This window comes from Salvelinus fontinalis, chromosome 37 (assembly GCF_029448725.1).
Source record: "Salvelinus fontinalis isolate EN_2023a chromosome 37, ASM2944872v1, whole genome shotgun sequence".
NCBI classification, from domain to species: domain Eukaryota; kingdom Metazoa; phylum Chordata; class Actinopteri; order Salmoniformes; family Salmonidae; genus Salvelinus; species Salvelinus fontinalis.
In genome coordinates, this window is record NC_074701.1 from 29,706,446 (window position 1) to 29,778,534 (window position 72,089).

Here is a 72,089-nt window from a genome sequence, read left to right on the forward strand (position 1 = left end):
TGTCTGAAAACGTTGTAGTTAGGGATGAAAATGTCCGAATTTTTGGTGGTCTTCCTAAGCCAGGATTCAGACACGGCTAAAACATCCGGGTTGGCAGAGTGTGCTAAAGCAGTGAATAAAACAAACTTAGGGAGGAGGCTTCTAATGTTAACATGCATGAAACCTAGGCTATTACGGTTACAGAAGCCATCAAAAGAGAGCGTCTGGGGAATAGGAGTGGAGCTAGGCACTGCAGGGCCTGGATTCACCTCTACATCACCAGAGGAACAGAGGAGGAGTAGGATAAGGGTACGGCTAAAAGCTATGAGAATTGGTCATCTAGAACGTCTAGAACAAAGAGTAAAAGGGCGTTTCTGTCGGCGATAAAATAGCTTCAAGGAATAATGTACAGACAAAGGTATGGTAGGATGTGAATACAGTGGAGGTAAACCTAGGTATTGAGTGATGATGAGAGAGATATTGTCTCTAGAAACATCATTGAAACCAGGTGATGTCATTGCATATGTGGGTGGTGGAACTGAAAGGTTGGATAAGGTATAGTGAGCAGGGCTAGAGGTTCTACAGTGAAATAAGCCAATAAACACTAACCAGAACAGCAATGGACAAGACATATTGACATTAAGGAGATGCATGCTTAGCCGAGTGATCATAAGGGTCCAGTGAGTAGAGGTTGGTTGGGGTTCCGGCGATTCAGACAGCTAGCCGGGCTATTGGTAGCAAGCTAGCATAGGATGGAGGTCTGTTTTTAGCCACCTTGTGCGTTTCCGTCGGTAGATTAGTGGGGTTCCGTGTGGTGGGGGGTATCAATCCAATTGGCAAAATAGATATAGTTATAGTGACCCAAGAAAAATTGTCCAATAGACTTATTCAGATAGCAGCCGATAAGACAGCTAACGATTAGCGGGCCCCAGATGAGCGTTCAGGTAACGTCGCGACGGAGGGGCCAGTTGGATAACTCCCTCGGGCAGATAACGTCGGTAGTCAGTCGTGAAGGCCAGGTGGGGCTCCGCATTGGCAGTAAAACGGGTGCGGATAGGTGATTGTAGCCCAGGAGTGGCTGAATGGAACTCTTCAGCTGGCTGGCTCCGGAATAATTTATGTTTGCTCTGGGATTGACAATAGTTACACGGGTAGCAGCTAGCTAGCTGTGAAATCAAGGTGTAAATGTCCAGAGCTTGCGGTTGAAATCCGGGGATATGGAGAAAAATAGGTCCGGTATGTTCTGGTTTGAGTCACGTTCTACAAAAGTGGCGATAGATTATCGAGCTAAAGGAATAGCTGATGACCACAAACCGTGGTTAGCTGAAATATTAACGTTAGCCAGTAAACTGGCTAGCTTCTGGGTAGCTTCTGGGTAGCTTCAGGTTAGCTTCTGGCTAGCTTCAGGTTAGCTTCTGGCTAGCTTCTGGTTAGCTTCTGGCTAGCTTCTATTGTGGATTTTCAGATTTGAGGTAAATTAAAAAAAAAAAAATTGTAATTGGTGAGGCGGGTTGCAGGAAAGCGTTTTGAAGTAGAGTTTTTGGAAAAGAAAATATATAAAAGATATGCGAAGGAAGGTGTAAATATATATACGGGACACGACAAGACGAGGACAAAAGGACGTCTGACTGCTATGCCATCTTGGAATTGAATTTATGCAGTGCCTTAGACCGCTGCGCCACTCGGGAGCCCTCAAAGCTGGGGCAGACTGGCCATCTGGCATTTCTAGCTAATGCCAGAAGGCCTGGTCCAATTTTTGCCTAGCGGGCCTGTCTAACCTGGGTGTGTTTAACTTCCCGTAGGGGGCAAAATTCGGAATTTTGGATGAAATGCATGCCCAAATTAAACTGCCTGCTTCTCGGGATATAACTGGAGATTTGGATAGAAAACACTCTAAAGTTTTCAAAACTGTTAAAATAGTGTCTGTGAGTATAACAGAACTGATTTGGCAGGCGAAACCTGAGAAAAATCCATTCAGGAAGTAGTTTTTTGGGGGGTTTTGTAGTTTTCTATTCAATGCCATTACAGTATCCATTGACTTAGGACTCTAATTGCAGTTTCTATGCCTTCCACTAGATGTCAAAAGTCTTTAGAAATTGTTTCAGGCTTGCATTCTGAAAACTGAAGAAGTAAGAGCAGTCTGAATGAGTGGACCCTGCCGTGTCACAGAGCTTTTCATGCGCGAGACCGAGAGAGTGCGTTTCTTGTTTACCTTTTAAATTGACAACGTTATTGTCCGGTTTAAATATTATCGATTATTTAGGCTAAAAACAACCTGAGGGCCTCCCGGGTGGCGCAGTGGTCTAGGGCACTGCATCGCAGTGCTAACCGCGCCACCAGAGTCTCTGGGTCCGCTCTGTCGCAGCCGGCCGCGACCGGGAGGTCCGTGGGGCGACGCACAATTGGGCTAGCGTCGTCCGGGTTAGGGAGGGTTTGGCCGGTAGGGATTTCCTTGTCTCATCGCGCTCCAGCGACTCCTGTGGCGGGCTGGGCGCAGTGCGCGCTAACCAAGGGGGCCAGGTGCACGGTGTTTCCTCCGACACATTGGTGCGGCTGGCTTCTGGGTTGGAGGCGCGCTGTGTTAAAGAAGCAGTGCGGCTTGGTTGGGTTGTGCCTCGGAGGACGCATGGCTTTCGACCTTCGTCTCTCCCGAGCCCGTACGGGAGTTGTAGCGATGAGACAAGATAGTAATTACTAGTGATTGGATACCACGAAAATTGGGGAGAAAAGGGGAGAAAATATATAAAAAATAAAAATAAAAATAAAAATAAAAAAACAACCTGAGGATTGAATATAAACATCATTTGACACGTTTCTATGAACTTTACGGATACAATTTAGATTTTTTGTCTTCCTGTTTTGACTGCGTTTGAGCCTGTGGATTACTGAAGAAAACTCGCGAACAAAAGTGAGGTTTTTGGATATAGAGACTTTATCGAACAAAAGGAACATTTATTGAGTAAATTAATGTCTGCTGAGTGCAACCATATGAAGATCATCAAAGGTAAGGGATTAATTTTATCTCTATTTCTGACTTGTGTAACTGTTCTACTTGGCTGGTTACTGTTTGTAATGATTTGTCTAGTGGGCTATGTTCTCAAATAATCGTAAGGTATGCTTTCGTCGTAAAGCATTTTTTAAATCTGACACCGTGGTTGGATTCAAAAGAAGTTAATCTTTAAACCTTTGTAAAATATGTTTTGTTTTCTGAATTTTTATAATGAGTATTTCTGTATTTGAATTTGGCGCCCAGCAGTTTCACTGGCTGTTGAAGAGGTGGGACGCTAACCTCTCACGTACCCAAGAGAGGTTAAAATTATCAGTATCTGGAAAATAATGGGGGCCTCAAGGGAAAAAATGGGCCGTTGTGTTTCTGTTCCCTGTCCACCCCTGGCCTAAAGCCTTCCATACTATTCTAAATTCCTTGTAATTTCTGTAGCATAACAAATGAATGCCATAGGCTAGGCTGCATACTCTGCAATCAATGCGCTATGCCTACTATTCGCTATCAACTTCTACAGTGAACTAACGGGGCGACAGGTGTTCCCTTGTAAGAAAGATGACTTGCAAAACCTGCTGCGGCATTGTGGTAGGCAGTCTACCTTTCACCACCTGGACACACCCTACCCTACACAAATAAGATTATCTGTTGACCTTTTTGTTCAAGAAAATGACTAAAGAAAACTGTGTGTGCAAAATGCATTGCTGAGGAATTCAGTCCTTTGTTTGCCTCTACACTATGTTGGGGTGAAAGCGTATAACTTTTTTCACGATAGCAGCCACCGAGACCTCTTCAGTTCCTATGTTCATCTAATAGGTCTACCCTACCATAAAAAAATGCATTGCTTCACATCAGCATTTTTATTTAACATCGTTGTAATAGTTTTTGCTACACCTGGACATAGTAATACATAATCAATTTATTCTACCTCAGCATCTGAAACAGGCACATGGTTAAATATAAAATATATTTATTTATAATTTTATTTATATTGTGCATTTCACTCCAAATTTCACTCCAAATTGGTTTCTGGTATTTGCAGGAAGAAAATAATATAGAAAAATATTTGAATATGTATAGATTACAATTGATGTCAATACGAAGCCTTCGCTAATGTCTGACGCCCCATTGTCTGTTGTCTTGTGGATGCTGGTCTTCATGAGGAATTCTTCCATCTCATCGTAGAGAAGATGGCATGGAGGGCGTAGAGCAGAGTCACCACATAACACATCACCTACAGGAAAAATACAAGATACAGAAAGGTGAGCAGTGGAATGGACCACTAGGAACATGCAGTAAGCTTCAGTTGAAGAACACTTTGTTTGAATCACAGGAGTGAAGGAACATACCACAGCAGCAATATCTAATTGGTATTCTTTGAAGAAAGCACTGGTAAGTGATTTCAGACCAATGGTGACATAGGCCTGTACCACTGCTGCACTGAGGTAGAAGAAGGCTGCAAGGGAATGATACACAACATCCTGAAGAGAGAAAGAGAGAGAGAGAGAGAGAGAGAGAGAGAGAGAGAGAGAGAGAGAGAGAGATTAGCAACATGAGAGTTAGTCATCATCCTGTTATACTACCTGTTATAACACTACAGCCTTTCAATAGACAGAATGTTCATTATACTCTCATCATCATCATCTCCATCGTCATCATCACCATCATCATCATTCTTTTTGATTAGACATTTAGGATGGGAAGAGAATCTGTTCCATCATCCTTTTTGAGTAAATCACTTTTATCAAAGATGGCTGTATGAATGTCTCTCAGACTCACCAGTGTGGGCCAGATGCTGCTCTTATTGGCTCCACTGATGAAGATGAGGAACCACAGAGTAGTGAAGATGAAGCAGAACACAGAGACAAACATCACCCAGCCCTGAGGGTTCGCAATCAGCACCTTTGTGGAGGCCACCAGAGTCCACACCAGACCTCCGAATATCTACCACACATGCACGCGCACGAGAGAGAGAGAGAGAGAGAGAGAGAGAGAGAGAGAGAGAGAGAGAGAGAGAGAGAGAGAGAGAGAGAGAGAGAGAGAGAGAGAGAGAGAGAGAGAGAGAGAGAGAGAGAGAGAGAGAGAGAGAGAGAGAGAGAGAGAGAGAGAGAGAGAGAGAGAGAGAGAGAGAGAGAGAGAGAGAGAGTTAGTCATCATCCTGTTATACTACCTGTTATAACACTACAGCCTTTCAATAGACAGAATGTTCATTATACTCTCATCATCATCAACACAGAACACGTACGGTCATAATGTAAACATCAATGCATTTAGTTGACAAGTTGTTAGTCATGGGATTTGATGGTTGAATCAGCCATCCACTTCTTAATGTCACCCAAATAGTGTCACTCCATGTGTTGTGGTAAGACCACAGAGAGCAGGCCACAGTAAAAGGGTAAGTAAACATGCACCTCTAGGCAAGGTCTGATAGCTTTAACTTACTAAAGCTCATTTAGTCAGGGGTTCAACCATTTGCATAGAACATTTCACCAAGTAATGGCTGTGGCAGCTAGTGCATGCAACAGTCAGTAGGCTAACAGTTACGAGCGCTATGTTTCCTTTACCTCCATCAAAAACATCCATGATCATACGACTTTTGATTAGTTACTAGATACCACTGCCACAATTTCTCCATAGAGAATCTGACACTCTGTCGTACATGGTCATTTCCAAACTCACACACATTCTGCCCCCTCCTTCAACAAACATGCCAGTAAAGACAGGATGAATGGTGTTTGGATACAGCGATAACCATAGTTTGGTTTCAGATAAGGATTTAGCTGATATTCACAAACCAGAAATCAACATATTTTCAAATACTATGGCAATAATTACCAGCAGAAATAAACCAACATTTATTTAGCCAGGAAAAGTCCATTGTCACATAGTCTCTTTCACAAGAGATACCTGACCAAGAAGGCTGCAGCAATCAAAGAAGTGCTTGGTATGAGTCTACACACAGTGTCTCCCACTCTAAAGTAATACTCCTTTCAGTGCACTCTGAATTACATCATGCATCATACCCAAATATTACCTTGAACAATCAAATGTCTTACCTCCCTCTGATAAATGTGAAGGGCATTAGAGTAAAGAATATTTCTAGAGTAAAGAGCAATGCCAGTAGTCCAGTCACAGCTGAGAGCAGAACACCTATTTGATTTGTCTGTACTCACAAACTCAGGGATGAAGAAGAGGTCTGGAACAGTGGTGAACACACTGGTGCCACTGGGCAGAGGGTTACTGGAGGTGCTGGAAGCCATATTCCCAAAGTGTCTAGGTCTACCTGTGTGTTGGCGTTTTGTTGATGTGGGTGTGGGTGTGTGCCAAACACAGTTCTCCCTAAAGTGAGACCTGTGACCTAAACAATTCTGCTTTTTAAAGCCCTGCTCCCATTAACCCACATCTGTTCCTCCTCCTCCTGCGTTCTCTTGACGTTTTTTTTCTTCATTACATTGAAATACCAGTTGGTTGTGTCAGCTTGTGTACAGATGTAGGATCTGAATTTGATCACTCTTTTGTTGTTAAGAAAAGCAGGAAATGCAAACTTGTCGTGTATTTCAGTTTAAAAAAGGCTTCTAAAGTTTGTAATTTCCGACTTCATTTGCCCTAACAAAAAATGGATCAACAAAAATGTTCATTAATTATAATCCACATAATAATTCACATTTCCTGCTGCTGCAGGATTATTCTGTCGCAAACTGGATCAAATTAAGATCCTTCATCTTTATGTAGGCGGGAAGTCAAATGTGGCCCACATTACATCTGAAAAGTAACCGTTGTCATCAATCACTTGCCAAAATCTGTATGAAAATGGATAAGGTGTGCCATTGGCTTCAGTGGGTTTAGTAATCTTGTGTATGTAGACAGGAGGCCCATTGTGTGTGGTAGGCAGGAGTGTTCCCAAGAGTGTCCACATTTCCAAATCAGTGTGTCATCTATCAACCTGACAGTTGGTAGAGGACATACCACAAACAAACAATACTATTCCTGTTGTAGAGAGAGGTGGGGGGGGCGGGGGCAATCCCAGAAACTCAGCATGAGTGCTATTGCTGGGACAACCCAAGCCTACACACACATGCATGGACATGAGAATAAGTAATATTTTATAAACACAGGGAGGACTTGTTTCATCTGCCCCATTGTCATTTTTTTCATTTGGTTGCAATATCCTGAGTCATATAGTTACATGCCATGCCTACACTACTAGAAAAAAGGGATCCAAAATGGTTATTCGGCTGTCCCCATAGGATAACACTTTTTGGTTCCAGGTAGAACACTTTTTGGTTCCAGGTAGAAGTATTTTGGGTTCCATGTAGAACCCTGCGTGGGAAGTGTTTGGAACCAAAAAAGGTTCTTCAAAGGGTTCTCCTATGGGGACAGCCGAAGATGTAACATTCGTCATTGGAATGAGACCAAAGCGCAGCGTGGAAAGTGTTCATGATTTAATGTTCACAAAAACACTCAAACAAAATGACAAAAGGAGAAAACAAAAGCGCACAGTTCTGTCAGGGAAACAACCTAAACAGAAAACAACACCCCACAAAACCCAAACGGAAAATGACAACTTATATATGATCCCCAATCAGAGACAACGATAGACAGCTGCCTCTGATTGGGAACCACACTCGGCAAAACAACAAAGAAATAGAAAACATAGATTTTCCCACCCGAGTCACACCCTGACCTAACCGAACATCTCTAAGGTCAGGGCGTGACAGAAGAACCATTTTAGGTTCTAGATAGCACCTTTTTTTCTAAGATGGTATTGTTCATATTGGACAATAAATGTTCTGTCCTAACCACTAGCCAAGTGAGGCTATTCTGCATGACAGTGGCTACTCTGTAGGGCTCTATCTATCTCCATTAGGTGATGGTTGCTAGGCAGAGGCCTAAGAGAGGGCACAGCATATAAAACCTATTGTTTAGGCTTGTCACTCTTGTTTTGAGTACATTGAAGAGAAACTAATTTGACACTTTAAAGAGCTGGACAATCACACCCCCCTTATATATCTATCTATCTATCTACAGTATTTCTCTCTCTCCCCTCTCTATCCATCACATATTTATTTATTTTTTCCCTTACCATGACTCTGCTGTGACAGTTTGTCTTTCTCCCCAAACAAATGGCCCACGAGCAGTCCCCTTCATGCTATCTATTTGAATATGTTTTCTTGTTATGTTTACCATCTTTTCCTTACACAAAAGAGAGTTTCTGTTCTTGGCCCAGAGATCACTCCTCTGGTGTGTTTGAGCAGAGAGTAAGCTACTCCCTGAACCCTGCTCAGCGAGGCCTTTGTTATGGCGGCAGGACAACATGTCTACTCTGTGAACGCCCAGTACAAACCTGTGACCCTATACCTAGAGCAATGTTCATCCAAGCATGTTTAAAGGCCTTTGTCATACAGATCTAAGTCATACAGACCTAAAGACTGGGTGGGGAGACCCAGACCCAAAGAGCTTTCCCATAAACCCACTGGAGTACCACAGCCTTTGAACTGGGACGATGGATTCTCACTGATAAGACATTCCACCGGTCTCCCAGGCAGAGAAACAGTATGTGATTCACTTGGATGGATGCTTCTTCTTTATTTCTTTCAGTCTGCTATTTCCATTCAGCTTGTAAATAGGTGAAAGCAACCATAATCCAAAAATAACTTAGGGTCTCGATTCATTCCCTATTGCGGAAATTCATTGCTAAAGCGTGATTGCAATTCCTGCGTTCGTGGAGACTGCATTCGCTGTAAAATCTGCGTATGTTGGCTTAAGACCCAGGCACACCCATTTGCTCATGGAATAGAGTAGGTGCAAATAAGGTTTGCAATTTGACATCAATAATACGACAGTAATTCTACCTCAAAAACAAACACGTGAATACCAATTAATTTGAAACCCACAATAGCAGGTAGCACTAAATAAGGTTACATATTGCCTATTAGGGCTGGGAATTACCAAGGACCTCACAATACAATATTATCACGATACTTAGGTGCCGATGTGTATTGTGATTCTCACAACTATATATGTATTGCGATTCCATAATGCCATTTTATAGCATTTTGATGTTCCAAACACACTGCTCACAGAGGCACAAAAGAGAACATGAGAAAACACGTTTTAAGTTGGCTCACTATTTAAAAAGAAGATGGAGAACTAGCCCTAGATCCTGACTCTCAGTTCCATTACATTACACATAAGAGCCATTGGACTAAGGCATCTTCTGAACAGTGAAGTTTTGTTACGAGCTGCAATGCTCAATCTGAACATTAACACACGTCGCTTGTGGTACGGTTTTAGGAGCATAAGGACCTTATCTTTCATATCAGCGAGAAATAATAAATAAATAAAACAATAGGTTAAATTGATACACGTGTGGGTTAGAGTTCCCACACGGCCATAACTCCATGTTACACGGTTTGTTACACGGCCATAACTCCATGTTACACAGTTTGTTACACGGCCATAACTCCATGTTACACGGTTTGTTACACGGCCATAACTCCATGTTACACAGTTTGTTACACGGCCATAACTCCATGTTACACGGTTTGTTACACGGCCATAACTCCATGTTACACGGTTTGTTACACGGCCATAACTCCATGTTACACGGTTTGTTACACGGCCAAAACTCCATGTTACACAGTTTGTTACACGGCCATAACTCCATGTTACACAGTTTGTTACACGGCCATAACTCCATGTTACACAGTTTGTTACACGGCCATAACTCCATGTTACACGGTTTGTTACACGGCCATAACTCCATGTTACACGGTTTGTTACACGGCCATAACTCCATTTTACACAGTTTGTTACACGGCCATAACTCCATGTTACACGGTTTGTTACACGGCCATAACTCCATGTTACACGGAAAACAGACGGAAGATCAGATCGGACAACCTGTGCAGGTTAGCTGTCTGGCATGCTCTGAACACCTGTCTGTAATCGTAACTAGGGAAGTGTAGCGGATGTGTAGTTTAGTAGGATGGAGGCAGCCATACCTGTATGGATCTGTAACTGCTACAGTGTAGTTTAGTAGGATGGAGGCTCTATAGCGGTATGGATCTGTAACTGCTACAGTGTAGTTTTGTCAGGTGGAGGCTCCATAGCTGTATGGATCTGTAACTGCTACAGTGTAGTTTAGTAGGATGGAGGCTCTATAGCGGTATGGATCTGTAACTGCTACAGTGTAGTTTTGTCAGGTGGAGGCTCCATAGCTGTATGGATCTGTAACTGCTACAGTGTAGTTTAGTAGGATGGAGGCTCTATAGCGGTATGGATCTGTAACTGCTACAGTGTAGTTTTGTCAGGTGGAGGCTCCATAGCTGTATGGATCTGTAACTGCTACAGTGTAGTTTAGTAGGATGGAGACTGTATGGATCTGTAACCGCAACAGTGTAGTTTTGTCAGATGGAGGCCCCATAGGTGTATGGATCTGTAACTGCTACATTGTAGTTTGTCAGATGGAGGCTCCATAGCTGTATGGATCTGTAACTGCAACAGTGTAGTTTTGTCGGATGGAGGCTCCATAGCTATATGGATCTGTAACTGCTACAGTGTAGTTTTGTCAGATGGAGGCTCCATAGTTGTATGGATCTGTAACTGCTACAGTGTAGTTTTGTCGGATGGAGGCTCCATAGCTGTATTGGTCTGTAACTGCTACAGTGTAGTTTTGTCTGATAGAGGCTCCATAGCTGTATTGGTCTGTAACTGCAACAGTGTAGTTTTGTCAGGTGGAGGCTCCATAGCTGTATGGATCTGTAACTGCTACAGTAAATGTGCCTTTTTTATTTGAAGGATTATTTCGAGCTGATGAAAGATAAGGGCCATATGTTTCGAAAGCCGTATTGCAAGCGATGATCATTGAAGTTTCTAAAGGTTTAACCACAGCGCAGGGATTGTAGTTCACATGAGGTAGTCGTGGGCAAAGCTAATGGCTGAAAACTGTAGGGAGAAGACAGAATGCCGCCTAGAGTTTTTGAGAGCTAATAGAGAACAAGATATAGGATGAAAAATACAGGAGTTTTGGCGCAGGTACAGCCGACTAGCGCTAGCTAGTAAACAGAGGCTCAGGAGATGTTATGTTTTGTTCTTCAGCTAACGTCACTTTTGTGAATCGTTAAGCATTTATGTAAATTAAAAAACACATAACGTACATACAGTAAAGGCTTCATAATTCATAAAGTTCATGTTAACTGGCTGATATTATCTCATAGAACAAAACATTTAAGATCTCCTATGCCTCCATTAACCTCGGACCTTATTTTCTGCGTTTATTCCAAAACCCTATTCTTTCCCCATTCATTTTCCCCATATGAATGCCTGAACGAACCAGAGGTAACTCATTTCCGTTTTTTAAGACTACAAGCTGGCGAGCTCTATTGTCAGAGGAGAATACAATGCACACATAAAAACAACCCACTGGGCACATACTGGTTGAATCAACGTTGTTTCCACGTCATTTCAATGAATTTACATTGAACCAATTTGGAATAAAATGTCTTGCACTATTAAACGTTGTGCTATCCAGGAGCACGAGTACAGGACGTCAATAAACTGCTCCCAAACATTTTAAACCAGCATCAGGAAATGTTGTATATCATAGATCATTAGGAAGGGCAGCGCAAAACAGCTAAAGATGGATTTAAAAGAACTGATTGGGTCTCTGCTTGACACCAATAAACCCCCTACAATATCTGGCCCACTCCCCTCCCTAAATCACGGTATTGAACATTTCAGACTTTTAGCCCTCCATAACTGGCTACAAGACTACTGCAGATCTGTGGGTGTAACATTTATTGACAATTTTGATACCTTCTGGAAACAAAGCTTGATTTATAAGGAGGATGGGATCCATCCAAATTATTTGGGTTCCTGGATCTTTTCACAGCATTATAAGGCTGCGTTGAGACAACGACTTATCAATGACCCAAGCCCAGCTCAGTTAATCCCAACCATTGTGTCGCTGAGTTGTCATAATGCTTCAGCAAATGTACATTATCCCAGGGGCATAGGAAGACACAATGTAATTTAATTTATGTCCCTCTAACTGCCCTGAAAGCCTCTGCTGATCCCACAGCGACTGTATGCAGTAATCATGTGCCTATGAACCAGTTCTGCTGTTAGCACTGAGGCGGTGTGCCCTAGCAGGAAGTCCACTATGTGAAGCTCACCCTGCACTAACATAAATAGCATGAGCATGAATACTTCTGCTAAGCTTCCCAGTAAAGCAATGAAAACAATTAAGTATCCCAGAAAAGTGCTAAAAATAGTCCACATTAACATATGTAGCCTAAGAAACAAGGTTCATGAGGTAAATAACTTGCTAGTAACATATTTTATTTTACCAGGTAAGTTGACTGAGAACACGTTCTCATTTGCAGCAACAACCTGGGGAATAGTTACAGGGGAGAGGAGGGGGATGAATGAGCTAATTGCAAACTGGGGATTATTAGGTGACCATGATGGTTTGAGGGTCAGATTGGGAATTTAGCCAGGACACCGGGGTTAACACCCCTACTCTTACGATAAGTGCCATGGGATCTTTAATGACCTCAGAGAGTCAGGACACCCGTTTAACGTCCCATCCGAAAGACAGCACCCTACACAGGGCAGTGTCCCCAATCACTGCCCTGGGGCATTGGGATATTTTTTAGACCAGAGGAAAGAGTGCCTCCTACTGGCCCTCCAACACCACTTCCAGCAGCATCTGGTCTCCCATCCAGGGACTGACCAGGACCAACCCTGCTTAGCTTCAGAAGCAAGCCAGCAGTGGTAGGCAGGGTGGTATGCTGCTGGCGATATGACATTCATGTTCTGACTACCTCTGAAACTAACTTAGATAATACATTTGATGACACAGTGGTAGCAATACATGGTCATACCATTTACAGAAAAGACAGAAATGGGGGTGGTGTTGCGGTCTATATTAAGAACCACATTCCTGTAAAGCTTTGAGAGGATCTCATGTTAAATACTGTTGAAGTAATATGGCTACAGGTTCATCTGCTTCACCTAAAGCCCATTCCCTGTGGGAAGCTGCTATAGACCACCAAGTGCTAACAGTCAGTATCTGGATAATATACTGTACCAGTCAAAATTTTGGACAAACCTACTCATTCAAGAGTTTTTCTTTACTTTTACCATTTTCTACATTGTAAAATAATAGTGAAGGCATCAAAACTATGAAATAACATATATGGAATAAAAGACAAGCATTGTCATTTTGAATTCCATAAAGTATGTGTGGAAGAGGTGAAAAATTATTGTTGTCTATTAACAATGACAAGCCACCGGGGTCTGACAACTTGGATGGAAAATTTATGTGGATAATAGCAGATTCTATTGCCACTCCCATTTGCCATATCTTCAATTTAAGCCTACTAGAAAGTGTGTTCCCTCAGGCCTGGAGGGAAGGAGAAGTCATTCCGCTACCTAAGAATAGTAAAACCCCCTTTACTGGCTCAAATTGCCGACCAATCCGCCTCTGAAACCCTTATTAAACCCTTGTGTTCAAGTCAGCTTGATCATTCTGTTGTGTTTCTCTACTCCCAATGCTGCATCAATAGGAAAACAGTCTGCTATTTTACAGTGAACCAATTGACAACAGACTTTCAGCACGCTTATAGAGAAGGACATTCAACAAGCACAGCCCTTACATGGCAGTGGCGGCAGGTAGCCTAGTGGTTAGGGCGTTGGGCCAGTAACCGAAAGATTGCTAGATTGAATCCCCGAGCTGACAAGGTAAAAATCTGTCATTCTGCCCCTGAACAAGGCAGTTAACCCACTGTGCCTAGGCTGTCATTGTAAATAAGAATTTGTTCTTAACTGACTTGCCTAGTTAAATAAAAATACAAATACAAAATGACTGATGATTGGCTGAGAGAAATTTAGATTCGAAAGATTGTGGGGGCTGTTTTGTTAAACCAGTGCGGCTTTTGACATTATCGATCATAGACTGCTGCTGGAAAAAACTGTGTTATGGCTTTACACCCCCTGTTATATTGTGGGTGTTCTTAATGAAAGCCTGACTTAATGTCCCCAGGGCAGCTGTCTAGGCCCCTGACTTTTTTCAATATTTACTAACAACATGCCACTGGCCTTGAGTAAAGCCAGTGTGTCTATGTATGCGGATGACTCAACACTATACACGTCAGCTATTACAGCGACTGAAATGGCTGCAACACTTAACAAACAGTTGCAGTTAGTTTCAGAATGGATGGCAAGGAATAAGTTAGTCCTAAATGTTTCGAAAACTAAAAGCATTGTATTTGGGATAAATCATTCACTAAACCTCAACTAAATCTTATAATGAATAATGTGGAAATTGAGCAAGTTAAGGTGACTAAACTGCTTGGAGTAACCCTGGAGTGTAAACTGTCATGATCAAAATACACTGCTCAAAAAAATAAAGGGAACACTTAAACAACACAATGTAACTCCAAGTCAATCACACTTCTGTGAAATCAAACTGTCCACTTAGGAAGCAACACTGATTGACAATTAATTTCACATGCTGTTGTGCAAATGGAATAGGCAAAAGGTGGAAATTATAGGCAATTAGCCAGACACCCCCAATAAAGGAGTGATTCTGCAGGTGGTGACCACAGACCACTTCTCAGTTCCTATGCTTCCTGGCTGATGTTTTAGTCCCTTTTGAATGCTGGCGGTGCTCTCACTCTAGTGGTAGCATGAGACGGAGTCTACAACCCACACAAGTGGCTCAGGTAGTGCAGCTCATCCAGGATGGCACATCAATGCGAGCTGTGGCAAGAAGGTTTGCTGTGTCTGTCAGCGTAGTGTCCAGAGCATGGAGGCGCTACCAGGAGACAGGCCAGTACATCAGGAGACGTGGAGGAGGCCGTAGGAGGGCAACAACCCAGCAGCAGGACCGCTACCTCCGCCTTTGAGCAGGAGGAGCACTGCCAGAGCCCTGCAAAATGACCTCCTGTGGACGTCAGGCCCTCATACCACCCTCATGGAGTCTGTTTCTGACCGTTTGAGCAGACACATTCACATTTGTGGCCTGTTGGAGGTCATTTTGCAGGGCTCTGGCAGTGCTCCTCTCAGACCATGAGAAACAAGATTCTCTGGTCTGATGAAACCAAGATTAAACTCTTTGGCCTGAATGCCAAGCGTCACGTCTGGAGTAAACCTGGCAGCATCCCTACTGTGAAGTATAGTGGTGGCAGCATCATGCTGTGGGGATGTTTTTCAGCGGCAGGGGATGGGAAACAAGTCAGGATTGAGGGGAGGATGAACGGAACAAAGTACAGAGAGATCCTTTATGAAAACCTGCTCCAGAGCACTCAGAACCTCAGACTGGGGTGAAGGTTCACCTTCCAACAGGACAACCCTAAGCACACAGCCAAGATAACGCATAAGTGGCTTCGGGACAAGTCTCTGAATGTCCTGGAGTGGCCCAGCCAAAGCCCAGACATGAACCCGATCGAACATCTCTGGAGAGATGTGAAAATAGCTGTGCAGCGACGCTCCCCATCTAACCTGCCAGAGCTTGAGGATCTGCAGAGATGAATGGGAGAAACTCCCCAAATACAGGCGTGCCAAACTTGTAGCATCAAACCCAAGAAGACTTGAGGCTGTAATCGCTGCCAAAGGTGCTTCAACAAAGTACTGAGCAAAGGATCTGAATACTTACGTAAATGTGATTTTTCATTTTTTTCTAAAAACCTATTTTTGCTTTGTCATTATAGGGTATTGTGTGTAGATTGATGAGGGTCAAAAACAATTTCATACATTTTAGAATAAGGCTGTAACGTAACAAAATGTGGAAAAAGTAAAGCAGTCTGAAAACATTCTGAAGGCACTGTACGCCCTTCCTGTTTGGAAGTTAATTTCACATGGCCTACATCCAAGAGGACATTGGGGAGAAAGGCAGTGTTTTTCCTTTTGCTTTGTACATCATTGTGACTAACAGGGAGAGTTTTGCATCTCACTTGTTGTTGTCGTAATTTCCTCTTACTCAGCTAGGCCAGGCAAAGGGTTGGACTGTGGGCCTAAATTTCCCAAGGAAAGAAAAATATCCACACCTTATAATCACACCCACACATAAAACTGTTCATAATGCCTTATGTGAAATGTCTTGCATCAGGTATCACCACACATTCCAGAGCAACTGCACAATGGGAAATGTTTTTACTTTTCTTGGAGCCAACTATTTACCTAACCATATCAATGTGAGTGAATATCACAGCCTGTCGTGCCTAATCTCATTATATCACTTCTATTACCAGGCTCTGACACCGGTCCATAAAGTACATTAGATATTATAGTTTCATAAGAGTGAAGGTGTGTGTGTAAACGCCATTACTTCTTAGTGGATGTTTGCAATAATGCACTCTACACAAAGCCCTGTTCCTTTCTGGGAGTGTATTTTAAACATTTGAGTAAAAAATAAAGGATGACGAGCAATGTCATCTATTATAGTTTATTATATATATAGAAAAATACAAAAACTAAATAGTAAGATATAACTAAGCAATAATGCCAGAGGGGATGTGGCATATGGCCAATATGCTGTTCTTAAGCACGGCGCAACGTGGAGTGCCTGGATACAGCCCTTAGCCGTGGTATATTGGCCATATACCACAACCCCCCGAGGTGCCTTATTGCTATTATAAACTGGTTACCAACGGTTCTGTCATACCAATGGTATACGCTCTGATATACCACGGCTGTCAGCCAATCAGCATTCAGGGCTCGAACCCCCCAGTTTATAATTTCGAATAAATAACTCTGGAAACAGAGGGATTTATGCAGTTGCTATTGGGCCATGCAGAGGAGGTCATAGGTGAGCTGTGAGATGTCAAAGGCTTGGTGGCGAGGGGGGCTGTCGGGGTTGTGTGTGTGGAATGGTTCCAGGGAACTGTTGAAGATGACTCGTGCCCGCTGGTTCTCCACCATCTCATCAGCCCAGCGAGGAGGGGGCAGGTCAGCTGAGTAGAGGAGAGGATACATGTTGTCCATGTATACCCTCACAAACTTTCTCTTCAGCAGCGGTAGGTCCCTCTGAAAACCCCCCACACACACGCAAATCCACCATCACACAAAACACATACCCACAGAACAAGCCAGTTCAGCAGTGCCACAAAAAATAGCTTCACAATTCCTCAACCACCAGAAAAATACGTAAGGGCCGGTTTCGTGCACACTAAAAAGCACTTTAAAATGGAGAAACTCAATCAAAAATACTTCCGTTCAGGATTAGGCTTAATCTGTGTCTGAATGTTCAGAAAGGTCTGCTCTAAGGATTTGCTTACCTTTTCAGATCTCTTCATATTGCTCTCAGCCTCCAACCAAGACTTCTGAACAGAAAAACAATTCAGTCAGCATTAGAGTAAACATTATAGTAAATACACTGTAGCTAGCCAATAAGTCTATAAAAGAGCCCACTGATTCCTGAAAATAGGGTCTGAATTGCATTAGGTTATCAGGGGGTGGTGAGATGAGCTAGCCTCGATCCGGCAACGGAATTTACCCTCAGGGCATCCAGCAGGTCCGATTGGTCCATGATCTCTGGGAAGGTGGCCAGCAGAGGACTACAGATCAGATCTGTTGGGGAGTGACATCGGCCCGAGAAAATTCCTCATTAGTAACGAACAGCTACTGCAACACATACCGTACTGTACTACCGTAGGAAAAGCAGTCTGGTGTTCTCTGTATCTGATCAGCCGCATAGGTGAAACAGGGGCAACACCAATCTGACAAGATTACCTTCCTGGGCCCGGTTCCCCAAAAGCATCTTAAGGCTAAATTCATCATTAGAACCTTCATAGGAGCATCGTTAAATCTCTGTTCTGTTTCCCAAAACCATTGTTACTAAAGTTGAACTTGAAAACGCTTGTCATTTACCAACTGCCTCAGACCACTCGCAGAACAGCTAAGTGTCACTATATACACTGCTCCCAAGTGGCTCAGAGGTCTAATGCACTGCATCGCAGTGCTAGAGGCGTCACTATAGACCCTGGTTTGATCCCGGACTGTATCACAACCGGCCGTGATCTGGAGTCCCATAGGGTAGCGCACAATTGGCCCAGCGTCATCCGGGTTAGGGGAGGGTTTTGCCGGAGTAGGCCGTCATTGTAAATAAGAATTTGTTCTTAACTGACTTGCCTAGTTAAATAAAGGTTAATTAAAATGTAATTCAAAATACACAGAAGATCTGAGTTAAACATACACTGAATGTATAAAACATTAGGAACACTTTCCTAATATTGAGTTGCACCCCCTTTTGCCCACAGAACAGCCTCATGTCTTCGGCATGGACTCTACAAGGTGTCGAAAGCATTCAATGGGGATGCTGGCCTATGTTGACTTCAATGCTTCCCACAGTTGTGTCAAGTTAGCTGGATAACCTTTGGGAGGTGGACCATTTTTGAAACACACGGGAAACTGTTGAATGTGAAAAAACCCAGCAGCGTTACAGTTTTTGACACACTCAAACCGGTTCGCCTGGCACCTACTACCATACCCCGTTCAAAGGCACATCAATCTTTTGTCTTGCCCATTCACCCTCTGAATTACACACATACACAATCCATGTCTCAATTGTCTCAAGGCTTAGAAAACCTTCTTTAACAAGTCTCCTCCCATTCATCTACAATGATTGGCTCCACCCAGTACCCTTCCTTGAACTTAGTCACTGTCACTAGCCGGCTACCACACGGTTACTCATCCCTGCACCTTCAAGGCTGCTGCCCTATGTACATAGACATGGAATCACTGGTCACTTCAATAATGTTTGCATACTGTTTTACTCTTTTCATATGTATATACTGTATTCTAGTCAATGCACAATTGGCCCAGCGTAGTCCGGATTTGGCCGTCAGTGTAAATAAGAATGTGTTCTTAACTGACTTGCCTAGTTAAATAAAGGTTAAATAAAATAAAAGTGTGTTTAACAGGTGACATCAATAAGGGATCTTCTCTTTCACCTGGATTCACCTGGTTAGTCTGTCATGGAAAGAGTTCTTAATGTTTTGTACACTCAACGTAGAATCAAGATGTTTATTTTTTTATATTTCACCTTTATTTAACCAGGTAGGCTACTCTCATTTACAACTGCGACCTGGCAAAGATAAAGCAAAGCAGCGTGACACAAACAACAACACAGAGTTACACATGGAATAAACAAAACATACAGTCAACAACACAATAGAAAAAAATAAAGTGTGTGTGCAAATGGCATGAGGAGGTTAGGCAATAAATAGGCCTAACCTATTTAAATAAATAGTGAAGTAATTACAATTTAGAAAATGAACACTGGAATGATAGATGAGCAGATGATGATGTGCAAGTAGAAATAATGGTGTGCAAAAGAGCAGAAAAGTTAATAAAAACAATATGGGGAAGCGGTAGGTAGATTGGGTGGGCTATTTACAGATGGACTATGTACAGCTGCAGCGATCGGTTAGCTGCTCAGATAGTTGATGTTTAAAGTTAGGGAGAGAAATATAAGTCTCCAGCTTCAGCGATTTTTGCAACTCGTTCCAGTCATCGGCAGCAGAGAACTGGAAGGAAAGGCGGCCAAAGGAGGTGTTGGCTTTGGGGATGACCAGTGAAATATACCTGCTGGAGCGCATGCTATGGGTGGGTGTTGTTATAGTGACCAGTGAGCTGAGATAAGGTGGAGCTTTACCTAGTAAAGACTAATAGATGACCTGGAGACAGTGGGTCTGGCAACGAATATGTAGCGAGGTCTAGCCGACGAGAGCATACAGGTCGCACTGGTGGGTGGTGTATGGGGCTTTGGTGACAAAACGGATGGCACTGTGATAGACTGCATTCAGTTTGGCTATTTTGTAGATGACATTGCCGAAGTCGAGGATCGGTAGGATAGTCAGTTTTACGAGGGTATGTTTGGCGGTGTGAGTGAAGGAGGCTTTGTTGCGAAATAGGAAGCCGATTCTAGATTTAATTTTGGATTGGAGATGCTTAATGTGAGCCTGGAAGGAGAGTTTACAGTCTAGCCAGACACCTAGGTATTTGTAGTTGTCCATATATTCTAAGTCGGAACCGTCCAGAGTACTGATGCTAGTTGGGCGGGTGGGTGCGGACAGAGAATGGTTGAAAAGCATGCATTTATTTTTACTAGCATTTAAGAGCAGTTGGAGGCCACGGAGTGTTGTATGGCATTGAAGCTCGTTTGGAGGTTTGTTAACACAGTGTCCAAAGAAGGGCCAGATGTATATAGAATGGTGTCGTCTGCGTAAAGGTGGATCAGGGAATCACCCGCAGCAAGAGCGACATCGCTGATATATACAGAGAAAACAGTCGGCCCGAGAATTGATCCCTACAGCACCGCCATAGAGACTGTCAGAGGTCCAGACAACAGGCCATCCGATTTAACACACTGAACTCTGTCTGAGAAGTAGTTGGTGAACCAGGCGAGGCAGTCATTTGAGAAACCAAGACTGTTGAGTCTGCCAATAAGAATACGGTGATTGACAGAGGACGAAAGCCTTGGCCAGGTCGATGAAGACGGCTGCACAGTACTGTCCTTTATCGATGGGGGTTACGATATCGTTTAGTACCTTAAGCGTGGTTTAGGTGCACCCGTGACCAGCTCGGAAACGGGATTGCACAGCAGAGAAGGTACGGTGGGATTCGAAATGGTCAGTGATCTCTTAATTGACTTGGCTTTCTAAGACTTTAGAAAGGCAGGGTAGGATGGATATAGGTCTGTAACAGTTTGGGTCTAGAGTGTCACCCCCTTTGAAGAGGGGGATGACCGCGGCAGCTTTCCAATCTTTAGGGATCTCGGACGATACGAAAGAGAGGTTGAACAGACTGGTAATAGAGGTTGCAACAATGGCGGCAGATCATTTTAGAAAGAGAGGGTCCAGATTGTCTAGCCCAGCTGATTTGTACGGGTCCAGGTTTTGCAGCTTTTTCAGAACATCTGCTATCTGGATTTGGGTGAAGGAGAAACGGGGGAGGCTTGGGCAAGTAGCTGCGGGGGGGTGCGGAGCTGTTGGCCGGGGTTGGGGTAGCCAGGAGGAAAGCATGGCCAGCTGTAGAGAAATGCTTATTGAAATTTTCGATTATCGTGGATTTATCGGTGGTGACAGTGTTTCCTAGCCTCAGTGCAGTTGGCAGCTGGGAGGAGGTGCTCTTATTCTCCATGGACTTTAAAGTGTCCCAAAAAAATTGGGAGTTAGAGTTACAGGATGCACATTTCTGTTGGAAAAAGCTAGCCTTTGCTTTCCTGACTGACTGCGTGTATTGGTTCTTGACTTCCCTGAACAGTCGCATATCGCAGGGACTATTCGATGCTAGTGCAGTTCGCCACAGGGTGTTTTTGTGCTGGTCGAGGGCAGTCAGGTCTGGAGTGAACCAAGGGCTATATCTGTTCTTAGTTCTACATTTTTTGAAAGGGGCATGCTTATTTAGTTTTAAAGAACGACCGGGCATCCTCGACTGACGGGATGAGGTCAATATCCTTCCAGGATACCCGGTCCAGGTCGATTAGAAAGGCCTGCTCTCAGAAGTGTTTTAGGGAGCGTTTGACAGTGATGAGGGGTGGTCGTTTGACCGCGGACCCATAGCAGATGCAGGCAATGAGGCAGTGATCGCTGAGATCCTGATTGAAAACAGCAGAGGTGTATTTGGAGGGCAATATCTATGAGGGTGCCCATGTTTATGGATTAGGGTTGTACCTGGTGGGTTCCTTGATGATTTGTGTGAGATTGAGGGCATCAAGCTTAGATTGTAGGACTGCCGGGGTGTTAAGCATATCCCAGTTTAAGTCACCTAACAGAACGAACTCCGAAGATAGACGGGGTGCAATCAATTCATATATGGTGTCCGGGGCACAGCTGGAAGCTGAGGGGGGTCTATAACAGGCAGCAACAGTGAGAGTCTGTCTGTCTGTCTGTCTGTCTGTCTGTCTGTCTGTCTGTCTGTCTGTCACATTTACAATTGGAGGATAAAAAATGTTTCAAATGAAAACCGAAAGATGACTTGCATAAAAAGATAAATAGGCTACATGGGCCTATACAGTGCCTTCAGAAAGTATTCACACCCCATTACTCCTCCATTCTCCTGTATCCCTCCTCGCACTGTTCCATTGAATCGCAGGCGGGCTCCGGCACTCTGCCTGGATCGATCGACCAACTCTCTATTTCCTCCTAGGTTGTTTTCCACTCATCCTTCTCCCGGGTCCATTTTTCCACCAAATGCTGTTCCTCCCTTTCACGCTGCTTGGTCCTTGTTTGGTGGGTTATTCTGTCACGGTCGTCGTATGGTGGAAGAGAGGAGGACCAAGGCGCAGCGTGAAGTGAATGCATTCTTCTCTATTTATTATCACGAAAACGAAGAACACTTTACAAACTATACAAAAACAATTATCGACGAACGTGAAGCTATAAATGACACAGTGCAGACACAGTGCAGACACAGGCAACTTACATATAGACATAGACAATAACCCACGAAACTACCCAATGAATATGGCTGCCTAGATATGGCTCCCAATCAGAGACAACGATAGACAGCTGTCTCTAATTGAGAACCAATCTAGGCAACAATAGACATACATACACCTAGACTAGACACTGCCCTATAAACATACAAAAAACCCTAGACAATACAAAATACATACATCCCCCATGTCACACCCTGACCTAAGTAAAATAATAAAGAAAACAAAGATAACTAAGGCCAGGGCGTGACAAGTAGTGAATTTCAAGCACAGATTCAACCACAAAGAACAGGTTGTTTTTCAATGCCTTGCAAAGGGCACCAATTGGTAGATGTGTAAAAATATAAAAAAGCAGACAGTGAAAATCCCTTTGAGCATGGTGAAGTTATCAATAAGGCCTTTGGATGATGTATCAATACACCCAGTCGCTACAAAGATACAGGCGTCTTTCCTAACTCAGTTACCGGAGAGGAAGGAAATTGCTTAGGGATTTCACCACGAGGCCCATGGTGATTTTAAAAGAGTTAGAGTTGAATGGTTGTGATATGACAAAACTGAGGATGGATCAACAACATTATAGTTACTCCACAAAACTAACCTAAATGACAGAGTGAAAAGAAGGAAGCCTGTACAGAATTAAAATACTCCAAAATATGCATCCTGTTTGCAACAAGACACTTAAGTAATACTGCAAAAACAATGTGGCAAAGAATTTACATTTTTGTCCTGAATACAAAGCGTTATGCTTGTTGCAAATCCAACATGTCACTGAGACCACTACAATGGAGTTGGCTGTATAGAACAGGTGTAGACTTTATACCGGTTCTATTCGGCAACAATGCAGAGTTAAAAAGTAAGACAAATATTTGCTGAATAAAAAAAACATAGTAACACCATAAAAACAAAAACAAGGCAATATACAAGGAGTACCGGTACAGAGTCAATGTGCAGGGGTACGAGGTAGTTGAGGTAATTGAGGGAATACAGTGCATTCAGAAAGCATTCAGACCCCTTGACTTCTTCCACATTGTTATGTTACAGCCTTATTCTACATAATGACAAACAACTGAAATATGTAGTGTGTGTGTATCAGCGGCAGTCGGTGCCGTTTAAGATGAGGGAGCATGATTTTTTTTATATATAATTATGAACATGGCATATTGGATGACTGTCATTCATAATCCATTCACCCAGCTCAATGTAACATCGATAGATATAGGCTACTACATGATACTTAAATTTTCCCTGTACCCATCATGAGGTTGCTACAACCTAGCCAATGAATGAAAGTTTACAACGTAGGTGTAAGGGGTGCGTGTTGGTGGCAGGGAAGTCAGGAGCAGGAGAACGAACTTGGTATATACGGAGTTGATTAATAAATACTGACAAACTCCAAAACAACCAAAATGTACAACATAACAAGTGGGTACAAAACCCGTCACACACCAACACTAAAATGCACATCACATACAAACAAAACAATCTCCGACAAGGACATGAGGGGAAACAGAGGTTTAAATACACAACATGTAATTGATGGGATTGGAACCAGGTGTGAAGGAAGACAAGACAAAACCAATGGAAAATGACAAATGGATCAGTGATGGCTAGAAGGTCGGTGACGTCGACCCCGAACACCGCCCGACACGTACTCCACCTTGCACTGCGCGCAGACCTTGCACTGGGCGCACACCGAGCAGGAGGAAACATAAACCCTCACGTCTTTAGCTAAAGTGGGCCACCAGTACTTCCCACTAAGACAGCGCACCGTCCGACCGATCCCAGGATGACCGGAGGAGGGTGATGTGTAGGCCCAATAGATCAGACGGTCGCGGACAGCAGACGGAACGTACAGACGCCCAGCTGGACACTAAGGGGGAGCGGGCTCTACACGTGACACCCGCTCAATGTCCGCGTCCAGCTCCCACACTACCGGCGCCACCAAACAAGAGGCGGGGAGTATGGGATTGGGATCCAAGTGCCGCTCCTCTGTGTCATACAGCCGGGACAATGCGTCTCCCTTAACGTTCTGGGAGCCTGGTCTGTAAGAAAGGGTAAACACAAAACGTGTGAAAAACATGGCCCACCTTGCCTGGCGAGGGTTCAGTCAGACTCGCCGCTCAGATGTACTCCAGATTGCAGTGGTCAGTCCAGATGAGAAAAGGGTTTCTAGCCCCCTCAAGCCAATGTCTCCACGCCTTCAGTGCCTTGACGACAGCCAACAACTTCCGGTCCCCCACTCATAGTTTCGCTCCGCCGGGCTGAGCTTCTTCGAGAAGAAGGCACAAGGGCGGAGCTTCAGTGGCATACCCGAGTGCTGAGAGAACACAGCTCCTATCCCAGCCTCGGACGCGTCCACCTCCACTATGAACGCCAAAGAGGGATCCGGATGGGCCAGCACGGGAGCCGAGGTAAACAAAGCCCTCAGGTGACTGAAAGCCCTGTCCACCTCAGCTGTCCACTGCAAGCGCACCGGGCCCCCCTTCAGCAGTGAAGTAATAGGAGCCGCTACCTGACCACAACCCAGGATAAACCGGTAGTAGTTGGCAAACCCTAAGAATCGCTGCACCTCCTTAACCGTGGTGGGAGTCGGCCAATTACGCACGGCTGCAATGCGGTCACTCTCAATCTCCATCCCTGACGTGGAAATGTGATACCCTAGGAAGGAGACGGACTGTTGGAAGAACAGGCATTTCTCAGCCTTGACTTACAGGTCATGCTCCAACAGGCGACCAAGCACTTTGCGCACCAGGGACACATGCTCGGCGCGTGTAGCGGAGTATATCAAAATGTCATCAATATACACCACTACACCCTGCAAGTCCCTGAAAATCTGGTCTACAAAAGCTTGGAAGACTGATGGCGCATTCATCAACCTGTACGGCATGACGAGGTACTCATAGTGCCCAGAGGTGGTACTGAAAGCCGTCTTCCACTCGTCTCCCTCTCGGATACACACTAGATTGTAAGCGCTCCTGAGATCTAGTTTGGTTAAGAAGCGCGCCCTGTGCATTGACTCTATCGCTGTGGCTATGAGCGGTAGCGGGTAACTATACCTCACTGTGATCTGATTAAGACCCCGGTAGTCAATACACGGACGCAGACCTCCCTCCTTCTTCACAAAAAAGAAACTCGAGGAGACGGGTGAAGTGGAGGACCGAATGTACCCCTGACGCAGGGATTCGGAGACATATGTTTCCATAGCCTCCGTCTCCGCCTGTGAGAGGGGATACACGTGACTCCTGGGAAGTGCAGCGTCTACCAGTAGATCTATCGCACAATCGCCCCGTCGATGAGTTGGTAATTGAGTCGCCTTCTTTTTAGAGAATGCGAGAGCCAAATCGGCATATTCAGGAGGAATGTGCACGGTGGAGACCTGGTCTGGACTCTCCACCGTAGTAGCACCAACAGACACCACTAAACACCTACCTGAGGACTCTCGCGACCACCCCGTGAGAGTCCTCTGTGGCCAAGAAACAGTGGGTTTATGACAAGCTAACCAGGGTAGGCCCAGCACCACGGGAAACGCAGGAGAGTCAATAAGGAAAATACAAATTTTCTCCGTGTGACCCCCCTGCGTCACCATGCCCAAAGGAGCGGTAACCTCCCTAATTAACCCTGACCCTAATGGTCGACTATCTAAGGCGTGAACGGGGAAGGGCACATCCACGGGAACCTATGAGCTAACGCTCTATCAATGAAATTCCCAGCCGCGCCTGAATCTATGAGCGCCTTATGCTGGAAATGCGGGGAAAACTCAGGAAAAAAGTGACAAAGATATGAGCAACAGAGGACTCTGGGTGAGAATGGTGCCAGCTCACCTGGGGTGACGCCAGAGCGCCCTGCCTGCTCCCTCGATTCCCAGAGGAACCTATCCGGCACCGACCAGCAGTGTGACCTCTGTGGCCACAGATGGTGCACGAGTGGAAACCCCTCCGGTCTCCCTGCGCACCGCCCATCCCAGATCCATGGGTATCAGAGATGGGGTGCGGCAGGATGGAACCACCAGACCCCGATCTGGACGTCCGCGAGTAGCCAGCAGGTTGTCCAGCCGGATGGACAGGTCCACCAGCTGGTCGAAAGTGAGGGTGGTGTCTCTGCAGGCCAGCTCCCGACGAACGTCCTCGCGCAGACTGCAGCGGTAGTGGTCGATCAAGGCCCTGTTGTTCCAACCTGCGCTGGGGGATGGAACAGCCAGGGTCCTAAACTCCAGGGCAAACTCCTGGGCGCTCCTCGTCTCCTGCCTCAGATGGTAGAGGCGCTCACCCACCGCTCTACCCTCGGGCAGGTGGTTGAAGACTGCCCGGAAACGGCGGGTGAACTCCTCAAAATGGTCCAACGCCGCATCTCCCTCTCTCCACACGGCGTTGGCCCACTCCAGGGCTTTCCCGGTGAGGCACAAGACGAGAGCGGACACCTTCTCACGGTCCGATGGAGCTGGGTGGACCGTGGCCAGATAGAGGTTTAGTTGGAGGAGGAAACCCTGGCAGTTGGCAGCACTCCCGTCGTACTCCTGTGGCATGGAGAGACGGATCCCACTGGGTTCAGGCGGGAAAGGGGCGCTCAGGAGAGACCCCGGTTGTGCTGGTGGAGGCGCTTGAAGAACTCGCTGTCTCTCCCAGCAGTCCATTGTCTTGATAACGCGATCCATGGCGGCGCCCAGATGGTAAAGCATTAACGCATGCTCCTGGACGCGCTCCTCCACCTCCATGGCCGAGGTACCTTCTCCTGCTGACTCCATTGGTAGGTTGGAGATTCTGTAAGGGGTGCGTGTTGGTGGCAGGGAAGTCAGGCGCAGGAGAACGAACTTAGTATTTATTAAACAACTCCGTTTATACCAACAAACTCCAAAACAACCAAAATGTACAACATAACAAGTGGGTACAAAACCCGTCGCACACCAACACTAAAATGCACATCACACACAAACAAAACAATCTCCGACAAGGACATGAGGGGAAACAGAGGGTTAAATACACAACATGTAATTGATGGGATTAGAACCAGGTGTGAAGGAAAACAAGACAAAACCAATGGAAAATGACAAATGGATCAGTGATGGCTAGAAGGTCCGTGACGTCGACCGTCGAACACCGCCCGAACAAGGAGAGGGACCGACTTCGGCGGAAGTCGTGACAGTAGGTGCACATTAGTCCAACAGTTACAAACAAGAGTTTCTATTGGACAAATTCAGGTATGTTTATCCCCGTTTTGTTCACTTCCATTTAAGAAACGTTTTCAACAGAATTGGCACAATGAATACACTCCTGATTACACGCAAACACAGTTAACTTTCATAGCAGCCACATACAAACAGCTTGTTGTATATATAATTCCTTCTTGCATCTATCTAAGTGCTCTCCTCCTCTCACCTTTTCCATTCGCTTGTGGACTTCAGTGTACAACACATCAGCTGTCTGTGACCAGGCAAAAAAAACATTTCCATGCCAAACCTTCATATCATAACCACTACACACAGCCTACATCGTTGTCATGTCATAGTCAACATAGCTACTAGAACTAACGTGTTAGTAAACCCGCTACAATTATGCAGTACAGCAGGGTTCAAACCAGAAGTGCTAGGACTCCTCGGGTAACTTGGCCTATCCACAAGTGGTACTTGAGAAGATGCATGAGATCATAGGCTTACTGGTAAAATGCACATGAGGGGGTACTTCAGGAGTACTCCGGGCAGAGCAAAATTCTGTTGATGGTACAATAACCAAAAAGGTTGGGAACCACTTCAGTAGTGTACTGTCAGCAGCAAGCACTACCTTACTTGGAAGAATTCCAGTGTTGGATAGCCATAGCCAGCTATCTAATATAGCATCCCTCTCTGTTTGAGCTGGGTGTTTGGGTAGGCCAAACTAGCTTGCAGCATTCGATGCTAGCTAAGTAAGTGAAAAATATATATACCGCGAAATATAGTTAGCGCTCTCTGGCCGGCAGGGAACGATGTACTGGGCCGTACGCACTACCCTCTGTAGTCTTGCGTTCGTATGCAGAGCAGTTGCTATACTAAGCGGTGATGCAGCCAGTCAAGATGCCCTCAATGGTGCAACTGTAGAACCTTTTGAGGCCCTGAGGGTTCATGCCAAACCTTTTCAGCCTATTGATGGGGAAGAGGCGTTTTCATGCACTTTTCACGATTGGTGTTTTTGGACCATGATAGGGCCTTAGTGATGTGGATACCAAGGAACTTGAATCTCCCAACCCGCTTCACTACATCCCTGTCGATGTGAATGGGGGTGTGTTCGGCCCTCAGTTTCCTACTGCCCGTCAGGAAGTCCAGGATCCAGCTGCAGAAGGAAGTGTTCAGTCCCAGGGTCCTTAGCTAAGTGAAGAGCTTGGAGGGCACTATGGTGTTGAATGCAGAGCTATAGTCAATGAACAGCAATCTCAAATAGGTGTTCCTTTTGTCCAGGTGGGAAAGGGCAGTGTGGACTGCAATAGAGATTGCGCCATCTGTGGATCTGTTGGGGCGGTATGAGAATCGGAGTGGGTTCAGGGTGTCTAGGATGATGGTGTTGATGTGAACCATGACCAGCCTTTCAAAGCATTTAATAGCTACAGATGTGAGTGCTATGGGGCGGTAGTCTTGGGCACAGGGACTATGGTGGTTTGCTTGAAACATGTAGGTATTATAAACTGGGTCAGGGAAACATGTAGGTATTACAGACTCACAGCTGTAATCACCGCCAAAGGTGCTTCTACAAAGTATTGACTCAGGGGTGTGAATACTCATGTAAATAAGATATTAAATGTTCAATAAATTAGCAACAATTTCTAAAAATATGTTTTCACTTTGTCATTATGGCGTAGTGTGTAGATGGGTGAGAAAAAAACACAATTTAATCAATTTTGAATTTAGGCTGTAACAACAAAATGTGCAATAAGCCAAGGGGTATGAATACTTTCTGAAGGCACAGTATACAGTGGGGCAAAAAAGTATTTAGTCAGCCACCAATTGTGCAAGTTCTCCCACTTAAAAAGATGAGAGAGGCCTGTAATTTTCATCATAGGTACACTAACTATGACAGACAAAATGAGGAAAAAAAATCCAGAAAATCACATTGTAGGATTTGTAATGAATTTATTCGCAAATTATGGTGGAAAATAAATAAGTATTTGGTCAATAACAAAAGTTTCTCAATACTTTGTTATATACCCTTTGTTGGCAATGACAGAGGTCAAACATTTTCTGTAAGTCTTCACAAGGTTTTCACACACTGTTGCTGGTATTTTGGCCCATTCCTCCATGCAGATCTCCTCTAGAGCAGTGATGTTTTGGGGCTGTTGCTGGGCAACACGGACTTTCAACTCCCTCCAAAGATTTTCTATGGGGTTGAGATCTGGAGACTGGCTAGGCCACCCCAGGACCTTGAAATGCTTCTTACGAAGCCACTCCTTCGTTGCCCGGGCGGTGTGTTTGGAATCATTGTCATGCTGAAAGACCCAGCCCCGTTTCATCTTCAATGCCCTTGCTGATGGAAGGAGGTTTTCACTCAAAATCTCACGATACATGGCCCCATTCATTCTTTCCTTTACACGGATCAGTCGTCCTGGTCCCTTTGCAGAAAAACTGCCCCAAAGCATGATGTTTCCACCCCCATGCTTCACAGTAGGTATGGTGTTCTTTGGCTGCAACTCAACATTCTTTGTCCTCCAAACACGACGAGTTGAGTTTTTACCAAAAAGTTATATTTTGGTTTCATCTGACCATATGACATTCTCCCAATCTTCTTCTGGAGCATCCAAATGCTCTAGCAAACTTCAGACGGGCCTGGACATGTACTGGCTTAAGTAGGGGGACACGTCTGGCACTGCAGGATTTGAGTCCCTGTAGTGTGTTACGTAGTGTGTTACTGATGGTAGGCTTTGTTACTTTGGTCCCAGCTCTCTGCAGGTCATTCACTAGGTCCCCCCTGTGTGGTTCTGGGATTTTTGCTCACCGTTCTTGTGATCATTTTGACCCCATGGGGTGAGATCTTGCGTGGAGCCCCAGATCGAGGGAGATTATCAGTGGTCTTGTATGTCTTCCATTTCCTAATAATTGCTCCCACAGTTGATTTCTTCAAACCAAGCTGCTTACCTATTGCAGATTCAGTCTTCCCAGCCTGGTGCAGGTCTACAATTTTGTTTCTGGTGTCCTTTTACAGCTCTTTGGGCTTGGCCATAGTGGAGTTTGGAGTGTGACTGTTTGAGGTTGTGGACAGGTGTCTTTTATACTGATAACAAGTTCAAACAGGTGCCATTAATACAGGTAACGAGTGGAGGACAGAGAAGCCTCTTAAAGAAGAAGTTACAGGTCTGTGAGAGCCAGAAATCTTGCTTGTTTGTAGGTGACCAAATACTTATTTTCCACCATAATTTGCAAATAAATTCATAAAAAAATCCTACAATGTGATTTTCTGGATTTTTTTCGCTCATTTAGTCTGTCATAGTTGAAGTGTACCTATGATGAAAATTACAGGCCTCTCTCATCTTTTTAAGTGGGAGAACTTGCACAATTGGTGGCTGACTAAATACTTTTTTGCACCACTGTATATATTAATCATATTGAAATCAATTTTGTTCAATCAATTGACTATTTTTCCAATAGGCTTATCCTTTCCTCAATATATTTCATGATGTGTAAAAAGGAGCGCAATGATGTGCAATCTGTGATTTAGTGCATTGTTATTGGGTAAGCATTAGAATAAGCCGTCTCAATATTTGCAGCCATATAGGTGGTAATATTTCGGGTCGGGTGAAAAGGGGGTGTGGTGGGATTATTTAAGATACTCTTTGAAGAGGTAGGGTTTTAGATGTTTTTGGGAGATGGGTAGGGACTCTGCTGTCCTAGCTTCAGGGAGAAGCTGGTTCCACTATTGGGGTGCCAGGACAGAAACGATGGGTCTTAGCGGGAGCTTCCCTCCCGTAGGGGTAGGAAGGCCCAGAGACCAGAGGTGGCCGAACGGAGTGCTCAGGCCAGTGGAGTGTGCAGAGGAGCGGGGTGACATGGGAGAACTTGGGAAGGTTGAACACCAGGCGTGCTGTGGTGTTCTGGATAAGTTGGAGGGGTTTGATGTAGAGCATGAACGAGTCACTGCTTTGATGTTTGCAGAAAACGACAAGGTTCTTTGCACTCTGGGAGGGGATGCCGTGGAGTTGTCAACCCTGTTGGAGAGGTATGAGCGGGCAGGACCGAGCCGGCCCGGGAGGAAACGGGACAGTGCGAGTCATAGGATGAGACTAGGGTTGAAGAGGCAGAACCAGGAGACAGAAGGATTTAACAGAAGGTAGAGATGATAGGATAGAAGAGGAGAGCGTAGTGGGAGAGAGAGAAGATTGCGACGGCACATGACCATCTGGGTAGGGGCTGAGTGGCTAGGGTTGGAGGAGAGGGAGACAGAAAAGGAAACAAAGTAGTGATCAGAGACCTGAAGGGGAGTTGCAGTGAGATTAGTAGGCCTGCAGCCTCTAGTAAAGATGAGGTCAAGCGTATTGCCTGCCTTGTGAGTTGGAGGGGATTGGGAAAGGGTGAGGTTAAAAGAGGCAAGGAGGGGAAAGAAAGTTGGAAAGAAATTAATCGAATGCAGACGTCGAGAGGTTGAAGTCGCCAAGCACAAAGAACGGTGAACCACTGTTAGGAAATTAGTTCATCAAGGTGTCAAGCTCATTGAGGAACTCTTTCAGAGCACCTGGTGGGTGATAGATGACAACAATGTTAAGCTTGAGTGGACGAGTGACAGTGACAGCATGGAATTCAAATGAGGACAGGTGAGGGAGGGGGAAAAAATCTCCAATTAGGAGAAATGCGTAGCCCTGTGCCACCAACACAACGACCAGATGCTCTCGGACTATAAGAGAACACATAGTCAGGTGAAGAGCTAATCTCTAGGTGCTGATCCATCATCAGTATGAATGGAGAAAGCTGATCCGAGAGCAGCGCTGCCTTTCTTTCGATCCTATCAGTATCAACACGTGCTCCAACGTTCTCTCTGCGTGCTGTTTTGGAAAATATGTGACATCTTCGGCCATTATAGGAACGATGCATCGTTAAAAACACTCATAAACCTGTTCGACCGCTATTGGGAAACCGGACTCTGTTCTACGTGGAAGACACAATCATGTACACTAAGTATTTGACCTGATCAATGGTGGTGATGCTGTATCCAACATATCATATATAGTCAACCCATTATCCCTATCCATGGGTATGTGGGAGTGTGTGTGCGTGCGTGCATGTGTTACCTGCATTCTGCATGGTAGCCCTGTCCATAAGCAGAATATCTGCCAGTAGTTGTCTGTGTAGAACCAGCAGGTGTATACTGGAGAGACTGCCCACTAGAGTGTCTGGAAGAGCACTGACAAAGCAGGGAGAGGAGTTAGTAGTTTTGATGTTCCTGTAGCTAGCTATGTGACAAGAGGTGCTGTAGCTTCGATTCCAAAATCCACACTCACCTCAGCTGTGACCTTGTGCGAACGTTTGGCGATTTCAGCTTGAGGAAGAGTTTAGGGAGTTTCCTGGACAACATCATCTGCTGGAACATGCCTGTTCCTGTGGCTGGGACCAGAAAGAGATCACAGGGACGATGAGAACCACAGAAACTTTAATTCTCAACATAACATTGGTAATAATGACCTCTCAATTCAATACAACTTTATTTATTAACATGTAATTAACAAGCACGTTTTGCGCGTTCATACCTCCTCTTGTTAATGACGGATCCACCTCTATGTCCTTTTCATACGGTGTGCCTCCATGCACAAGCAATTCATAGGTCCTACAGACAGATACACAGACAGTGACAGACAGACAGACAAAGACAGACAGACACAGGCATGAGATTCACTCCCAGACTATGAAATCTCTTCTGACATACTGTATGTGTTGATGACGACACTGGGCTGCGAGTCCTTTTTGGCTTCGGAACAGATCTCTTAGGGAGAAATGAGACGGAACGACATCAGCCCGAGAGCATTCCTCATTAGTGACAGACAGCTACTGCAACACATACCCTACTGTACTACCGTAGGAAAAGCAGTCTGGTGTTCTCTGTATCTGATCATCAGCACAGGTGAAACAGGGGCAAGACCAATCTGACTAGATGATCTTCGTGTTCTACGACACCCTCATGTACACTACAGTACGTAACCCGATCAATGAAATCAGATTTTGATATCTCTTAGGCCATCTGTGTTGATGGCGACATCGAGCTGCGAGTCTTTGGGGCGCTGGGCCAGTAAAGGAGCAGTACAGTACCTGTGTGGGACAGGTGCTCCGTTGGTGTCAAAGAGCTTCAGGAAGGCCCAGCCACAGCTCAGGTCTCCTCTCTCACCTGTAGACTGGAGAGCAAGAGCTCAATATAAATAAATGCAAATAAGAATCATTCGAAAATCATGTTATAGATACTGCTTATAATTAACCGTCTTCGTAGTACACCATTGGAGAAATAACAGCTACCTCCTAGGGCATGGCTAAAGGGGTTAGTCTACAGACATGGCTAGTGCACTGAAAGACAACGTAGACTTGAGTAGTCTTTCTCAGGAATGGTATAAGAAACGCTTACATTTCGGATGTATGTGACGCCAAGTTCAAATAATATTCCCAGCTCAGGAGCGTCCGAGTTGCACCTCAGAAAACAGTCCCCGTCCAAAAGGCTGGGTAGACTCCCAGTCATCTGCGAAACCAAACCAAACAACCATTTAAACTAAACTTTTAGCTTTACAGAAATACATTCAGACTATACAGCATGGCACGCTCTGCTCCATTTCAATAGCTTGAGTGTTCAGTGATGTCTAAATGATGAAGTACCCGGGGAGAAAAGGACCAGGTCTTGACGTTGTTTGCTTGGCAAGTGGCTCGGATGGTGTGGATGTTACTAAGAACCTAAAAAGAGTAGACGGTCAACAATGAAATGATTGACCCTCACTCACAACATTCACAACAGCCTCAATGACATTATATAAAAAGAGCTAGGTATGTTGAAAGGAACAAATGTTGGGCAAGAGAAGAGTGTAGAAAGACACAATCTAGTCAAAAAGGCATCATGGGTGAGCACGGCAGGGTAGAGGTATCCCACCCGAGTACCGTCGAAAGCGCAGAGGCGGATGTGCCGACTGAGGACTTGAACTCCGACCCCTGGGGTGGGGATACTCTTACAGCTCCACACAGTCAGAGTGAGGGACGTCCTCGCTGTCCTCTGACGAACCTATGGGGGACGAGAGGGTTCCTTCTTACTTCTAATACATGCAAAATAGTCATGCCTACACCATCCTAATGAAGATAAAGTCCTGACTCACAATGGTTGAGTCAAACGAAACAGCACACACTAATAACAATTGTCACCAACACACACACAATAACTGACACGAGGGCTGTTACAGTGACCGCATTACCGCCACACCGGCGGTCATGCGTCATGACCACAGTCAAATTCCATGTGACCATTTAGTCGCGTACCTAGGCTTCTCCAAGCTCTGATGCTGCTGATGGTCGTTAGTAGTGATGGATTCTATTAAAATGTAACATGTTCAAGTTAAACTGTAGTTAGTTTGTAACCTGTTTAGTGAATGATTACTGTGAGTATTAATGGATTTTAGGCCATGAAACTGTGCGTATGCTAATTTAGAAAAGTTGACCTAATCAGATAAGAGGATCAGAGAGCAGGGTCAGGCCCAGAACAGAAGATGGGCATCTGGCTAAACAAAGAGAGGACCATGGACATTCCACAGGGGAAAGGAGGGAAACTCATTTGGGTCATGAAATGTATAGCTGGGGAGGTGACACCAACAAGAGGTTGGTGACCAAAAGGAGGGAAAAGTATAAGACGTTTTGTGAACTTTCTAAATTTATGCACTCTGCTGACTGTATCCTTGGTATTAAATACTAGAAACTTCTCTTGAGCTTTTGGTCTCAATTCCTTATTGTAAAGAGGTTGCAAAAGCATTTTTCTTGATAACAGTAGCCTACCAAACTTGCTAACTGTTGGTACTCAGCACTCTATTGTCCCTCTAAATCCCTCTAATCACTTTAAGAAAATCAAACACTTCCTGAGAGCCCATGAGCTCATGTTGCGCAACATTTCTATAGGTTATGTAATTGCGGGAGAAAACAGAGTGATGGCTGCTAATAAAAAGAGGAGGATCCCATCAGCTTTCTGTAGGCTAGGCCTACTATATTTATTTCTCAACTTTCCTAATGTTAAGCACATTGTTTCTCTTTACAAAAGGAGTATAGCCTACCTGACTGGCATTTAAGTGCGTAGATGACATTTATTTTTCCCCCATGTATTTTCTCATGGTCCATTCTAAATACAAACTAATTTCACACATATATTATTTAGGATACATAAAGACAACATTAAACCAAGAATAGTCTGATGGGTCTACAATTTTAGCCTATTACTTGTGAATGATGTATTATCACTTGTGAATTATGTATTATCACTTGTGAATGATGCCCAGCGTGTGCAGTAAGGCAAGAAACAGTGCATGCCTTTTTCACACCAACTTTTTCAAATCAATGTCTAACCTAATAGAGCCTAGCCCATAGGCCTATATGTTTTGATAAGGTTTGTATCACAACTAAAGTGGCCAAATAACTTCTTAAAATTAAGCACAATCCGCTTTACAACCAGTGTAGAGCCTAACTGGCATACATAGTGTTTCAAGTTTGGTTCAAGTTACGATCACTTTTGAGATTAGTGTTTTCCCGCTAATTGATTGAATTTTGGAACATCTGTGCTTATTGCTGACTTAGGCACCCCCGGTTCCATCGGCGACGGAATCCAAATCCGACGTCACCAAAAAAAAACTCCTGGGCCGGCCCGGGCGAACAAGACCTGACGATCCGACTGAGGCTCGACGTGGGATGGGCGCCTTCCAAGCCAACCGGGGCAAGGAAACTTCTCGAGCCAGCTAGGGCGTGGAAGCCCGACGAGCTGGCTAGGCACCCCCGGTTCCATCGGTGGGGGTACTGTTACGCCTGCTCCTGCTCGTCCCCCCTGGCACTCGAGGGCGCCAGGCTGCCCTGCATCACGCACTCCTGCCATCATCTATTACGCACACCTGCCTTCCCTCGTCAAGCGCTTCAGCAATATTGGACTCACCTGGACTCACTCATCACCTGTTTATTACCTCCCTATATTTGTCAGTTCCCCGTTGCTGCATTGAATGTAATTTGTCTCTATTACCAGTGTGCTGACGCTGTCCTGTCTCGTTCTATGTCCGTTCCCTATTAAATGGTTGACTCCCCGTACTTGCTTCTCCTCTCCAGCGTCATCCCCTGACAGTACCAGTCAAAAGTTTGGACACAACTACTCATTCAAGGGTTTTTCTTTACTTTTACTATTTTCTACATTGTAGAATAATAGTGAAGACATCAAAACTATGAAATAACACGTATGGAATCATGAGTAACCAAAAAAGTGTTAAACAAATCTAAAAATATTTGAGATTCTTCAAAGTAGCCACCCTTTGCCTTGATGACAGCTTTGCACACTCTTGGCATTCTCACAACCAGCTTCGTGAGGTAGTCACCTGGAATTCATTTCAATTAACAGGTGTGCCTTGTTAAAAGTTAATTTGTGGAATTTCTTTCCTTCTTAAAGCGTTTGAGACAATCAGTTGTGTTGTAACAAGGTGGTATACAGAAGATAGCCCTATTTGGTAAAAGACCAAGTCCATATTATAGTAAGAACAGCTCAAATAAGCAAAGAGAAACGACAGTCCATCATTACATTAAGACATGAAGGTCAGTCAATCCAGAACATTTCAAGACCTTTGAAAGTTTCTTCAAGTGCAGTCGCAAAAACCATCAAGCTCCATGATGAAACTGGCTCTCATGAGGACCGCCACAGGAAAGGAAGACCCAGAGTGACCTCTGCTCCAGAGGATGAGTTCATTACAGTTACCAGCCTCAGAAATTGCAGCCCAAATAAATGCTTCACAGGGTTCAGGTAACAGACACATCTCAACATCAACTGTTCAGGAGACTGCATGAATCAGACCTTCATGGTCGAAATGCTGCAAAGAAACCACTACTAAGGATACAAATAAGAAGAAGAGACCTGCTTGGGCAAAGAAACACAAGCAATGGACATTAGACCGGTGGAATAAGAAGAATACAAACAGTGTAGTCGTTCACTCCGCAAGGCAATCAAACAAGCGAAATGTCAGTATAGATACAAAGTGGAGAAGCAATTCAATGGCTCAGACACAAGACGTATGTGGCAGGGTCTACAGGAAATCACAGACTACAAAAGGAAAACCAGCCATGTCACAGACACCAACGTCTTGCTCCTAGACAAACTAAACACCTTTGCCCCGCTTTGTGGTTAATACAGTGCCACCGAATGGCCTGCTACCAAGGACTGTGGGCTCTCGTCTGTGGCCGACGTGAGTAAGACATTTAAACGTGTTAACCCTCGCAAGGCTGCCAGCCCTAGCCGTGTCCTCAGAGTATGCGCAGACCAGCTGGCTGGTGTGTTTACGGACATATTCAATCTCTCCCTATCCCAGTCTGCTGTCCCCACATGCTTCAAGATGGCCACCATTGTTCCTGTACCCCCAGAAGGCAAAGGTAACTGAACTAAATGACTATCGCCCCATAGCACTCACTTCTGTCATCATGAAGTGCTTTGAGAGGCTAGTCAAGAATCATATCACCTCCACCTTATCTGTCACCCTAGACCCACTTCAACTTGTCCATCTGGACAAGAGGAATGCCTATGTAAGAATGCTGTTCATTGACTATAACTCATCATTCAACACCATAGTACCCTCCACGATCATCATTAAGCTTGAGTCCCTGCGTCTCAACCCCGCCCTGTGCAATTGGGTCCTGGACTTCCCGACGGGCCGCCCCCAGGTGGTAAAGGTAGGAAGCAACATCTCCACTTAGCTGATCCTCAACACTGGGGCCCCACAAGGGTGCGTGCTCAGCCCCCTCTTGTACTCCCTGTTCACCCATGACTACGTGGCCAAGCACGCCTCCAACTCAGTCATCAAGTTTGCAGACGACACAACAGTAGTAGGCTTGATTACCAACAACAACGAGACAGCCTACAGGGAGAAGGTGAGGGCACTCAGAGTGTGATGTTAGGAAAACAACCTCTCACTCAACATCAATTAAACAAAGGAAATTATCGTGGACTTCAGGGAAACACCAGAGCTAGCACGCCCCTATCCACATCGACGGGACAGCAGGTGGAAAGTTTTAAGTTCCTCTGCGTACACATCACGGACAAACTGAAATGGTCCACCCACACAGACAGTGTGGTGAAGAAGGCGCAACAGTGCCTCTTCAACCTCTGGAGGCTGAATAAATTTGGCTTGCCTCACAAACTTTTACAGATGCACAATTGAGAGCATCCTGTCGGGCTGTATCACCGCCTGGTACGGCAACTGCACCGCCCACAACCACAAGGCTCTCCAGAAGGTGGTGCGGTCTTCACAACGCATCATCGGGGTCAAACTACCTGTCCTCCAGGACACCTACAGCACAGTGGGACAATCATTTGTTTTTCAACAGTACAATGACCCAACACACCTCCAGGCTGTGTAAGGGCTATTTGACCAAGAAGGGGGGTGATGGAGTGCTGCTTCAGATGACCTGGCCTCCACAATCACCTGACCTCAACCAAAATGAGATGGTTTGGGAGGAGTTGTACCGCAGAGTGAAGGAAAAGCAGCCAACAAGTGTCAGCATATGTATTTTTTAAGGGGCATTACAGCCACACAAGGGGAACGCCACCGGGAAATTCGAGGCCTGGTGAGAATATGATCAAGTGCTTGTCAAACGGTGAATGAGAGACTGATGAAGTTTTGATGTCTTCACTATTATTCTACAATGTAGAAAATAGTAAAAATAAAGAAAAACCCTTGAATGAGTAGGTGTGTCCAAACTTTTGACTGGTACTGTATGTTAGAATATTTATTTACTGCACAGAAGAACAAGTTGAACAATACAATAGGTCAACATGTGTACTATGGAGGAGAGTAGATTGACATAGGCTCGTGCTTTCGCTGTTCATTAGGCCTACTCATCTTGTTGGCTGATGAAAAGTAGACAAATGTGGGCAGTTCTTCTAACATCTGCAATATGTGCCTCGGAATTCGATAAGGACGCGCGCAATTGCGTCCCCGATGTGTCTGTCTTCACTTCCAGCCTACTTCTTAGCTGTGAGAAGGACCCGATCACGTGACGGGCATTGGATAATAAGAATTGAGATATCTGAGAGAGCCATGTGAGTGAGAGGTGCTTCGGAGCACGGCAGCTGGGAGAAGGGAATTATAAGTATTATATTCAGCCCAAGGGCACAGCGGACACTTTGGCCGCAAAAGGCATGGATTTTTTAGCGGGAATTACAGTCACACAAGGGGAACGCCACCAGGAAATTTGAGACATGGTGAGAATATTATCAAGTGCTTGTCAAACTGTGAATGAGAGACTGATGAAGTGTGTGCAGCCTGTACAAGAAACAAATCAGCTTTTTTCAAATCATCATTAGAGTCATATGATGCAGCCTTAGAATGTATAAAAAACATATAGCCCAACGTTTGTAGAACAACTAAAGTTGCATAAATAACTCTAAATTAAGCATATAGGAATACCTGTTTCTCTGTTAAGCGCTTAACACAGAATAGCCGAATGTGCGTACTTCCTTGGAAATCGTTTGGAGAAAATATCCTTTCTATTTTATTCAGCTTTGTTCAATTGTATTGTTCATATTAGAAAATAATAAAAAATAATGCCATGGAATTCTGAGCAAATCTTCTTTGCTAAATTAACTAGTGTAGCCCACAGCCATATGACATAGCCTTATTAGGGCCTAACATGAGGACAATTCAGAGTATACTATTCTGTTCTTCTGAAATAGTCTAAAGAAACATGACATGAAGAAAATAGTCTATCTAAAATAAATCATGGATTTATTGTGAAGGTGTAGGCTATATTAAACGGATTTCTTAGACTTTTAAAAATGTAGATGTTCCAAAGGTCTGCATCAGTGGCTTGTAGGCTGTGTGTGGAAGCCAGGAGATGCTAAATGTGTTCATGTTAATTAACGGTCAAATACCATGAGACCAACAGTTATTTGTTTGACAATCACCAGCTGACAAAATGTCATGACTGCCACACCCCCAACATACATCAAGCTAAAGGAGGACCTATTTGTGTGATGTGACCTTTGCAAGTTGGCCATAACTGCTTTAATGTCATCTCAGTATAAATGCTTACCTTTCCAGTGTCTGGGTCCCGGAAGAGGTCTTTGAAGGACAGTTTGGATTGGCTCAACTCTGGCTGGATGTAGTGACTTGCTCTGTAGGTAATCCCTGTAAAACACACAGGCCACAGGCCCTTATGAAAACATACAAGCAAATTCTAGGTCTTATGAGCGGAAACTTCAACGTTGTGAGAATTTTGTGCAACTTCCGGCGTGTATTTACAGTGAACACTGAGGCTGTACCCTTACAGTTTTAGACAGTAGCCAATAGGCTATTATGGATATTTGAGCATAATGTACTGTAGGCCTGCCAACAAAACCAATGGACAAAATCCCATTACATTTCACGTTGAAATAGCTTTTGATTTCTAAGATATAGCCTACATGTAGTGTTCAATGCAGGCCTACATTGAATAAGATTTATAAAAAGTTGACATTAATGAATGTTGATTTACTTGGTCTGTAACACCATGGGCTAAATAGGTGACCGTAAATTGCATTGTATTGTGTTGTATGATTCAAGAAACCATTTTACAAAATAAAAGTAATTCTTAATACCATACAGATAAGTAGACAATGTAGACTACCCCTCTGCCTATTGGCTTATTTGCATATTCAAGTCTGTCTCAAAATACAACACTGCCCCTTTAATTAAGACATAAGCTTTTTACCTGACTGGCTTTTCAAAGACAGCTTGAAATGTAGCCTACAGGTTTTGCTCTCTTGTAGGAAGCAGTAACTCCCCATTGCTGACCTATACTTATTTCTAACGGGGCTAATAACTCGCTACCTACCAAAGAATATCAACAAATGTGCACTGCGCTCTGATCTGAAAAGTGAATTCACGCGCTGGTGATTGAAAGACCGCCAACAGAATTCTACTCCTTTGCACTCTGGCTCTGCCTACCACAAAATCAGACTCAATCTTGCAAAGTTAGATTTGTTTTGTTTTGTTGCTTTGAAAGGGGGCAGAAAAAACAATCTATATAGTGCAAATTAATGGGGTGAACTCAGTGAAGTTTAATCTCTTGCGTCTCTGCGCTGCCTGGCATTTCTTCTGCACGGCAGTCCCGGAGGAAGTGCACGGCCGCTGACGCACGCAGCTTGGTGGGAACATTGGGTGTGACCCTGTCCACTAGCTATTCCTTTGTTTGACTGTACAAACCATCCAACTATTGAAGAATTATGCAGATCATGAAAAGCATACAGCCTCTGGGGTGGGTGACCGACATGGCAGAAAATGTCTATGTCTTTGTGTGCATGCATGCCTGCTGTGACATATTAGCGGTGTGTGTGTGTGTGTGTGTGTGTGTGTGTGTGTGTGTAGCACAGAGGGTTAGTAAATGTGGGTATTTGATGAAGATAATGGTACATCAGAACACAGGGTACTAAAAGATGACGCAGCTGTTCTTTATCGATGACATCCAATCTGGCCCACAGTACACAAGCTGATGATACGTGATTAAATATTATTCGGGAGAACTATATACACACATTTTTTGTTGATCAGGCGAGTCTTTCTGTTCCGGCAGAATGTCATGCCTCTGTGAGACAAGGCTGATCTAAGTTCAGAGACTTACCTTCATCTAGTAGTTTAGAGAGGGTGGATGACCTGAACCCAGCAGGGATAGCACCCATGGCTGACAGAACATCAGTAGCATCAATCTGAAAATAATTTCACACAGGAATAGACACACACAAATGTACATGTGCATACACACACACAAGTAGTAGATGATGTTTTACAATCTAGTTGAACTGGTCCACCACTAGCTCCTCTTACCTCAGTGATGGCTCTCCTCACACTGTCCCAGTTTGAGCTGTCAATGTGAGAAGATATTCACTGTGACAGTCATTGGGAACACTAGAATACCATCATCATCACTGTAAATGTATGTGTTATCAATTACAGAACAACAACAACAAACTTGATTGTCTAGCAGTCAGAAAAGTCATAATCATTTTGTTCAGGGAGTGATAGTCTTCGAGCAACGCATTTGTGAACATTGCCATCTAGTGGTTATGAAGAGAACCTCACCTCTGCTTCCTTTTGGACTCAAGCTCCTCATCCTCTGACGCTTCCTCATCATCATCCTCATCCTGGTCTGAATATCTCTGAAACATACAAGCACAACATAGATAAAACTATATGTTTTGTTGTAATTAGAATTACAGCAAGCAACATCAAAGAATTGGTCAACTGATGGTACCTTCAAGTAGGTTTTGGGGACTAGTCCCTTACTGCCCTTTGAGTCCTGAGCAAGCCACCAGCCATCCTCATTTTTACTGAGAATCGTCAGGACCTCACCCATCTGAAAAGATAAGCAAAAAATAGCACCACTGTTTAACTACATTATCACAAACAGTCAGGATATGATCTTTGTATGCTAGTGAATTTGTCTGAGCAGTATTTTGACCTGAATGGTAAGATCTCCTTCCTGCTCTCCTTTAAAGGCACTGATGACCATATATGTGGCAGTGCCTGACTCTGGGATTTGTTCCATGGTCTTTGTGACTACATCTTCCTCATCAACTTCTTCCTCATCTTCTACACTCTCCTCTTCACTCTCCTCTTCCTCACTGTCTTCCTCCTCCTCATCTTCCTGGGCTTGGCATGACCTGGGGAGAAAATGGGCAGATGGTCTTTCTCTTTGGACACTGGCAGTTTCAAGAACTTGTCTTACTTGAACACATAGCTACGCGGTAGATAACAACCTCCACTAGCAGAAGCCAGGCAGGTCTGTTTTGAAAAAAAGGGCCTACAACTCACCTATGAGGCCTGGGAGACAGAAACCATCATCACAAGTCATGGATCAAAATGTAGACAATATTACACAATCACAAGGACTATAGTCTTGAATGCGTTTATTAAGAAATATTGCTATGGTCCGCACCCTCCCTCACGTTTCTGGGGCGGAGAGAGCTCCTGGACTAGGACCAGCAGCTTCTCCTCAATCCCCCGCAAACGGCATTCCTCCTCCATCTTCCTCTGGTCGTAATTCCCCACTGGGGCTGGCTCATCAGCCTTTAGTGCGGAGCAGATGAAAAATGTGTAGCTAAGTATAGTAGCTAGCTAAAACAACAAAAGTATGGAGCAGCATTTCAAAGACAAAACAACGATGAAAATGAATGGAGGAAAGAATGTAGCTAGCTAGCTTAATAAATGCTGTATATACATAACGTTACCTTGGTTAACTTCTTGAGCTTCCTGGTTGTCTCCTCCACTAAGTTTTGTAGATGTATGCATCGACTGGAAGAAAAGGCAACGTTTTAAGTTAGCTAGTTATACTATCCATAAGTTAGCAGCTAGCTAACTATAACTAACGTTTAGCAGATTTGAATAAGTGAAGGGTGTAGCAACGTTAGCTACCTCTGATATGCCTCTGTGCGCCCTGACCCACCCGACAGCCGTGCATCTTTTATCAGACTGTCAACCTATGGAACGTAAAACACATGTATCACATATACGATGGATCGTAGCCTAGGATGACTGCAACCAAGCAAAGCAGGTAAACTACCATGCATTGCACTCAAGTTAGCTAGCTAACGCTAGCTGGCTCACCTGTCTTTTGATATCATCCGTCTCTCTTTGCACTGTTTGCAGAGGCCCTTGTCTTTTTGGTGGCATAGCTAGCTATATATGTATATTATATATTTTTATTTCTAATTAAAATATTATACAAAACAAAATTAAGCCGCTAGCAACTGCAAGTTCACACTTATCAGACGCTTTTAGTTGTCGCTAAGCAACGACTTCCGTTCCACCACATATTTCTAAATAAAGGTACGATAGGCACTGTAACTGATTTCAAAATAAAAGTATGCAATGGAACTGAAAGACAGTTGTGGAATACAACAACGTTGAGGAGCGTGTGGCAGTGGCGTGAATTCATGGACGCCAAGGGAAGCCAGGTTTCCCTAAAATATTTGACCAATAGTAAAATAACAATTATAAAATCATTTATCTTTCGTCTCTCTGTGTTTTCATAATTTCCCTTCAATTCGCAAGTGGCTGAATCTCACCGAAAAATGTAATGACATGCTTCGGCTGTAACATTTGATTGATTGATGCCAGCAAGCATTTTGCCTCTTTTGATAACAAAGAAAAGTATAAAATAATTTACCAGTCAGAGTTGAGCTGAGCTCACGTTCACACCAATCAAATCACATCCAAAGCTAAATGTAATTGCCAGAAAAACATGTATGTTTCTGGTCTGCTTGTGTAGTTGTCTTGCAGTAGCTAGCTTGCTAAATTGGCCCTTTCCTACCCTTACAAAAAAAGATTGCAAAATTATTTTGAAACTGCAGTAAAAGTGCTGTAACTGCAGTCTACTGTGGTATTTTGGATGCAGTAATTGCAGTGTACCACACTCTAACCGCAGTTACACTGCAAAATAACTGCATTTTAAAAAACGGTTTTATTTTGGACACAGCATTTGCAGCATACTGCAGTTATAATGCACTCTAACCTGCCTAAATGACTACCGCCCGGTAGCACTCAAGTTAGTAGCCATGAAGTGCTTTGAAAGGCTGGTCATGGCTTACATCAACACCATCATCCCGGAAACCCTAGACCCACTCCAATTCGCATACCGTCCAGACAGATCAGATTCACAATCTCAATTGCACTCCACACTGCCCTTTCCCACCTGGACAAAATGAATACCTATGTGAGAATGCTGTTCATTAACTACACCTCAGCATTTAACACCATAGTGCCCACAAAGTTCATCTCTAAGCTAAGGACCCTGGGACTAAACACCTCCCTCTGCAACTGGATCCTGGACTTCCTGACGGGCCGCCCCCGGGTGGTCAGAACACACTCGATTCTCCAATTACCTTGAATGGACTACAGGACAAAATAAAAACCCTCCAACCCAAAAAGTCCTGTGCTGTTGATGGTATCCTCAATGAAATGATCAAATATACAGACAACAAATTCCAATTGGCTATACTAAAACCCTGTAACATCATCCTTAGCTCTGGCATCTTCCCCAATATTTGGAACCAAGGACTGATCACCCCAATCCACAAAAGTGGAGACAAATTTGACACCAATAACTACTGTGGCATATGCGTCAAGAGCAACCTTGGGAAAATCCTCTGCATAATCATTAACAGCAGACTCGTACATTTTCTCAAGTGAAAACAATGTACTGAGCAAATGTCAAATTGGCTTTTTGCCAAATTATCGTACAGCAGACCACGTATTCACCCTGCACACCCTAATTGACAATCAAACAAACCAAAACAAAGGCAAAGTCTTATCATGCTTTGTTGATTTAAATACAAATGGATGTAAAGTGGTGTTGGGGGAAAACATACGACATTATAAAATTCATTTACACAAACATCAAGGGTGTGGTTAAAATAGGCAAAAAAACACACACATTTCTTCCTACAGGGCAGTGGGGTGAGACCGGGATGCAGCTTAACCCCCACTCTCTTCAACATATATATGAATGAATTGGCGAGGGCACTAGAACAGTCTGCAGCACCCAGCAAAAAAAGAAACGTCCTCTCACTGTCAACTATGTTTATTTTCAGCAAACTTAACATGTGTAAATATTTGTATGAACATAACAAGATTCAACAACTGAGACATAAACTGAACAAATTCCAACAGGAATGGAATAATGTGTCCCTGAACAAAGGGGGGATCAAAATCAAAAGTAACAGTCAGTATCTGGTGTGACCATCAGCTGCATTAACTACTGCAGTGCATCTCCTCCTCATGGACTGCACTAGATTTGCTAGTTCTTGCTGTAAGATGTTACCCCACACTTCCACCAAGGCACCTGCAAGTTCCCGGACATTTCTGGTGGGAATGGTCCTAGCCCTCACCCTCCGATCCAACAGGTCCCAGGTGCTCAATGGGATTGAGATCCGGGCTCTTCGCTGGCCATGGCAGAACACTGACATTCCTGTCTTGCAGAAAATCACACACAGAACGAGCAGTATGGCTGGTGGCATTGTCATGCTGGAGGGTCATGTCAGGATGAGCCTGCAGGAAGGGTACCACATGAGGGAGGAGGATGTCTTCCCTGTAACGCACATCGTTGAGATTGCCTGCAATGACAACAAGTTCAGTCCGATGATGCTGTGACACACCGCCCCAGACCATGACGGACCCTCCACCTCCAAATCGATCTCGCTCCAGAGTACAGGCCTCGGTGTAACGCTCATTCCTTCGATGATGAACGCGAATCCGACCATCACCCCTGGTGAGACAAAACCGCGACTCGTCAGTGAAGAGCACTTTTTGCCAGTCCTGTCTGGTCCAGCGACGGTGGGTTTGTGCCCATAGGCGGCGTTGTTGCCAGTGATGTCTGGTGAGGACAAGCCGTCAGTCTAGCCTCTCTCAGCCTATTGCAGACAGTCTGAGAGCTGATAGAGAGCTGATGGACGGATTGTGCATTCCTGGTGTAACTCGGGCAGTTGTTGTTGCCATCTTGTACCTGTCCCCCATGTGTGATGTTCGGATGTACCGATCCTGTGCAGGTGTTGTTACACGTGGTCTGCCACTGCGAGGACGATCAGCTGTCCGTCCTGTCTCCCTGTTGCGCTGTCTTAGGCGTCTCACAGTACGGACATTGCAATTTTTTGCCCTGGCCACATCTGCAGTCCTCATGCGTCCTTGCAGCATGCCTAAGGCACGTTCACGCAGATGAGCAGGGACCCTGGGCATCTTTCTTTTGTGGTTTTTCAGAGTCAGTAGAAATGCCTCTTTAGTGTCCTAAGTTTTTATAACTGTGACTAACTGTGCTGTTAGTGTCTTAACGACGGTTCCACAGGTGCATGTTCATTAATTGTTTATGGTTCATTGAACAAGCATGGGGAAACAGTGTTTAAACCCTTTACAATGAAGATCTGTGAAGTTATTTGGATTTTTACGAATTATCTTTGAAAGACAGGGTCCTGAAAAAGGGACGTTTCTTTTTTTGCTGAGTTTAGAATCTGAAGTCAAATGTCTACTGTTTGCTGATGATCTGGTGCTTGTGTCACCAACCAAGGAGGGCCCACAGCAGCACCTAAATTTTCTGCACAGATTCTGCCAGACCTGGGCCCTTAAAGTAAATCTCAGTAAGACCAAAATAATGGTGTTCCAAAAAAGGTCCAGTCGCCAGGACCACAAATACAAATTCCATCCAGACACCGTTGCCCTAGATCCCACAAAAACACTATACATACCTTAGCCTAAACATCAGCGCCACAGGTAACTTCCACAAAGCTGTGAACAATCTGAGAGACAAGGCAAGAAGGGCATTCTATGCCATCAAAAGGAACATAAAATCGACATACCAATTAGGATCTGGCTAAAAAAATACTTTAATCAGTTATAGAACCCATTCCCCTTTATGGTTGTGAGGTCTGGGGTCCGCTCACCAACCAAGAATTCACTAAATGGGACAAACACCAAATTGAGTTTGCATAATTCTGCAAAAATATCCCCCGTGTACAACGTAGAACACCAAATAATGTATACAGAGCAGAATTAGGCCAATACCAGCTAATTATCAAAATCCAGAAAAGAGTCATTCAATTCTACAACCACCTAAAAGGAAGCGATTGCCAAACCCTCCATAACAAAGCCATCACCTACAGAGAGATGAACCTGGAGAAGAGTCCCCTAAGCAAGCTAGTCCTGGGCCTCTGTTCACAAACACAAACACACCTCACAGAGCCCCAGGACAGCAACACAATTAGACCCAACCAAATCATGAGAAAACAAAAAGATAATTACTTGACACATTGGAAAGAATTAACAATAAAACAGAGCAAATTTGAATGCTATATGGCCCTAAACAGAGAGTACACAGTGGCAGAATACCTGACCACTGTTACTGACCCAAACTTAAGGAAAGCTTTGACTATTTACAGATTCAGTGAGCATAGCCTTGCTATTGAGAAAGGCCGCTGTAGGCAAACCTGGCTCTCAAGAGAAGACAGGCTATGTGCACACTGCCCACAAAATGAGGTGGAAACTGAGCTGCACTTCCTAACCCCCTGCCCAATGTATGCCCATATTAGAGACACATATTTCCCTCAGATTACACAGATCCACAAAGAATTCGAAAACAAACCCGATTTTGATAAACTCCCATATCTACTGGGTGAAATACCACAGTGTGCCATCACAGCAGCAAGATTTGTGACCTGTTGCCACAAGAAAAGGTCAACCAGTGAAGAACAAACACCAGTGTAAATACAACCCATATTTATGCTTATTTATTTTCCCTTTTGTACTTTAAACATTTGTCCATCATTACAACACTGTATAATATGCATAATATGACATTTGTAACGTCTTTATTCTTTTGGAACTTCTGTGAGTGTAATGTTTACTGTTCATTTTTTAATTGTTTATTTCACTTTTGTATGTTATCTACTTCACGTGCTTTGGAAATGTTAACATATGTTTCCCATGCCAATAAATCCCCTTGAATTTAATTGAGAGGGGCGGGCTATGATCCTCCCCCCAGGGCACGTCATGACACTCGACTAACCTGTACCTCCGCACATTGACTCGGCACCGGTACCCCCGTATACAGCCTCATTATTGTTAGTTTACTGTCACTTTTTTTTTTTTTTACTTAAGTTTATTTAGTACTTGTGGTTTTGACTTCATTCTCTGTACAGGCCAATGATTATGATGGCGATTCTGATCCAACCATAAATACATATATTGTAGGGTGAGTTAACTTGGACACAGAAATCAGTACCATGGACAGCCGCATGATATTTAGCAACATTGATTGGACACATTTAAAAATATATATCTTTAAGTTTATTTTCACTGTTTTATAGCCTAGTTGATTTGATGATGTTTCCATATTTAAGTTGAAATGGTGCTGGAATAGCAGAGCTCCTGTTGTCTTTGTGCTAACTCATTGTTCTAAATCAGTATTTGTTTAGTAAACTGTAGAAAACATTAACTTGCTGGACCATGCTGTAGGTCAAGTAACTGTTTGTTGCATATGTAACGGATGTGAAATGGCTAGCTAGTTAGCGGGTACGCGCTAGTAACATTTCAATCAGTTACGTCACTTGCTCTGAGACTTTAAGTAGGGTTACCCCTTGCTCTGCAAGGGCCGCGGCCTTTGTGGAGCGATGGGTAACGATGCTTCGTGGGCGACCGTTGTTGATGTGTGCAGAGGGTCCCTTGTTCGCGCCCGTGTCGGGGCGAGGGGACGGTTTAAAGTTATACTGTTACATTGATGCTGTTGACCCGGATCACTGGTTGCTGTGGAAAAGGAGGAGGTTGAAAGGGGGGTGAGTGTAACGGATGTGAAATGGCTAGCTAGTTAGCGGGTACGCGCTAGTAGCATTTCAATCAGTTACGTCACTTGCTCTGAGACTTTAAGTAGGGTTACCCCTTGCTCTGCAAGGGCCGCGGCTTTTGTGGAGCGATGGGTAACGCTGCTTCGTGGGTGACTGTTGTTGATGTGTGCAGAGGTTCCCTGGTTCGCGCCCGTGTCGGGGCGAGGGGACGACGTAAAGTTATACTGTTACACATACAATATTTGCTTTGAGGATTTCACAGGACAGATGTTACTCTCCGGTTTTATGATGAAACAAAGGAATGTGTACTTGAATTTATTCCCCCACTGTGTGACTGTGGTCTTTCTGCTGTCTCGGCCTTATTGTATATTACGGCACATGAACAAATGGGTTATATAGCAAACAACGCAAGTATCATAACATAGGTTGTTATATGGATTTTCAAAACTGGATTGGATTGGATTCCCGAGTGATTTTACCCACGCACCGCTACTGGTGTGTAGGCCAGTAAAGTGTGATTATTAAAACATTAGAAATATACAGAAGGAGAACACAAGACAAAGTATAATAAACAGGTAAGATAGATTCATCCCATACAGAAATAGAAGGCACAGTGAGTAGCCTACAGATTGTCCAAACTAGACAATTCATGACATTGGCATCCATATTAGATTTTAATATGGAGGGGGGGGTTAACGTCTAAAAAGTGGACTTAATGTTTTTTTCCCCCACTGCTTGGTGATGTAAGGGATGCATTTTGAATAAGAACTGTTTCCCACTATGGTAAGGCCTGTACTTTCTGTCGTGAAGCACGTGCTGCTGCTAAACAGATAGGAATAATTCCCACTGAAATGACTCTAAGACATTAGCTATGGAATTCAATTTTACATTGTTTAATTAATTAATAAAATGATTATTGACAGGTCAAAGTTTTTGTGTAAATGGTCAGCTGTTGGCTCTTACATGGTGTTGGAGCCGATTTGGACATATCTGTATAAAAACTGAACATATTAAACTCCATGTACATTTGTGTAACGGCAGCCTTCCTCTCTTCGTCTGAAGAGGAGGTGTAGCAGGGATCGGACCAAGACGCAGCGTAGTTAGTGCTCAACATGATTTAATCACAGATGATAACGTGAACACTTACAAAATACAAAAATAACAAACGTGGCAAACCGAAACAGTCCTCTCTGGTGAAATGAACACAAAGACAGGAAACAACCACCCCCAACACAAAACAAGCCACCTAAATATGATTCCCAATCAGAGACAACACAAAACACCTGCCTCTGATTGAGAACCATATTAGGCCAAACATAGAAACAGACAAACTAGACACACAACATAGGATGCCCACACAGCTCACGTCCTGACCAACACTAAAACAAGTAAAACACACAAGAACTATGGTCAGAACGTGACAGTACCCCCCTCCTGAGGTGCGGACTCCGAACGCACCACCTAAAACTCTAGGGGAGGGTCTGGGTGGGCATCTGTCCGCGGTGGTGGCTCCGGCGCTGGACGAGGATCCCACTCCACCATTGTCTTTGTCCCCCTCCTTAGCGTCCCTCGCCGCCGACCTTGGCCTAGGAACCTTCACAAAGGTCCCCACTAGACTGAGGAAACTCCTCCGGACTGAGGGACAGCTCATGACAGAGAGGTAGCTTAAGACAGAGAGGTAGCTTAAGACAGAGAGGTAGCTCAAGACTGGAGGGCAGCTCATGACTGGAGGGCAGCTCATGACTGGAGGGCAGCTCATGACTGGCGGGCAGCTCATGACTGGCGGGCAGCTCATGACTGGCGGGCGACTCTGGTCGCTCCTGACTGGCGGGCGGCTCCGGCAGCACCTGACTGGCGGGCGGCTCCGGCCGCTCCTGACTGGCGGGCGGCTCTAGCAGCTCCTGACTGGCGGGCGGCTCTAGCAGCTCCTGACTGGCTGGCGGCTCTGGCGGCTCCTGACTGCCGGACGGCTCTGGCGGCTCCTGACTGACGGATGGCTCTGGCGGTGCCTGACTGACGGACGGCTCTAGCGGCTCCTTACTGACGGGCAGCTCTAACGGCTCGGGACAGACGGGTGGCTCTGACGGCTCAGGACAGACGGGCGGCTCTGACGGCTCGGGACATGCGGGCGGCTCTGACAGCTCGGGACAGACGGGCGGCTCTGACGGCTCGGGACAGATGGGCGGCTCTGACGGATCGGGACAGACGGGCGGCTCTGACGGCTCGAGACAGACGGGCGGCTCAGATGGCGCTGGGCAGGCGGGCAGCTCAGATGGCGCTGGGCAGACAGGAAGCTCAGATGGCGCTGGGCAGGCAGGCAGCTCAGATTCCCTGTATATAGCTCCACATTAGTCTGGTACTGGTAGACTATTCCCTGTATATAGCTCCACATTAGTCTGGTACTGGTAGACTACTCTCTGTATATAGCTCCACATTAGTCTGGTACTGGTAGACTATTCCCTGTATATAGCTCCACATTAGTCTGGTACTGGTAGACTACTCTCTGTATATAGCTCCACATTAGTCTGGTACTGGTAGACTACTCCCTGTATATAGCTCCACATTAGTCTGGTACTGGTAGACTACTCCCTGTATATAGCTCCACATTGATCTGGTACTGGTAGACTACTCTCTGTATATAGATCCACATTAGTCTGGTACTGGTAGACTATTCCCTGTATAAAAATCCTGTCTTGTGTATTTTATTTTATTCCTTTTGTGTTACTATTTTATTTGTATTATTATTTTTAAACTGCATAATTGGGAAGGGCTCGTAAGCAAGCATTTCACAAGACTACACCAGTTGTATTCGGCTGTGATTTGATTTGTGAAATAATCCATGGATTATTTTGAATACAGGTGATTATGATTCTTGGCATCATAACAACAATAGTCAGAGGAGTGGCATTGCAAGTTCCAACAGAATCGCCTATATTTTCAACAGACCTACTGTATTTTCATGACAGTTTTTTCTTGGGCACAAAACGCAGTGCGGTACCCTTAGCACGCATATTTGAATTTTGGAACTAGAGGATGTTACAGCATGCTTTAACTATTACCATCATCTATGAATAAGTTGTTTTTAGGTGTTTTGAACAACCAATAGATGTACTACAAACTTAGAGCTCGAACGATATATAGTTTCACAAATATTATTGGACAATATTGGCCTTTTACCTTTATATTCACAAAGGATGATAATTCCATACCGATACTCAATAAATAATATGAAAATAGGGAATATTTTTTCTCACCAAGTGTATAGATGTGTGTTTGTGTGTGTGTACACTACAGTACAGTACAGTACAGTACAGTACAGTACAGTAGACAAATATCTCTACAATAGAGAACAGAGCCTGTAATCTGAGGATAATGTTGTATTGTGTTGAATACATAGCGAACATGTCTTTAAACAATACTCCCTGGGAACCATTTCAAGACAAGACCTGTTTCTTGGTGGACTGTTTCCATATCTTTCTGACAGAGGCATGCCCATAAGGGCAGTTACTTTTATAAATGGCCAGCTGGGTATGTCTATGTTTGTTGTTTATATGGTAACTATGGTTGCAAAGCTACTGTTAATGTACCTAAGTTACCGGAATCTTCAGAAATGTTGGTAATTAACCGGTAATCTATGGTAACTTTAGTCATTTATACTTGATTTGTATTTTATTCATATATACTATACATTTGTTATATCTATGTCCATATTGTCTATGAGTATCTAGTGGACAGACCATATGGTTCAAGAGAATATGGCCTAATTAATGAAAAAAGGCATCTAGTCAATGGGGCAGCAGGTAGCTTAGTGGTTAGAGTGTTGGACTAGTAACGGAAAGGTTGCATGATCAAATCCCCGTAGCTGACACGGTAAAGATCTCTCTGATTCTGGCCCTGAACAAGGCAGTTATCCCACTGGTCCTATGCTTTCATTGAAAATAAGAATTTGTTCTTAACTGACCTGTCTGATTAAATAAAGATAAAACAATGGCATCATTTTCAATTAAATCTGCAACTCTTCAAACTATTGACTTTTTTCACAACTGCCACCAGTTTGGCGCCAAAACATTTACAACAAAGACATATTGACATAGTAAAATACATAAAAGTGCCTAACAATATATATAAAGTATATTTCATCCTGAAACCCACATACAGTACAGTATAAAACAAGAATGGTATCACTAGGTTGATGGTTTATCTCTTATTTTAGAAATGATATATGTGATAAGGCCACACAGATGGACAGATATAATTACAGACACCTGTGACAATCTTAAGTACCCAAATAGGACACTAGATGTCACCTGATAAAATTCCAAATAAAGATTGAAAGTTACTGAAATTCTGGTAATTTCCTGGTGAACTTTTAATGTTTCCAGTAATATACCCTTCCTTTGCAACCCTAATTGTAATCCAGGTACTGCTTTCGAATATAACACATCTTGTTTTCTATAGAGTAACTTCATTTCTTGTTAAAGCTTATCTTTCTCAGCTGTTCCAGACTGTTCAGTTTTATGGAGGATTTCAAAAGGTAGGATGTGAAAATCTAAGTAATAATACACTACATGACCAAAAGTATGTGGATACCTGCTTGTCGAGCATCTCATTTCAAAATCATGGGCATTAATATGGAGTTGGTCCCCGCTTTGCTTCTATAACAGCCTCCCCTCTTCTGGGAAGGCTTTCCACTAGATGTTGGAACATTGCTGTGGGGACTTGCTTCCATTCAGCCACAAGAGCATTAGTGAGGTTGGGCACTAATGTTGGACGATTAGGCCTGGCTCACAGTCCACGTTCCAATTAATCCCAAAGGTGTTCGATGAGGTTGAGGTCAGGGCTCTGTGCAGGCCAGTCAATTTCTTCCACTCCGATGTCGACAAACCATTTCTGCATGGACCTCACTTTGTGCATGGGGGCATTGTCATGCTGAAACAGGAAAGGGCCTTCCCCAAACTGTTGCAATAAAGTTGGTAGCACATATTTGACTAGACTGTTATTGTATACTGTAGCGTTAAGATTTCCCTTCACTGGACCTAAGGGGCCCAAACCATGAAAAACAGCCCCAGACCATTATTCCTCCTCCACCAAACTTTACAGTTGGCACTATGCATTCAGGCAGGTAGCGTTCTCTTGGCATCCGCCAAACCCAGATTCATCTGTTGGACTGCCAGATGGTGAAGAGTGATACATCACTCCAGAGAACGTTTCCACTGCTCCAGAGTCCAATGGTGGCGAGCTTTACACCACTCCAGCCAATGCTTGGCATTGCGCATGGTGATCTTAGGCTTGTGTGCGGCTGCTCGGTCATGGAAACCCATTTCATGAAGCTCCCAATGAACAGCTATTGTGTGGATGTTGCTTCCAGAGGCAGTTTGGAACTCGGTAGTGAGTGTTGCAACCAAGGAAAGACGATTTTTACGTGCTATATGCTTCAGCACTCGGCAGCCCCGTTCTGTGAGCTTGTGTGGCCTACCACTTCAAGGTTGAGCCGTTGTTGCTCCTAGACGTTTCCACTTCACAATAATAGCACTTATAGTTGACCGGGGTAGCTTTAACAGGGCAGAAATTTGACAAACTGACTTGTTGGAAAGGTGGCATCCTATGATGGTGCCATGTTGAAAGTCACTGAGCTCTTCAGGATGGCCCCTTCTACTGCCAATGTTTGTCTATGTAGATTGCATGGCTGTGTGCTCGATTCTATACACCTGTTAGCAAGGGTGTGGTTGAAATAGCCGAATCCACAAATTTAAAGGGGTGTCTACATACTTTTGTATATATAGAGTACTATAGCTTTAGTTTGAATTTCTCTGGATCAAGAGATAAAGCTAGTCATGAATATTAACTCTACCTTCTTTCAGGAGAGGGAGTGAAGGTAATGCAGAGTGAATGATCATGACTGCATGGGTATATCTCTTGGTTCTGAGAAATTAAACTACAATACTAATAATAATGTTTGTTTTTTGTGACATATACATTGAAAATATTGACACATTGAATCATCAACAGTCAGATGCATTGCACCATCACACTTTCGCTTGCAGTCACGTGCATTAGTGGTTATATTCTCTGTGTTTATTCTCTTCCACTGTTCATTCATTAATACCAGGCACACATTAAACATTTTCTGGAATTTGATTCCAGAGGGGAACAACATAAAAAAAGACAAATCTGATTGGGTAAGTGTTGTTTCACATATTGGAATTCTGCGGTTATCATTTGCTGCTCCCTGAGTACGTGACCCTATAGAAATAGGGCTAATGCACAGAGATGTATTTCCCCAGGAACGTTATGCAATCTGTTTGGGTTTGATCTCATAACTCAGGTCCTGAAGGGCTACTAGGTGTACAGACGATGGTTGCAGGTCAAATAATCACTAAGTAATGGTCTTCAACCTGGATCACAATTACCTGAATCAGGTGTGTTAGAGCTGGAATGGAACATACGCTTGCACACTCAGTATCTCTAGGACAGTAGTTGGAGAGCCCTGCTGTAAAGAGCCAGAGGTGGATGGTAGTGAAGGTGTTATATACCATGGCTCTACCTCCCTCCCTCCCAGCTGATAGCCAAGCTGCTACAGCGATGGCTGTACCCTTCTATATCAAGGACCTCAGAGTGTCTGCAAAATGACCTACATTCAACACGTCTATGCTCATTATGTCATTCTTTGTCACTGCTAGGGTTATCAGTGAGCCTTGAACAGCCTTCTATCACATTGATTATACTGTATGCCATGTTATATCAACAGGTATAGTGGCACCTTTTCTGGTAGTAACTGGTATTACGGTGGGATAACATAACAATAAAGTAAAAGTAGTATGCTATAGACATGTAGTAACTAGATCAAGATACAAACAACACATTGTGTGAACTGTAGTGAGGTCGTCTGTGAAATGTGGTGAGGTCGTCTGTGAACTGTAGTGAGGTCGTCTGTGAACTGTAGTGAGGTCGTCTGTGAACTGTGGTGAGGTCGTCTGTGAACTGTGGTGAGGTCGTCTGTGAACTGTGGTGAGGTCGTCTGTGAACTGTGGTGAGGTCGTCTGTGAACTGTAGTGAGGTCGTCTGTGAACTGTGGTGAGGTCGTCTGTGAACTGTAGTGAGGTCGTCTGTGAACTGTGGTGAGGTCGTCTGTGAACTGTAGTGAGGTCGTCTGTGAACTGTAGTGAGGTCGTCTGTGAACTGTGGTGAGGTCGTCTGTGAACTGTGGTGAGGTCGTCTGTGAACTGTGGTGAGGTCGTCTGTGAACTGTGGTGAGGTCGTCTGTGAACTGTGGTGAGGTCGTCTGTGAACTGTGGTGAGGTCGTCTGTGAACTGTGGTGAGGTCGTCTGTGAACTGTGGTGAGGTCGTCTGTGAACTGTGGTGAGGTCGTCTGTGAACTGTGGTGAGGTCGTCTGTGAACTGCGGTGAGGTCGTCTGCGAACTGCGGTGAGTTTGTCTGTGAACTGCGGTAAGGTTGTCTGAACTGCAGTGAGTTCGTCTGTGAACTGCGGTGAGTTTGTGAACCGCGGTGAGGTCATCTGTGAACTGCAGTGAGGTCGTCTGTGAACTGCAGTGAGGTCGTCTGTGATTTGCAGTGAGGTCTTCTGTGAACTGCAGTGAGGTCATCTGTGAACTGCAGTGAGGTCATCTGGGTAGTTTTTCTAAATTCTGAGTGTGTTTCTGCTTCCTGGATCATTCTGCCTTATGAGAAGTACCCGAGTCAGAGAGGGTTTGTGGGCGTGTCCATGGTCCCTCCATTCAAGAAGTGGAGAAGCAGAGTGGCGGTGATCAAATACCCAGATACCCCTTCAACATTCATATCCTAAAACTAATGTATTTTCTCCTCTTACTCACATTGCCTTCTCTCTTGCCTTAACGACGCTCATTCAGATGTCCTTTGTCAGTTCTCTCTCTCAGCTACAACAACTTCAACTGGTGACTAGAAAGCGTCCAATCCCACAGAAATGCACCAGGACACTGCAGGCCATCCAAGCCAACAGCCTAACACACAAACACAGCAACACACTAACCCAGACCAGCACCATGACACACACTCAAACATCAACCACCTGACGCACACACATCACATCAAGTCAACTCAAGTCAACACCCTGAGCCAAACCCAACAGCCAAACCTACACCAACCTGACAAACCCCCGCTCTCACACCGACCTGACAAACACTTTCTCTCACACCAACCTGACAAACACCCGCTCTCACACCAACCTGACAAACCTCGGCTCTCACACCGACCTGACAAACACTTTCTCTCACACCAACCTGACAAACACCCGCTCTCACACCAACCTGACAAACCCCCGCTCTCACACCGACCTGACAAACCCCTGCTCTCACACCAACCTGACAAACACCCCCTCTCACACCGACCTGACAAACACTTTCTCTCACACCAACCTGACAAACACCCGCTCTCACACCGACCTGACAAACCCCTGCTCTCACACCAACCTGACAAACACCCCCTCTCACACCGACCTGACAAACACCCGCTTTCACACCGACCTGACAAACCCCCGCTCTCTCACCGACATGACAAACCCCTGCTCTCACACCGACCTGACAAACACCGACTCTCACACCGACTTGACAAACACCGACTCTCACACCGACCTGACAAACACAGACTCTCACACCGACCTGACAAACACAGACTCTCACACCGACCTGACAAACACCGACTCTCACACCGACTTGACAAACACAGACTCTCACACCGACCTGACAAACACCCACTTTCATACCAACCTGACAAACACAGACTCTCACACCGACCTGACAAACACAGACTCTCATACCGACCTGACAAACACAGACTCTCACACCGACCTGACAAACACCCACTTTCACACCGACCTGACAAACACCGACTCTCACACCGACCTGACAAACACACCCTCTCACACCGACCTGACAAACACCGACTCTCACACCGACCTGAAAAACACCGACTCTCACACCGACCTGACAAACACCGACTCTCACACCGACCTGAAAAACACCGACTCTCACACCGACCTGACAAACACCGACTCTCATACCAACCTGACAAACACCCGCTCTCACACCGACCTGACAAACACCCGCTCTCACACCAACCTGACAAACACCTGCTTTCACACTAACCTGACAAACACCCGCTCTCACACCGACATGACAAACACCCGCTTTCACACCAACCTGACAAACACCCGCTCTCGCACCCACATAAATACACACATCAGCTCGAGCAAGCCAATCCACACACACAACAAGTCAACTCACATAAGCAGTGGTGGAAAAAGTACCCAATTGTCACTTTTATTTATAGATTTTTCCCCACTTTCGTCATATCCAATTACGTTCTTGTCTCATCGCTGCAACTCCCCAATGGGCTCTGGAGAAGTGAATGTCGAGTCACGCGTCCTCCGAAACTTGACCCGCCAAACTGAACTGTGCTCCTTAACACCCGTCCGCTTAACCCGGAAGCCAGCCGCACCAATGTGTCGGAAGAAACACTGTTCAACTGACGACCGAAGTACCTGTAAGTACCTGTAAGTACCCAGAAAATCAATACTCATCATCTGTTATTTGTCAACAATGGTTAATATAGACTGTTATGTTAGATGTACACCACTAGATGGAGATATTGCTTTTTGTAATGTGGAAAGTGAAGTAAACAATACCGTTTTATATTTAGCAGAAACGGTACAGTATATCTATGCAAGGTGTCACACATGGCATGCTTGGGCTAGTATAGCAAGTTTATTTTGTCTCTCTGTCATCTATGGCTGTATTTTCCAGAGATCCAGGGCTCCCGAGTGGCACAGTGTTCTAAGGCACTGCATCTCAATGCAAGAGGTGTCACTACAGTCCCTGGTTTGAATCCAGGCTGCATCACATCTGGCTGTGATTGGGAGTCCCATAGAGTGGTGACCAGTGTTGTCTGGGGTAGGCTGTCATTGTAAATAAGAATTTGTTCTTAATTGACTTGCCTTGTTAAATATAAAATAAAAATAGTCTTAAAGTTCAATATTAATCAGATGCCAGTATTAAGGATACTTGACAGAAGTCTGTACTAGAGTGGGATTATTATTAGAAATAGAACACATGACAAATGAGACAGTTCCCCGAATGAACATCAATTTGCTTTATCTCAACACCACATCGTCAGACAAATAACCAATAGATGTATGTTCAACATAATAACATGTTTAAACAATTTAAAACTAGAAAAAAGTTCTGAACTTTCAGAGGAAGACTCAAGACTGTCATTATAACTCTCTACGATAGTACAAATATTGACTGTGCTGCTTGACGGCAACCCAACAAGGCATCATATTCATGTTTTTCAATTGATAAACATATGTCATTAGAAAAGGTGAAGATAAACACATAGGAAAAGTAGGCATTCATGGTATTTTTGTCCCTGTAGGCATTAATGTGCAAAAACAAACAACACATTCTTCTCTTTCAAAATATGGATACATCTCAACTCATATTTTCAAACACAGCAGCAGGTGAAGGAATCATTGATCACTTGTTTTTTTTGGGGGGGGGGGGCACCTTTTGAACATCCATTGCTCTGTTTGGTCTTGAATGACATCTTAGTATTAGTATATGTGAAACACAAGTCCATATTTCACAGTGTAGGTTTATAACGCACTTTGTGAACAACACTACAAAGTGATGCGTCCAACCACAATAGAGCAATTCCACGATAACGGAATTACGCTTTGATTCAGATTCTCTGCATTAGAATGTATGCCAAAGAAAAACCATTAATTTTAAAGTTTCAAAATCACCCTCAGTTTTCCCAAAACTGTTAAATATCTCTGACATGACACCTTGAGCTTGGGGGAAAAATATTTTGGTTATTGAACTACAATAAGTGAAGTGGATTTACATCTGGTAACGGAATTATGGTAATGGTAATTACAGCATGAGTCCCTGATCTGTACAACACAGAAATGCATAATTATGGATATGCATGTCATTCTCTTCATGATGATGTATCCTGAATAGGTACACAAAGGTAGAATTATGCAATATCCTAATTTTGCATGTTTGGGTATTATCCTACACACTGGCTATTATTCTAAGGAGCTCTGCCCCCAAACAAGACAACATTTGGTTGGTCTGGACCAGACCAAATCTGAATCAATCACTGAGATCTATGTTTCACAAGTTTGAACATCACAGTACAGCACAGTAGAGTACAGTTCAATATATTATACTATATTACACTATAGTGTCCTAGAGTAGACTATAGTGTACTCTACTGTACCGAACTATACTTTTCTGTACTGTACTCTACTGTGCTTCACTGTACTGTGTACTGTACTGTGCTATCCAAACTTGTGAAACATAGATCTCAGTGATTGGTTCAAATTCTGTGTTTTGATGCACAGTATTTCTAAGACATTTTAAGACTTTTTCCATCTGACCAGAAATCAAAGCCTTTGCTGATTTTTAGGATGGAAAATGGTTGGAAACGTAAATATGCCTTACTTTCTCAAGAAGATAGACTCTTAGCTTTCATTTGACATGCTCCCATGCACTTCACATGTTGGTGCTCATGGGTCCTTTTACATGGAAATGCCCAGTACAAATAGCTTCTCTTCAGTGAATTTTAGTGCAATATATTTAATGTTATACACAAATGTATATGTTATTATTGCATAACTTTGGTGTTACATTGCATGTTTAATGTAGTCATAATCTTCAAAATAATAAACAAACAAACACTGGTACTAAGTGATGTGTTATTCTACAGAGCCACCAATTCTTACTCAACTTTTATTTAAAAAATAAAAATAGAGTAACTTTTCCTGACTGGTAATCAACACAGAATTTGTGATGGTGTTATAGGATTTTCACAAGTTCACGTTGACAGGAATAACTGCATTTTGTTGTTCCTGGAACATTATTGTTTTGCTTCCATTAAGGAACAACACACTTTGGTATTACAGTAACATCCACTCACTCAATAAAAAATGCTTACAAAAATGTCTCAACATGCAGGGACGGTCCCTGCTAGCTTTGGTTCGTCATGTGCTGCCTTGTATGTTGGTAGATCCATTTGGCCATTCTTCAAGGAGGCGAACGTTGAATCGGCATCGCTGGTGGAGAATGTTTGTGGTCCCCAGCATCGTTGGATCAGCATGACAGTAGCCAGAAAGAGTGAGCTGAGGATAAGAGAGAATCCACTGAGGAAGAATGCTGCAGTATAGTCACCAGTCCAGTCCACCAACCAGCCTGAAACCAAGAGAAAGAGTTAGGCTGGGAATTTCAACAGGAAGTTTCATACCAACAACAAAGTACAGACTATAACATACTGAGAACGATGGAATCATGATATTCAGAATCAAGATGTGCAATTTGAAAATTGTGTATGTACATGCACTATGTGTGTTAGTATTGAAGTGTTCTCTCCTCATCCTCACCTCCTATTGGTGGGCTAACCAGGTAGGGTATGGCATGTAAGAAGTTGACCACACCCAGGGCTGAGGATAGGTACGATGAGCCCACCAAGTCAGACGTCACCACTGGTATGAGGGCAGAGTAGGCACCATCAAAATAGCCATAGAGCATGGAGAAAGGCACCAGCAGGGTGAAGGAACGTAGCAGAGGAATCAGGAGGCAGGAGAGACCCTCCATACCCACAGCAAACATGAAGCTCACTTTCCGGTACTTCTTCACACACCTACAAGAGGGAAACGCAGACTTAGCTGGCAGTATGTTACAGCTGGCAGTATGCATACAGTGTGTGACAGGCCCAAGACCATAGTTTTGAAAGCATCATGACAAATATTTTGACTATGGCTACAGTCTATTTGGGTGAGGCTATAGAAAATGTGTGTGTGGGGGGGTGCAAACTATTCTGTATATGTAACATACTTCCTGTCAGTGAGCCAGCTGAACGTGATGTTTCCTACGATTCCGGTGACCCCCAGGATGGACATGAGGAAGGCAGCCTGCTGGTGCTCCACGCCCACACTGAGGGCATAAGGCACCAGATAGGCAAAGGGCACACTGCAGCCGTACGCCAGGAACAGGAAGGACACGGACAGCAGCATGAAGTCAGGCATCAGCAGGAAGCTAAACTCCTCCATTGACTGAAGACAGAGGCACCCTCCCAGCTTAGGCCCCGCCAGGGGACCAATTGGCCCAGGGGCAGCCAGGCCAGCCAGAACCTTGGCATCTACTAACTCTGCTAGTTTTGCATCGGCAACCTTTGTGTCTACAGGCTTAACATCAGCAAGCTGGCTACCGATGACAAGGTTCTCCATTAGTTTAATGTCCTTCAGCTTCCCGTTGGCTAGATTTTGATCCGCTAGCTTGATCTCTTCAAGCATTTTCTCTGTTAGCACGCTATTCACATTCACAACCATGCCCTCTACTATCGTCATGTCTGCCAGCCTCGAGTCAGCTAGCTGTACATTCGCAAGGAGTGCCTCTGCTAGTTTCATTTCAGTGAGTTTAATTTCTGCAAGTTTATCAGTTTCAAGCTTAACATCTGTTACATTCACAACCTCTGTATTTGGGTCCAACGGCTTTAAGCCTGGAAGTGTTGTGTCCATTACCTTCCCTTCTGCTAGCTTGGCATCCACCGGTGGGATGGCATACCCATTCTCAAGCTCTGCTGTCTTGTGCCACCTCTGTCCTCTACCTTTAGGCACCAGGGGCCTCATAAGGGCCCCGCAGACACACAGGTTGGACACAAACCCTCCCAGAATCAGCAAGGCCCCCCTCCAGGAGTAATGTTCAATCAGGAGATGCACAGCAGGTGCCAGGATGAAGGTCCCAATCCCAGTCCCAGACATTGCCATCCCATAGGCCAGTGCTTTCCTCTCGTTGAAATAGGACCCAACCATGGCCACCGCTGGAGTGTAGCTGAGGGCAAATCCCAACCCTACGAGAAGAGAGTTGGGGATGGAGTCATGGCAGCTGCAGTTGCGTTCTGTCATTAGATTCAACACAAGTATCCATAATGCAACAGCATCCTCTTGTGCCAATGTCCTAAACAATGTGATGACATCTCCAGTGAGAGACAGGGGCATACCTGTGAGGACGCCCAGGGTGAGGTAGAGGTACTCCAGACTGGTGGCAAAGGAGCTGAGGATCAGGCCGGCAGAGGACAGGACACCTCCCATGATCACAGTGGCTTGGGTGGACAGACGGTTCCCGATGAAGCTGCCAAGAGGAGCTGGAAAAAAACAGTACATAGACAAAGTTATCATCCTCACATCAAGAGGAAAATGTGACCGACTTATCGCTTGGATGGGATGTAGTTGAGACTCAATCCACTGTAATACACATCGAGTCGGTTATTGACATGAAAGTTCAGAGCAGGCCAGTAGTAAATGTTTGACTCAAAGATTAAGCCATGCAAGTCTAAGAACACACGGCCAGTACAGTGAAACTGTGAGTGGTTCATTAAACAACCACTTGTAAAAGTCAAACAAACTCTGGCACAGATGTTCTGTAAGTCCAGGCGAATGATAAATCGGGGCCAAGTTGAATTATTTGATGTAAATCCTTAAATATCAGTAAAAAGTGCCTCAGGATGGATACCAGCCTGTTCAAAACAACCTAAGTGGCAAAAAAACAAACTAGCTTTCGATTGGATACTTTTGTGTCCCTAGGGCAAGTCATACAGCTGAGAGAGGATTTTTATAATGAAGAATGTGTTTGTTTTAATTGACTGTGTTTTGTATCTTAATGTGTATTTAATGTCTATATTTATGTTTATCTATAATTGCCTATTGATGTGTTCATTTTTGTATTGTGCACAGCTCATTTTCAAAAGAGACTTTAGTCTCAATATGGCTAAAAACATTATTATCTTTCCCTAGATCTCTTATCACCAACAGCTGTTTCCAAGGGGCTGTGGAATCCCCATCAGTGGAGGCTCCTCAGAGGAGAAAGGGGAGGACCATCCTCCTCAGTGAATTTCATAAAAATACAAATAGTGAAACATTTTTTTTAAAGTTATCCTTTTTAGATAAAACTATACTCAATATTTTCATGTCACCAAATATTTGATTAAAACACACTGGTTTGCAATGAAGGTCTACAGTAGCCTCAACAGCACTCTGCTGGGTAGCACTATGGTGCAGCTGGAAGAGCCCTAGCTTCTGTCCTCCTCTGCGTACATTGACTGCAATACAAAACCTAGGAGGCTCATGGACTTACACAGTAATTATGACAACTTCCGGAGGATGTCCTGCAATGTAACAGAGCTCTTGCAGCATGAACTGACATGGTGTTCACCCAATCAAAGGATCAGAGAATGAATCTAGTACTGAAAGCAGAAGCTACAGCTAGCTAGCACTGCAGTGCATAAAATGTGGTGAGTAGTTGACTCAAAGAGAGAGAAAGACAATAGTTGAACAAATGAAGAGACAGATATTTCGTTGTATTTTTTTAAAATGTTCACTTAGCTAGCTAGTTTAGCCTACTCAAACAGAGAGGGATGCTATGTTAGCTAGCTGACTATCCAACACTGGAACTCTTCCAAGTCAAGGTAAGCATTTATTCATTTATTGCCACCAGGGCCTGCCAATGTAACTACTAAACTGCACTGCATGATTTTTAACATTTTAGTAGACACTCTTATCCAGAGCAACTTACAGTAGTGAGGGCAGACATTTTCATACTTTTCTTTCCATACTGGTCCCTCTGTGGGAATCAAACCCACAACCCTGGTGTTGCAAGAACCATGCTCTACCAATTGAGCCACACAGGATAATTGTAGTGGGGTTACTAACGCATTAGTTCTAGTAGCTATGTTGACTATGACAATGTAGGCTGTGTGTAGCGGTTAGCAGTCATGATATGGTTTGACTTGGGAAGATTTTTTTGCCTGGTCACTGACAGCTGATGTGTTGTGAAGGGAAAAGGTGAGAGGAGAGCGCATAGATAGTTGCGAGAAGGAATTATATATACACAACGAGCAAAGTGATCATGCTGTTTATGTGGCTGCTATGAAAGTGAACTGTCTGCGTGTGATCAAGGGTGCATTCATTCTGCTGATTCTGTTGAAAAACCTTTCTTAAACGGAAGCAAATGGAACGAAAAGGGGATAAACATACCTGAATTTGCCCAACAGAAACTCAGATTTGCAACTGTTGGACTAATGATTACACCCTAGATCAGATAGATACTAGCAAGAGAGTGCAAGCCGGTGTTGAATGTGTCAGTCTCTATCACAGCACCGACCTCCACTTATCCCCATGATTCCAAAGTCACTCCTGGGGACAACTTATCATAATGGTCCATCTTCTAATCTTACTTATTAAGAGCACATGTTCTTTTGAGGTTATTGGGCATATACAGTGCATTTGGAACGTATTCAAACCCCTTCCCTTTTTCCACATTTTGTTATTTTACAGCCTTATTCTAAAATGGATTAAACAAAGCATTTTCCTCATCAATCTACACCCAATACCCCATAATGACAAAGCAAAAACAGGTTTAGACATTTTTTTAAGTTAAAAAAACAAAATATCACATTTACAGAATGTAAATGCGTTTGCTATGAGACTTGAAATTGAGCTCAGGTGCATCCTATTTCTAGTGATCATCCTTGAGATGTTTATATAACTTGATTGGAGTCCACCTGTGGTAAATGTAATTGATTGGACATGATGTCTGCATCATTGAAGGTCCCCAAGAACACAGTGGCCTCCATCATTCTTAAAATGGAAGAAGACTCTTCCTAAAGCTGGCCACCCGTCCAAAATGAGCAATTGGGTGAGAAGGGTTTTGGTCAGGGAGGTGACCAGGAACCTGATGGTCACTCTGACAGAGCTCCAGAGTTCCTCTGTGGAGAAGGGAGAACCTTCCAGAAGGACAACCATCTCTGTAGCATTCCACCAACCAGGCCTTTATGGTAGAGTGGCCAGACAGAAACCACTCCTCAGTAAAAAATCACATGACAGCCCGCTTGGAGTTTGCCAAAAGGCACCTAAAGGACTCAGACCATGAGAAACAAGATTCTCTGGTCTGATGAAACCAAGATTGAACTCTTTGACTTGAATGCCAAGAGTCAAGCATGGTTGTGGCAGCATCATGCTGTGGGGATGTTTTTCAGCTGCAGGGACTGGGAGACTAGTCAGGATCAAGGGAAAGATAAACAGAGCAAAGTACAGAGAGATCCTTAATGAAAACCTGCTCCAGAGTGCTCAGGACCTCACACTGGGGCAAGGGTTCACCTTCCATTAGGACAACGACCCCAAGCACACAGCTAAGACAATGCAGGAGTGGCTTCGGGACAAGAATCTGTATGTCCTTGATTGGCCCAGCCAGAGCCCAGACTTGAACCTGATCGAACATCTCTGGGGAGACATGAAAATAGCTGTGCAGCGACGCTCCCCATCCAACCTGATAGAGCTTGAGAGGATCTGCAGAGAAGAATGAGATAAACTCCCCAAATACAGGTGTGCCACACTTGTAGCGTCAAACCCAAGAAGACTTGAGGCTGTAATCGCTGCCAAAGGTGCTTCAAGAAAGTACTGAGTTAAGGGTCTGAATACTTATGTAAATGTCATGTTTAAGTTTTAATTTTTAATACATTTGCAAAAATGTTGTTTTTTTAACTGTTTTTGCTTTGTCATTATAGGGTATTTTGTGTAGATTGATGAGGGGGGAAACTATTTATCATTTTTAGAATAAGGCTACAATGTAACAAAATTTAGAAATAGTCAAGGGGTCTAAATACTTTCCAAATGCTCTGTATGCTGTGTACTAATCTGAATTAGTGTGTGGTTTTGTGCTTGTGAATCGGTTTGTTTTCCTTTTCACCCTTAAAGCCCGATGTCTTATATATGTCACAATGTCTTATGCCACAATGTTTTTAAACACCTGGTAAATTATCTGTATATGAACAATACATAAAAAGAAAACACTATTTTTAATTACTCAGGTTCATTCTGATATTTCTTTCACAAATTGTTTTTTTGGCCAATCAGATCAGCACAAAAAATATCTGATGTGTAAAGATCTGATTAATCAAAGGATTAATTAGTGTGGAAAAAATATCAGAATTGGGCTGAAAGAGATCCTAATAAACAAAGAGATCCTAATAAACACTTTTGGCACTACCTGGTGGCCGATCTTTGTAATTACACATGAAAATGGCTGATTTCACCAGCCTGTAAAAACGGAAATCTGCTCCACCGAAGGTCTAGTATTTGTCAAAATGTGCATGTCTGAGATTCAATGCATGCAAAATGCTCACAATATATCCAGAGACGCCTGAGTAAATTTTCAAAGAATTATATTAATTTTTGGCGAAGTGTCGTCACTTGAAATGTTCATGTGATATATAAGAGGTGATGCAAACCACACATTTTATAATACATTGTCTATTACGTCGGGAAGAAAACTATCTTTTTTTCTTCTTCAGAAATTAGTTATTTGGAGTCTCCTTGGGCAGTCCTAATCACAGCATAATGTTCATGCAAAGAGAACTGGGTCCGGATTTCTGTGTTACACATCAGATGCATCAAGATTTGCCTTTTCCTGATAAGGAAAGGCGTATGTTCGGGTATTTCTTATCATAATACGCTACCTCCCAATCAGAATTATTAGGGGCATATATTGCTTTTTAATTTATTGTGAGTATAAAGTGCACTACTAGTACACTTAATCTGTGCTTTTATGCTTGTGGATCTGTTTCTGCTCCTTTTATAGCTAACAGAATCTATGGAGGTAGAATTTCCTCAGGCCCCAGAGATAATTATAAATAGCTTGAGAATTAATCAAACCCAGACAATAAATACATGAATACAGTTTCATTGAATAAAAAGGGACACTCCAGGTGTTCAAATTGCTGGTAAGGAAATCCTCTAGTCATGGCTGACTCTCACCAAAGAGGAAGGTGGTGCAGTCGACTAGCGAGTGTATCCAGGCCGTGCCAGAGTAGTCCCGACCAAAGTGCACCTGGAACTCCACAAAGAAGATTGACACACATCTAAAAATAAAAAGGAGAAAGAACAGTGTGAGTTTCAACATTACACTGGCAAACTGTTCTTCGGGATATTTGCAGGTATAGGACTGGACTGGATTATTTGACATGGACATAGTATATACACTGAGTGTAAAAAACTTTAGGAACACCTTCCTAATATTGAGACCCTTTTGCCCTCAGAACAGCCTTAACTCGTCAGGGCATGGACTCTACAAGGTGTCAAAAGCGTTCCACAGGGATGTTGACTCCAATGCTTCTCACAGTTGTGTCAAGTTGGTTGGATGTCCTTTGGGTGGTAGACCATTCTTGATACACATGGGAAACTGTTGAGCGTAAAAATCCCAGCAGTGTTGCAGTTCTTTACACACTCAAACCGGTGCGCCTGGCACCTACTACCATACCCTGTTCAAAGGTACTTAAATGTTTTGTCTTTCCCATTCACCATCTGAATGGCACACAAACACAATCCACGTCTCTGCCATCACTAAGCACATGAGAGGCTGCTGCCCTACATACATAGACTTGAAATCATCACTGGCCACTTTAATAATGGAACACCAGTCACTTTAATATATTTACATATTTTGCATTACTCATCTCATATGTATATACTGTATGCTATCTTATTCTACTGTATCTTAGTCTACGCCGCTCTGACATTGCTCGCCCAAATATTTACATATTCTTAATTCCCCTCCTTTACTTTAGATTTGTGTGTATTGTTGTGAAATTGTTAGATATTACTGTACTGTTGGAGCTAGAAACACAAGCATTCCGTCAGACCCGCAATAACATCTGCTAAACACGTGCATGTGACAAATAAAATGTGATTTGATTTGAATTGTCTCAAGGCTTAACAATTATTATTTAACCTGTCTCCTCCCCTTCGTCTACACTGATTGAAGTGGATTTAACAAGTGACATCAATAAGGGATCATAGCTTTCACCTTAATTCACCTGGTCAGTCTGTCATAGAAATAGCAGGTGTTCTTAATATTTGTATCCTCAGTGAATGACACAACAATGAGCTTTGTCGATTCAATTTAGAAATTAAGACCAGTGACTGAATTTAAGTGCACTGACACGAATCCCCAAAGAAAAACCCGATTAAATCAAAACACTAAATACGGGATGAGTTGAGGAATAGATTTGATTAAAATAGTTCAGGAATAGATTTGATTAAAATAGTTCAGGAATAGATTTGATTAAAATAGTTCAGGAATAGATTTAATTAATATAGTTCAGGAATAGATTTGATTAATATAGTTCAGGAATAGATTTGATTAATATAGTTCAGGAATAGATTTGATTAATATAGTTCAGGAATAGATTTGATTAATATAGTTCAGGAATAGATTTGATTAATATAGTTCAGGAATAGATTTGATTAATATAGTTCAGGAATAGATTTGATTAATATAGTTCAGGAATAGATTTGATTAAAATAGTTCAGGAATAGATTTGATTAATATAGTTCAGGAATAGATTTGATTAATATAGTTCAGGAATCGAGAGTTGAGGAATAGAGTTGAGGAATTGTTTGAGTTACAGTAGTTCCATTCAGCAACACGGTACCCAATAACCAATAACCTAAGCTGACTGTATAGTTTGTTCATGCTGAGCGTTTAAAAATTATGTAAGGTTTTTTTTACACTGTGAAGGCTTATGGCATGTGACCAAAGCACATGTGGAGAGTGGAATTTTAATTCTCTCTCTTAAGCTACCTAGAGAAGGAGGAACAGTCCAACACAGGGGAGCGCAGCATTCACCAACCTACCAAGTACCAGAGTAATCAAACTTAAACAAGAGCATCTTACTAGCCAGTCTGACCTTTTTTAAAGTGTGTGACACAAAATACATACATAAAGTCCTTGTAACTTCTTCACCTACATGAAAAGTGGCATTTTTATGCATAAACAATATATTCTGTCACTAGGGACTCAACAATACCTAACAGGAACACACAATAGGTACCAAACCTGAGTTGACTATGTGTCCCGGTGTCTGATTTAAAAGCATGCCTTTTTAACCTGAGCTGACAAAAGGCTAAACGAATCACTGGCTCATCACAACCTGGCTGGTTCCCAAAACAGATCGTTAGATCACACTGATCATACAGAAACATGATGCCGCCTGACATGCATGGAACAGATGAAAGGATAACAACATTAACATGTCTCATTTCACTTTATGTTGCATACAACGACAACCGTCCGCTGGAATATCCCAAAGCTATCTTCACACAAAAGAATCCTCACCATGGGAGCCTAGCATCTGTCAGGACAAAACACATACCTTGCAAATACTCTGCAAAGAGACAACAAGGGCAAAACTCATCCAGAGACTCTACGATGTCACAAACATGTCAAATGAGGAGTTGTGAAAGGTTCAGTTCAATCTCCTTGTGTCACCCAATTCCCCAACTTCCACCCGGTTACTCATCCCTGCACCTTCGAGGCTGCTGCCCTATGTACATAGACATTGAATCACTGGTCACTTTAATAATGTTTGCAGACTGTTTTACTCATTTCATATGTTTATATTATATTCTACTGTATTGTAGTCAATGCCACTCCAACATTGTTCCCGTCCTATTTTACTTTTAGATTTGTGTGTATTGTTGTGAATTGTTAGATCCTATTGCACTGTTGAAGCTAGGAACGCAAACATTTCACTACACCCGCAATAACATCTGCTAAATATCTGTATGTGGCCAATAACATTTGATTTGAGGACTATAGTCCCTCTGACACACACACACACCTCCAAAGGCTCACCTAGTGACAGCACGGGTGCAGATGGTGACTAGAAAGCAGCCGGCCACAACCATCCATCCCCAGCCTCCATCAGGAGGGGCTACCGGTGCCCCTCTGGGACTTTTCCCCTCTGGTGTCATTCCTTCTGTGCCACCGCCGTGCTGCTGGCCTCTCTTTTGCTACCTTCCCCTCTGGTCCTGGGGCTGGCTCCTATGCTGTTCTGTGTTACGGTAATATGCGTCCTCCAGGAAGATCACCAAACCCAGCCACACTCCGCACAACTCCAGGTCTTGTCTCTGTTGGCCCCTTCCTTTATTCTCTGCCGCACCAGGCGTGGGAGCAGCTGTCTATGGTAAGGCAGTGTAGAAGACAAGAGGACATTTACAATGTTTTAAAAAACTGTCTGATATCACATCCTAGTAGTTACTTACTATTACAATACAGTTGGTGTTTCTATGGTGA

The 72,089-nt window shown here is 43.9% G+C and overlaps 3 protein-coding genes across 4 annotated transcripts in view; all 3 read right to left on the reverse strand.

The window, feature by feature from the left end:
* Nucleotides 1-3,825: 3,825 nt before the first annotated feature.
* Nucleotides 3,826-9,442, reverse strand: LOC129836486 (myelin and lymphocyte protein-like). The gene is made up of 4 exons (XM_055902755.1): nucleotides 6,154-9,442; nucleotides 4,760-4,924; nucleotides 4,330-4,461; nucleotides 3,826-4,214 (listed from the first exon to the last, which is right to left on the reverse strand). Exons 1-4 carry the CDS (start codon nucleotides 6,238-6,240, stop codon nucleotides 4,137-4,139), a joined length of 462 nt encoding a protein of 153 aa, XP_055758730.1. The 5' UTR covers nucleotides 6,241-9,442; the 3' UTR covers nucleotides 3,826-4,136.
* A 6,972-nt stretch (nucleotides 9,443-16,414) lies between these two features.
* On the reverse strand, nucleotides 16,415-44,414 carry nphp1 (nephronophthisis 1). 2 transcript variants are annotated; one of them, XM_055902752.1, is made up of 20 exons: nucleotides 44,199-44,414; nucleotides 44,007-44,071; nucleotides 43,823-43,886; nucleotides 43,531-43,661; nucleotides 43,054-43,255; nucleotides 42,847-42,948; nucleotides 42,675-42,751; nucleotides 42,420-42,456; nucleotides 42,217-42,301; nucleotides 40,651-40,745; nucleotides 34,493-34,621; nucleotides 34,225-34,299; nucleotides 33,980-34,090; nucleotides 33,673-33,755; nucleotides 33,117-33,193; nucleotides 32,871-32,973; nucleotides 32,661-32,773; nucleotides 17,481-17,554; nucleotides 17,263-17,307; nucleotides 16,415-17,011 (listed from the first exon to the last, which is right to left on the reverse strand). In XM_055902752.1, exons 1-20 carry the CDS (start codon nucleotides 44,262-44,264, stop codon nucleotides 16,766-16,768), a joined length of 1,980 nt encoding a protein of 659 aa, XP_055758727.1. In that variant the 5' UTR covers nucleotides 44,265-44,414; the 3' UTR covers nucleotides 16,415-16,765. The 2 variants fall into 2 exon arrangements, with proteins under 2 accessions (XP_055758727.1, XP_055758729.1); XM_055902754.1 differs by lacking the exon at nucleotides 17,481-17,554 and having other exon boundaries at nucleotides 16,923-17,011.
* A 15,607-nt stretch (nucleotides 44,415-60,021) lies between these two features.
* Nucleotides 60,022-72,089, reverse strand: part of LOC129836487 (monocarboxylate transporter 12-B-like) — a 15,098-nt gene continuing 3,030 nt past the window's right edge. Inside the window, exons 2-7 of the mRNA XM_055902756.1 lie at nucleotides 71,649-71,974; nucleotides 68,771-68,874; nucleotides 63,961-64,104; nucleotides 62,796-63,810; nucleotides 62,342-62,601; nucleotides 60,022-62,153 (exon numbers count right to left, since the gene is read on the reverse strand). Of these exons, the coding sequence (XP_055758731.1) occupies nucleotides 61,909-62,153; nucleotides 62,342-62,601; nucleotides 62,796-63,810; nucleotides 63,961-64,104; nucleotides 68,771-68,874; nucleotides 71,649-71,767 (1,887 nt within the window). The 5' untranslated portion in view covers nucleotides 71,768-71,974 and the 3' untranslated portion in view covers nucleotides 60,022-61,908. The remainder of the gene's footprint in view (nucleotides 62,154-62,341; nucleotides 62,602-62,795; nucleotides 63,811-63,960; nucleotides 64,105-68,770; nucleotides 68,875-71,648; nucleotides 71,975-72,089) is intronic.

Excerpts from the sequence above, each read along its gene's own strand:
- LOC129836486 (XM_055902755.1), bottom strand. The coding sequence starts at position 6,240 with ATGGCTTCCAGCACCTCCAGTAACCCTCTGCCCAGTGGCACCAGTGTG. Across the intron at positions 4,925-6,153 it reads TCTTCTTCATCCCTGAGTTT|ATATTCGGAGGTCTGGTGTG; the intron begins GTGAGTACAGAC and ends CATGTGTGGTAG. Across the intron at positions 4,462-4,759 it reads GCAGCATCTGGCCCACACTG|GATGTTGTGTATCATTCCCT; the intron begins GTGAGTCTGAGA and ends TTCTCTCTTCAG.
- nphp1 (XM_055902752.1), bottom strand. The coding sequence starts at position 44,264 with ATGCCACCAAAAAGACAAGGGCCTCTGCAAACAGTGCAAAGAGAGACG. Across the intron at positions 34,300-34,492 it reads GCGCTTTCGACGGTACTCGG|GTTCTTAGTAACATCCACAC; the intron begins GTGGGATACCTC and ends TACTCTTTTTAG. Across the intron at positions 17,555-32,660 it reads GGCTACCATGCAGAATGCAG|ATCTGATCTGTAGTCCTCTG; the intron begins GTAACACATGCA and ends ACTCCCCAACAG.